The 72,089-nt window shown below is 42.3% G+C and overlaps 1 protein-coding gene across 1 annotated transcript; it reads left to right on the top strand.

The window, feature by feature from the left end:
- The first annotated feature begins 25,179 nt into the window (after nucleotides 1-25,179).
- LOC311226820 (cytosolic non-specific dipeptidase-like) lies at nucleotides 25,180-71,808 on the top strand. The gene is made up of 12 exons (XM_084312230.1): nucleotides 25,180-25,200; nucleotides 28,036-28,115; nucleotides 30,717-30,860; nucleotides 32,890-33,052; nucleotides 42,293-42,381; nucleotides 46,971-47,171; nucleotides 49,018-49,102; nucleotides 54,431-54,591; nucleotides 58,541-58,705; nucleotides 65,934-66,075; nucleotides 67,945-68,092; nucleotides 68,560-71,808. The coding sequence occupies exons 2-12, from the start codon at nucleotides 28,056-28,058 to the stop codon at nucleotides 68,624-68,626; spliced, it is 1,425 nt and encodes a 474-aa protein (XP_084168356.1). The 5' UTR covers nucleotides 25,180-25,200; nucleotides 28,036-28,055; the 3' UTR covers nucleotides 68,627-71,808.
- The last annotated feature ends 281 nt before the right edge of the window (nucleotides 71,809-72,089 follow it).

Raw genomic sequence — 72,089 nt, 5'->3', positions numbered from 1 at the left:
ATGGCATAGGGACATACAGGTATTTAGTACTGATACATTTGTGACATAAACGGTATAAATATACAGTACTGTTGCCCATAGACCCTGACTATATGATGGGGAGGGGACTGTACATTAGGAGGGGGTGGGGGGGGTTTGGACATTTACGGTGGCCAGTTTCGAATTGCAGCCTCCCGTAGTTGCTCTTTAAGAGCGGTTTTGAATGTGGGTAGGGATTCACAATCCTTTACAGCTTTGGTTAGGGCGTTCCACATTGATGTGGCATAATTGCGAAACGTGCTTAGTCCCTTGTTTGAGCCGAATCTGGGTTTAACATGATTTGTTGAGCTTCCTCTGGTGTCGTATAGTGTATCTTGTAGACCAGGCCCGTTGCTGTACTCTGTCGTCTACTCTAAGCCATCCTAGGTTGTCAAAGTGGGCAGGGGTGAGGTGGGTTCTAGGGGTCTTAATCATTTGGTTTCAACATTCAGAACGGCTTGATGTTTTTCCTCAGATTTATTTCATGTGCTCTACGGAGCTGTGTTTGGCGCATGAAAAGACCTGTGAGACACCACGCTGCTTTAATGGAAGGTGAGTATTTTGTTGCAGCCCGTTCTCCAGTGTCCATTGTCACAGATGTGTCTAACCCAGTTTCTCTTTCCTTCCAGATGAGAAGGGGCCATGTCGACTATGATTGCCTGTTGCAGAAATGCAGTTTGATATTAAAGTTTTAATTTGAATTTGACTTCATCTTGGTCTTTTTGTAATGGAATCTTTGCGTGTGTAAAGGAGGTGGGACATGCATTTTAAATATGCAGTACAAGAACATGCGTTAAACGACTCATGTGACACCCCAGGTCTACTGATTAAGCACTAGTACAGTAGGGGGCAGTATTTAAGCATTACATCACGCGCAGGAGTGGTTTGTGAACAATAAACCATGCCTAGGGGTGGTCGTTAGACCCCCCTAGGCATGGTTTATTGTTCACAAATCACGACTGCAAGTGGTGTAATGCTTTTATACAACTGCCACATTCATCCAACCTTATTGCTATACAATAAATGCACATTAATCGAAGATTTATTGAGAACCATCCGCCAGAAAAAGTAGTTCCCACAACTACAAAAAAGACAAGTTGCCTCCATGTGGAAGTGCATCCAACTAACACATCCAACTGTGTTATTTTCAAACTAACGCATCCAACTGCCTTCAACTAAGACATCCAACCAACTAACACATCCAACTTTTCTTTAGTTTTTAATTATGAAGTTATTGGAATGATTGATTGAAAATTGTATTACCAGATGCAGAATGGGTACAATACAGTACGGCTCAATACACACAATTGTTAAGGGGATGCAGACCTACTTTTAATAGAACTTCATTCTTAGATGCTTCTATAGAAAGTAGGTAAAACAAATTAAAAAGTTCTTCGCCCTATTTTTTTTTTTTAGCCTAAACTTAACCAGTTGTAAACCAGGCGTACAGTAATAACATTAGCATCAATCAATTCAATAGACCATGCTCACTTAAAACGGTGCTGCTTCTCTCTCAGTCTGACTCCCCCGCTGTTGCAGACAGGAGTGTTTGTGGGTACGCCAGCGTCTGACAGTGAGAGTGAACGCTGCACAGTGGGAAGGAAGTAGAAATTTAAAATAAAATTGCAAATAATCAATCGATCAATCCGCGATTTTTCTTTTGTTCTAAAATGACTCATGACTCATCAATTACATCATCCAACATTGTTTAAAGGACTAAGACATTCGCCTTGACAGAATCGCTTTATATTTAGTCGTTATGATGCTATCAACATATCAAATGTTAAAGATTATTGTCCGCCATCTTGTTTTCTCCCGGAGTGAGCCGGCGGAGTGATTCGGTTGTGGGCGGGTCCTGGGCTCAGGACCGTGGATTGTTCCCAATAAATACGTGTAAATGGACTGTTTCAGCCAATCAGAATCGAGAAATTTGCATGCCGTTGTATAAATGCATGTTATTGGCTTGCAAAACAGAACAAACTCAAGATGTCTTGTATAATTGAGATTGGTCAACTGTGAAATCAAATGGGGACTTGTTTGTTGCCACACAGGGTTGTGACATTTGATGTGCCACTTTTCAACACATTAATGTAGCCTACACCACTATCAACCTTAGCACAATCACAACTATAATCTTTACTTGGATAATAAGGCTTTTCTACAACAGTCTCTTGGATGGGATGTTATATATGACATGTATTGGAAATGGGCCTAGTTGTGCAATTTTAATTGAGCAGATATCCCAATTGTGTACATTTGTAACAATATACCACTGGGACAGTTATGTTTAGAAAATGCTAAAATACTTGCTCCCCAAGATGTGAGAACAGAACTATATAACTCAGCTTGAGATGCTATGAGTTATAACATCAGTCCTCAAAGTATTCGGCCTCTACAGTCTTAACTATGAATTAACACTTAACTTGGCATCTTTAATAAAATCTTTAAGATTCCAGTTATGGTTTGTCTGGGGTGCTCGATAAATAAACATTTGGAGGTACTGGGACTGCAGGATGCTGTCACATTAGGTTAACCCGTTCACTACCACGGTTAACAGTCTGTAGTGAAAGGGTTACTTGAGGATATATACTGCTAGGACTAAGTGTCAAAGCCAAAACTGGTTTTCATTTAGAAAACTAGCAACTGAAAACATTAAGGTCTGCTGTAGAATATGTAGTTCTCAGACCAGTGAAATACATAGTGTTCAGTCTGACAGGACAGCTGGTGCGGGATCAGGATGTCCTGTTGAAGGAATACACTCCCTCCTTACTCTGTACTGGTAATTATGCAACCATTCAATACCTGCAATATAGATTAACCAAGAGCCAAGATCCAAAACAATCGTGGGCAATTTCTAGTTTTTTATTTTACTTGCTACACATCTCTAGTTCAGTTTGACATGATAACATTGCAGACTAGCAGCTTAGTGATGGTTATCATGCATTTGAATATTTTGACCCATATCGTGGAAACCCAGTAACTGTGTTTAGTACTATGGGGCTGCCTAAATCAAATATATTCAAGATTTTGAAGCAATTTTAACAAAACAATATATTTAGATCCTATGTCACAAAGAATGTGAAATGCACTAGTACAGTATTTCAAGGTCGGTATGTTTCAGTCGGGTCTGCTTCTGTGATGTCAAGTTCATCTTCTTGGGGTTGACACATGTTTGCAACTTGCACAGGTTGGTACATTTCAAGCTGTTGCTTCCGGGAGCTTGCAATCTGACTGCAGTTGCAGGACAGCATCCATTCCAGAGTGAGCTGACCATTTCTGGACCAGCCATGTTCAACTGGGCTTGCTGGAGACTACTGTTTCAGTATATCTTTTATTAAACTGAGGTTACAGCACTGCGCATGTCCACACATCACATCCGGTCAAGCACCACTAGGTGTCGGGGCGGAGCTTCCTACAGGCGATATAGGCGGTTGCCTAGGGCGCCACCCAGAGGGGGGCACTAAAATAAAAAAAATAAAGATTTTAATTAAAAAATAATTAAAATTTGCTCGGCGCAGTTTTGGCGCCCCCCTCTATCTGCAACCATTATTTTTACATAAAATAAATTCTAACATGGGAAAATTAGCCAAAAATCTAAAGCGGTCGGTCGGTCAGCTTTAGGTGTTCACAGTCAGAACATGCTAGAGCGCTGTGCATTGATGGGTATCGGTCAAGTGTTTATAGAATTGAGCGTTGAGGAAAGAGAGACTAACGTTAGAGAACTATGAAGAGGCAAAAGCCATCCAGTATAAAAAGAGAAGAAAAGAAGAAGATGAGAAACGTGCCAAGGTGAAAGGTATGCAGTTTTGTACAACTTCCAAGACCTGCCACACCAAGAGCTGATGAAGCAAGCAGAGGCACTTGTACACACCTTAAACCATGGAGGGCAATACGATTTGGATGGGAAGGAGCTGGCTCAGGAGTTGGAAAATTTGATGTGATTGATGACTTTGCAGCGAGGAAGGCTAGAAGGATTGCACTGTAAATGGAAACCAGTAGGAGCTACATGCTAACCTTGAAGTGTGATGATAGGGAGTGGAATGTAAATAGTTCTTTAGACAAAGTGAATTTGTAATTTCTATTTATTTGTTTGTTTATTTAGCATATTATATTTTGATTATATATGTGTAACATATTTTACAATACATAATTTTCTTTTAAAGCAAATTTGCATGTTATTTTATTGTTTGTTATTGTTATTATTATTATTGATTGTTAGCTAAGTTGTTTGTTTTAATTCTTTAGTGTGCACTTTACATTTCTTCTTAACACAATGGCGCCCAAGCACGGAGATCTCCGTGTTTCGATTCCACCTGTTGTGGACAGAAGCACGGATATATCCGTGGCAAGTTGTTATTGCTTTTATTCCATTTTAATAACCTATTCAAGGTCGCCGAGCGGCACTGCAGATTTACCCTACTCGTTGAATTCGCCAACATGCAATACCGGCCAGATCCTCTTAGGGGCGCTATCGCGATAATAGAGTATTCCCTGTGGCAGAAGTTGTCTTTCTTTTTTTGGATCTCTAATGTAGTTTTCTACTCATCTGAAGCGATAGCTATTGTCTGTTGCACGGGATATGTTTTGAATTGCGGATTTCACTATGCAATAAGGGGATTTATCATCAGCCAATGGACATATCGATCTACCAGATGGCGATCGATAACGGGGAAATGCTCGGGGGATCCAACCGGCTCATGGTAAGATCTTTTTCACGTAAATTACAGCCCGATCGGGCATTGTTTTGATAGCCATCCAGGCGATCGGCCTATGTGGCTAGTTAGACGAACACGGTTATTGGTAATCAATAATAATAAACAACGTCCCCTGCCCCCCCCCCCCCCCCTTTCATGCATACATGCTTTGGGATCGTGCCGATCATATGCAGTTTGAGTTATTTCTGTAGCATCTGTAAAACGGAAATGCCATTGGATATCCAGGGGTGTAAAGTACTTGAGTAATTGTACTTCGTTACAATACTTAAGTACTGTTTTGGGGGATTTGTACTTTACTCGAGTATTATTAGGTTTGTATACTTTGTACTTTTACTCCATTACATTTCAGAGAAAAAAAAACATACTTTTTACTCCTTACATTTAAAATGCAGACCTACAAAGTACAAATCTCACAGGTCCAGCTATTTTAATTAGTATATTTATATTGTTTATCTGGCCAAACTAACGTTAACGTTATTAATCCTGCGACAGCAGGTAAACAGCCAATCAAATCCCCATCAATGGAAAATGAACCCGCCCATACCCATGCTGATTGGTCCTTGTGCAAGATTAGAAAGCGGGGATCTTTGATTAAACACCTGCTATCAGAAGAATAGACAGTCATATCCGCATTATGCTGTGGTTAATATTGTGATCTGTCTTTAATATTGTGATATTATTCAGGGTACTCCAGTAGTCTGTCTTTAATATTGTGATATTATTCAGGGTACTCCAGTATTCTGTCTTTAATATTGTGATATTATTCAGGGTACTCCAGTATTCTGCCTTTAATATTGTGATATTATTCAGGGTACTCCAGTATTCTGTCTTTAATATTGTGATATTATTCAGGATACACCATTCTGGTTTTAATATTGTGATATTATTCATGCTGTGGTGTGAATGCCGTCCATGTTAGTTTACCTTCAATGGAGAAGTGCATTAAATAATTTTAATGCAAAAAAAGTGTCCTCTGTTCTTTCATTTCAGCATTGTCTATCGCAGAACACATTCCATTGTGGGCAGAGTGTATGCTTGGTTTCATTCCAGCCTTGCCTAAACATCAGCTGATGATTTCACTAATTGGCTCACCTCTTCAACCAACTCACCTGGTGCAATGTGTAGTTAAAATGAAAACTTGGCCCACAATGGAATGAGTTTGAGACCCCTGGTCTAACCCTTTAAAAAAAAATTACTTTTACTTTTTAGTACTTGAGTACATTTAAAAGTAGGACTTTTTGACTTTTACTCAAGTGTGTTTTTAGCCAGATACTTTGACTTTTACTTGAGTCAGATTTTGAGACAGTACCCATACTTTCACTTAAGTATAATTTCTGGGTACTTTTTACACCCATGGATATAACGTTAGCAGCTATTAGCCCTATATCTAGCCTTCCAGAAAATATACTAGTTCCAAATCCCGTATAACGCTTATATTCACGGCGCTATAAAATGAGAACCTATTGATGATTTTTTTTTCTTTAAGCCATTTTGAAGGGATTGTTTATGGACTCAATTGACAATGAGAATGGACAGATAGCAATACTATAAAGTATAGATTTAGCTGTACAAACAGCCCCACGTTTGTTTACATTGCCCGGTCCTCTTGACATTAATTAGACTCATCCCAATCAATCAATCAATCAATCAATCAAATTTATTTATAAAGCACATTTCACATGACGCGTGTCAACCAAAGTGCTGTACAGAGGGTAAATACATAAATACATAAGATACATATAGACAACAATCACACTCCGTTTTATGGGAGGGCACACAGGCAAACACATAGAAAAACAATGGCCCCGAATGTGTTAATTTTCTTTGAAAGCAAATTTGCACATTCTTTTATTGTTTGTTAAAGTTATTATTATTATTATTATTATTATTATTATTATTATTATTATTATTATTATTATTATTATTATTATTATTATTATTATTATTATTATTATTATTATTATTGTGTGTTAGCTAAGTTGTTTATTTGTTTTAATTGTTTTAATTCTTTAGTGTGCACTTTACATTTATTCTTAGCTCTTGTTATTGCTTGTAAAAAATAAAGGTGCAGTACTTTACTGTATAACTGTTAACCCTTTCACTGCCACACGACGGAGGGTTAACCCTTTACTATCACACAACCGACGGTCGTGAAAGGGTTAACCTTATGTGTATTGTCGCAGTGCAAAGGGTTAACCGGTTGGTAGCGCGGCGTTGTTTTGATTTGGGGGGGGGGGGGGGGGGGCAGTGGTGAACCTCGCTTAGGGCGCCAAAAGTGCTAGGTCCGCCCCTGTGTCCCTCTAACACAGGCTATAAACATATGCCTGTAACATCTCCTTTCCTTTAGCTGTTTGCAAATAATGATATGCTTGCATCTTGTTTATCAATCACAACTTCAAATTACATTCTAACATAACATTGCCTAACTGTTTTCTTTTTTTCTCTCTTTTTTTCTCTCTTTTTTTTTTCAAAGTCCAGTCATCATAATAACATTACAACAAATGACATTCTAACATAACATTGTCCAACTTTTCTCTTAATTTTTTATTTTTTTTTACAAGTCCAGTCGTTGTGGTGGCCGTGACAGGCGGCCACTCCGTGAGTAGACACCATGGCCTGCCGTGTCAGTACCCCCTGTCGTCACGCCCGTCACCGGTGTCCTCGGTGCATGTGGCGTGCAGGGATGTTCCTCGCCGCCTACCTCCCCTTGACTTGGGACAATCTGCGTCCCGGCAGAGGCCGTCACTCCAATGACCTGAGCTTGGTCAGGACTGCTTCGCTCCGGCCGTAGTATGTCCGACTGTTGTGCTTGGGCTGAGCGCTCCGCAACACGCAGATCCACTCGGTTGCGTCTGTAGTGTGTGCCGTCCACATCCACCACAAACGAGCGAGGAGCAACCCTCTGGAGGCATTGGCCCAGGCGCCACCTCCCTGTGCGATCACCGGGCAGAGGCCTCATCCTTATGTGATCTCCAACATTAAGCTCTGGAAGGTCCCTGGCAGCCGTGTCATAGAATGATTTTGTGATTCGCCTTTTCCACCGCAACTTCTCTGCTACTCCGTCCACCACCCGTGGTAGAAGCAGGCTGTCTGTGACCGGCAGTGAAGTCTTGAGCCTGCGTGCCATTAAGCGCTGGGCCGGGCTGCTGTCCATCTCCTCGGTGGGTGTGTTACGCCAGTGAAGGGTGCCATCCAATTTTGCCCGCTTACAGAGTGATTTGACAATCTTAATGGCCGACTCCGCCTTGCCGTTGGATTGAGGATGTCGGGGTGAAGACGTGACATGGGAAAAACCCCAGCTCGCTGCAAACCTCCTGAACCGCTCGCACGCAAACTGTGGGCCATTATCTGAGATCACCCTGTCTGGCTGTCCATAACGTGCAAACTGAGCTTTGCATCGTGTGATGAGTGTGTCAGCAGACAGATCCGGCAGATGATCGATTTCCCAGAAGTCTGAGTATTGATCTACAATGGTAAGATAGTCCTTGCCCGCATATGAGAAAATGTCCATGCTTACTGCTTGCCACGGGCGTGCTGGTATGTCATGCGACATCATAGATTTTTTCTGCTGGACCCGTGCATACTCGTTGCATGTGGAGCAGTTTGCCACAAAGTCCTTTATTTCCGCTCTCATGTTTGGCCAGAAAAGGGTATCCCTGGCCCACCTGTAACATGCCTCCCCACCAATGTGGCTAGTGTGTATGCGTTTGAGCAGTTCAGACCGCATGGCTTTTGGTATAATGACACACTGTCCCCTGTATAACACCCCATCTTGAACACTCAGCTCGTCTCTGAAGGGCCAGTATTCCCGCACTGCCAGCGGGGTGTCCTCTTTAAAGTCTGGCCAGCCACTGAGAATCACAGACGCCAGCTCCTGGAGCACATTATCTGTCTCTGTGTGCTGCACAATCTGGCCAAATCTAAAAGCCGTAACATTCAGGTGCTGCGCCTGGTCCAGTTGTGAATACTCTGCCTGGGTGCTGTCCACAGCGCACACAGCATGCTGCACGTACGTATGTCAGACCCATGGCACGGCAGGGTGGCCCTGCTCAGGGTGTCGCTGACATACATCTCGGGCCAGGCTTGTAGACCACATCAAGATTATAGTTCTGCAGCTGCAGCAACATACCCTGGAGCCGTTTCGGTGCACTCAGGAGGGGCTTCTTGAATATTGTGATCAGTGGCTTATGGTCAGTCTCTGCGGTGATAGTGTTCCTGCCATATAGGTACTGGTGGAATCTCTGGCAGGCGAAGACTATGCGCAGACACACTTTCTCGATCTGAGCGTAGTTTTGCTCTGTCTGCGTCAGTGCCCTCGAGGCGAAAGGCACGGGCTGTCCCCCTTGCAACAAACAGCCCCCCAGCCCAGTCATGCTGGTGTCGCTCTGGATCGTAACAGGCTTTGTGATGTCGTAATATTTGAGTACAGGTGTGCTGGTGACCATTCACTTCACTTCACGCACCGCATCTTCGTGTTTGGGCATCCAATGCCACATGACGTCTTTATCCAGGAGCCTGCGGAGCGGCTCACAGACCTCAAAGAGTTTTGGCAGAAACCTTGCTAGATACGTCACAAATCCAATAAAGTGCTGCACCGCTTTCACGTCTGTGGGTGTCGGCATTTCCAGCACGGCACGTGTTTTCTCTGGGTCAATTTTCAGTCCCTCCGCAGACAGTATGTGGCCGTGGAAGTGTACGGCCTTGAGTTTGAATTGCAGCTTGTGCTCACTCAGCCTGAGTCCCACTGCTCTGCATCGTTCCATGAGAGCACTCAAGTTTTTGTCGTGGTCCAGTTCGGCTGCGGCATCCGTATCGCCACATCCGACCACCAGGATGTCATCAGCGATCGGTTCGATACCGGCCAAGCCCGTTAGCAGCTCATGTTGTTTGCGCTGATAAATCTCAGGCGCAACAGAGACTCCGAAAGGGAGCTTGAGCCATCTTATCCGACCCCACGGCGTCCAAAAGGTCGTCAGACGGCTGCTCTCGTCGTCAAGCTTGCACTGTAAAAAGGCATCGCGAGCATCCACCAGTGTGAAAAGGCGGGCCTTAGGCAACTTGTACAACACATCTTCCAGTGTAGGCATATGGTAGTGAGACCTCCGCAGCGCTTGGTTGAGAGGCTTCGGGTCGATACAAATCCTTATTTTATCTGGCTTTCCATGGTGTGGGCTCAGTCACGGGCGTAATGTTGCCGACCCTGACATGTCTGTCAAGTTCCTCCTTGACTCTCGCCTTCAGAGCCACTGGGACATTCCTTGGTGCGCACTGCACCGGCACCACCTCAGGATCCAGCTCAAAATGTATCTCTCCCGGGACCGACTCGATTCGGTCATTAAAAACGTCATGATACTCTCTCAGCAGCTGAACATTTGTGAGGGGCATAGGTCAAGTCAAGTCAAGAGTTGTATTTGTCACGGCATACAAGTATACAATGAAATGCGGGTGGTCTTGCCCGCAACGATGTGCAATACAGTAGTACAACATATAATGGAATCCAATAAACAATAAACAACATTGTGCAATAAACAGGTAACATAGTGGGACATCACGGTATTTGTACATAGTTATTTACAGAGCATGAAGGACATGCTAGGTCCCTTGGTAGTGACTTGTAGGTGGACTTATATCAACTTTATTAAGTTCATCCGGAACCGTGAAGCTCACGAGGCCCAGATGTTCGCACGTGCTCCCCCCGAGAAGAGGCTTCTGCTCTGCTTTTCTCCCCGGATGACACATTCAGTGTGAAATTTTCCCAATGATGGCATGATTTCCCCAGAGTATAGTTTCAACCTGGCCGTGCTCTGGTGTAGCGCCGCTCTGGGTGACAGCTTCTCTTTAATCCTGCGGCCCATGACATTGCAGGTAGAGCCTGTGTCCAGCTGGCACTGCTGCCTTTTCTTATTTAGGCCTAGATTCACAAACCACTTGCGCCCCTGCTGGGCCTTTGCAGTATTTACACATTCAGTGACTTGAAACAGTCTATCATCTGTATCTGAGTCTTCCCCCTTCTCGTCATCATCTTCAAGCACATTTATCTTTTTTACTCTGTCAGACCTGCTACCAGCCTGGCATACCTTGGCAAAGTGATTTGCTATGCCACATATCCGGCAGGTTTTACTATAGGCTGGGCACTGCTCTCTGCCCCGTTTGTGGCTCCCCCCACAATATTTACAGCTCCACTGGGGCTCCCTCTCCGCTGGTGCCGCCCTCCTTTGAAGGCATTCACACTGGTCTGTCTGCGCTGGCGGGGCCATCACCCTCATATGTCTCTCGGTCAGTTCAGCGAGCCGACAGATTTCAGTCGCAGCTAGTAACGTTAACTCACGTTCCTGCAGTAAGCGCCTCCTGGTGCCTTCATTTGCGACACCCAACACAAGCCTGTCCCGAATCAGCTCGTCCTTCAGTGCCCGGTATTCACATGCCGACGCTCTCTCCTTCAGCCTCGTCAGGAAACAGTCTATTGGCTCGTCAGTCTCCTGTTTGCAACATCCAAACATGTATCTTTCATAGATCACATTCTTCGCCGGCTTGAAATGATCCCTCAATGCGTGCAAAATATTAGCTGGTCCTTACGTTGATCATCCGTCAACGCGAGGCTGTGTGTATAAACATGACGGCACTCACTCCCCATTAGCCGTCTCAGCGTGGCTGCTTGGACTGGCTTCGGTTTTTCATTCAGACCGGTAGCTAGCAAAAAATCATCAAACACTGCACTGAAAACATCCCAGTTCTTCGCCAAATCCCCAGACATGCGCATGCCCTCGGGTGCTGGGATGCTGTTGCGCGCCATGGCGTGGGTTTATTTCTTATACGTTTATTTATATGTTTATTCCTTTCGGAGCTACCACTTCTGACACCATGTTTCAGTATATCTTTTATTAAACTGAGGTTACAGCACTGCGCATGTCCACACATCACATCCGGTCAAGCACCACTAGGTGTCCCTCTAACACAGGCTATAAACATATGCCTGTAACAACTACCTCTCCAGATGCCAGCCTGGTAGTTAGCATGCATAAAGAGGCAGTCCTCGCATAGTGGTAGCTGGCTAGATTCAAGCTCTGCATGCCATGCCCAGAAACGCTGGTAGCGGGCTCTGTTGATGTCCTCTGTTCTTGTAGGTGCTGAGTACAGTTTGAATGTGAATGCTTGCAGCCTCTTGAACAGGTCAGTGGATAATTCCCAAGAACGTCCCAGCTCTGATTTTGTGATAAGGCTCCAAGCTTCCCATGGCCTGCAAAGGCACTCAAAGTATCACATCTGGTGTATGCATGCATGCCAACCAGAGCATTACAGACAGTCTCCCAGCCCCTGGTGTAGCTTGGTAATATCAAGATACCTAACCCGGTTCTTTGTTCCACATTTCTGGAATAAGGGACGAGATATCGGCAGCTAATACAACAGCACTGTAGCCTTCCTCTGCAGCATAGTGTGGTATAATATGTCCTCATGTAAATATACTCCCCTCCCCTGTGTCCCCCTTACCTGTGCCCCCCCCCTCTCTGTGGAATAAGACATTCCCCTCCCCTTTCTCCCCAAACCTGTACCCCCCCCCCCCCATCTGACCTATCAAATGGGACCACCCCCCCCCCCCCCCCCCTGTTACCTATATAGATCTCCTCCCGAGATCTATCCAGGTCTTCTCACCTGGGTCATTTCAGCTGATCACCTGGGGGAAGCCCTCAGCCATTCTCTCTATGTAATCTATCTGTTTGGTTAATAAACCTTGTTATTATCCAAACCTCAGTTGACTGAGAACATTCTTCATCAGGATATCCACAAATATCCCACAATTGGCGTCTACGAACTTGTGACGGACCTTCTTGCGTCCTACCGGCGTGCTGTATTGTTTCAGCTATACAGAGAAAAGTGAGTATAATAGATGGTCGACCAAAAATGTATGGCAAGGAATTAAAACCTTCCCGCTTTTCTCTGTGCCAGGTGAACATTACAGAATGTTGTCAAATATTGAGATCATGGCTGAGTAAGAATAATGTGCATTAATATATCTGATCTGTATTGAGAATCGTTACCAGGGCGCGCGTGCACCTGGGTCCTTATCAGGCGGTTCTGAGAGGATGGGTTATATGTGCTATTCCCAAAAGTTTAGGCACAAAGGTTGAAGTGCTATTCCAGGTCGAGTCGGAGCCGACCAAAAGCTAAGGCACACAGTAAAGGTTGTTGGATTGCTAACCCAAGTCTAGCTGATGCAGACTAAAATATAGGCAACAAGGCAAGAAACGTGGGCTTATTAGATGTGATATCCTTGAAAACGCTACTCTGTTAAAAACTTTCTGTGATTCCTTTGCAAAGAGGCGGGAAGTTAGGACCGAGAAGCTGATGGAATCATAATTAGAAATTACCAGAGTAGCGTCATAATATTCATTGTTTCAACCTCAAACTAAGCCCACAATCTCTTCCATTCCTGAAAACGATGTATTTGGATTAAATTAACCAATTGATCATACAGATAGCGGGAAGATGATCACGCGATGTCCTAGTAGTACATGATTACGCGATGTCCCGGGAGTACGTGAATGTACATTAAACGGGACATCAGTCGCGGAAAGTACATTAAACAGGACATTAGTCGCGAGTTGAAGAGACCGAGAGTATGATTAAACGGTATATTCACATCTAATATATCGCTGGTAAATTTCGAAGTCAGGTTCGGTCGTTATGACTTTAATAACGATGTATAGGTATATCAAGGGATAAATGCCTTGTCGCAGCAGATGGCTGGTCGACTAAACGAACAGCGATCCAATACAGTCAGATATACACACACGTTAACTTATATGTATTATTGTTGTTTTGTCTGTTTAAAGTCTCGTTTGTATGCGCACAATATGCCGACTGATATCGCGCCGAGCATTGAGAGACTAGTACCGTTATACAGAGAATAACATTGAGATGCAACTCACGGGACAAACTAGGATAGTAATTTCCGGAATCAACAAAACCGGCCCACGGGAACGACCATTTGGGGAAGTATAGTTTTATCGTTTCAGTTTGTTTACGTTTCACATATGCACAGGCGCGTTCATTCGGTAACAAAACGCTGGGTTAAGGTAAATTCCAGGCTATTGAGAGCTCGCGGAACTAATATAAGGATTGCAAAGCGTTATTTCCGAGGCGAATGGGAACGCACGAACGTCGCTTGGAGCGATGACGTCACGCTATGCGCGCCGTGGAGTTATGATTTTATATGAAACTATCCATAAGCGAACGTAAAGTTTAATGTGCCCAATGCCAAGGGTGCGTGAAATCCACGTGTAGTATATGTTTTATTTGTATATGTATGTGCGCGCTGCTATTGGAAAATGTTGAGTTGCGGTGGCGAGATGCAGAAGAGTGTTTCCAGGGTTGCATTATCCCAGACCACCGGAGAAACGAACCGATCATTGCATTGACGACACGTAACGTGCTACAGCCTCAGGAACCACTATTCGATTAAAGATACACATGGGCACAAAAGGGGGTAAGTTAATAGGGTTATTCAATAACTGAACTGAACTGTGAGGATCCAACGTCAACACAACAGCTTTCCCCGGTGAGTATGAAAATCATAAATATAGATGCTTTGATTGATTGATTGAAAACTTTATTAACAGATTGCAGAATGGGTACAATACAGTACAGCTCAATACACACAATTGTTAAGGGGATGCAGACCAGAGAAAGACTTTTGTCTTGTTTACATCAGGGTCCCCCATTTTCAATTCATCAGGACATATATGACATACATGACATACAGATAGTCAGTACTGCTACATCTATACATTTATGACATACCAGATTTGCAAATTCAGTACTGTTTGTGATACAAAAGGAGTCAAGAAAAGAGAGTATATACATTTGACGTAGAAACTTACATACACAACTATCATCTCAGTTACAGTAAATTACAACTATCTCAGATCACTTGAGTGTTTATGTTGCTTTAATCTACACATTATAAGTCACATAAAGCTAATTACAATGTCTGTTTCAGAATTGAAATACATCTGTGGGCATACCGGTCATACTGACCAATACGGGGAGCTAAACAAACACTTCCGGTTTCCAGTATATGGCAGTACAGGAATTGTAGTCCACATAAACAGCGTTAGATTAGACTTTATAAGCTTTTAATGTTGAAAACTTGGGCACAAACAACATAGATTATGTTTAAAAGTAAGATGTTTAGGTTATATTCACTTGAGTTAATGTGTTTATCTAAAGAACCAATGAAAGATAACTAGCCCTTTCCATTGTAAGACATTTTTAAACATGATTCAAAATGTGTGGTTCCACATTCATATGATGCTTGTGTACATATGCGATATGATTGATAAATGATAACACTATCATTACATCCTAGGATGGGATGGATGAGAACTAGCTGATGTTTTGTTAAGCTCACAGACAATCAACAAAGAACCCACTCAAATGGTCTTAGGAGTGGAAAATTAACATGTATTTTTATTTTCAGTCAGGCTCTGAGGCGAGATGCAGAGACCTACACCCAAAATTGTATCACAAAAGACTAAAACTCCAACAATTTGCATGTCAACCGAAGATGGTGTGGAGCTGAGAGACAATCGATTGACCATTTAAAACAAATCTGCATCCAAACACCCACATGTAAATTGTGTTTACAAGAAGCAAACAGACAATCAAGAGACAGAAAGGGACTGAGTTAATCTACATTTGAACACAAAGCAGTTTGGAGCTAAAGGGAAATCAATTGTGAGACGATAGCAGACACTATTCAGGATGGGTACTTAAAAAAACAAAGGGCAGGAGCAGACAAAGCTACAGCATGCACTCTGACCACACCTAGAGACTCAACTTAGTATAGTATAAACACAGGTGATGATGTTGCAGTCATGAAAATCTACCTAATTCCCATACTAACAATAACTAACCAGTCGTTTTCATCATCTCTTTTCAAGAGGCACACGAATTAGAGATGAATTCTGAATAAAACCAGACAAAGTAGAAGTGCCCGAGATGAAAGATTAATGATGAAAACAACTTTACTTACAATCTCCTCCTTCTATTCTCTGTTTATAACCAATAACATGCATGACTATTCCTTAGACTATTCTTTTAACAACTAATACATTTCCATGACTGCAAAATATCAACCACCAAAATTGAAACACAATTATCTAAATGTACAAGGTATACACGTACATTGATCATTTAGCTGACACTTTTATCCAAAAGCGACTCACAGGTTCTGTATGACAGGACATCAAAAAGGGCACAACTCTATCAGCTGAGTAACAATGTTCATCAAAGTGTTGAGTGCTACAGTGTAGGTTAGTTTATTAGGACAAATGCATGACAGTAAGGTTAGCTAGGGTTAGAATTATTTGTATCAGTTGAAAGCAGGATAATCATTTACACAATGATTATCAAAATGCACAAGGTATATTAGAGGTAATTAAATTAATACTACTTAAGAGTAGACGAGAAAATGAATGATTGTTTTTCATGCAAAATTAACTGGCTGCCTAGATTTTATGTTTTTCCCCCATGCTAAATTATGATGAGCACACTAGAGGTGTGAGGAAAGCCAGAGAAGTCGTGACGAGGTAAGTATCCTGAGGTACACCCATCGCACGCATCCTGAGGTAAGATCAACTTCAATTTGACATCACAGATTATAAAGATAAAGAGACATTTTCTGATTCCATGCAAAGATCGGATCCAAACGATATCAAATGCATGATGGTATTACACAATGAATTGAATTAACCCTAAATGATTTTCCTCTTTAGCAGAAAGGCGTTGAATCATTTATGTGAGGAGGTTTTCTAAGGCAGTTTTTTATCATCCTCAGATCATAAATTGGTGAGAGGACAGGACGAGTGAGACGACGCATGACCTGAACCACGAACGACGGCGCGACCAGGCAAGGAGGAACACAACCGACGACAGCAACCGTGGGAGAGCCGCCATCCAACCCAGCCCACAGACGTCCCCAAGAAAGTGGAGCAGGGGACCACGAAGGAGACTGACCAAGGAGACACTGACAAAGAGGAGATCAACCTTTGGCGGCCTCCACCCCGGCACTGCAGACCACGGCAGACCAAACCCATCACCTGCAGATGGGAACCAAAGCCCCGACCATCAAGATGGATTCCGATGATAAGCTTCTCATCTGGTGAGAGAGAGCGTCCTACTGACTAGCCACTACACCGGCGGGCCCTCGCCCTCCATCAAGTGGTACCGCAATGACGAGGAGAGGACAGCGAAACCAGCACAACACATTCAAAAACGCCCTGACCACCATGTCTCTGGGCCTGATAAAGGTCAAGCGTGAGCACAGTGGCAGACATGTGATGGTGGTGGAGAACAACATAGGCTCCAGGAAAAGAGTCTGCAAGGCCACTATAGTTGACTGCTACCGGTGACCCTTGACAAGGTACACAGGGAGTGGACGGCGACCTCCTGTAAGCCCCCTCTGAATGATGGAGGAGTGAATGTTCCTGACTGCACCGTCAAGAAGAGAGACATCATCATCAGAGACCTGTGGACCAAGAGGCATCTGAACGCCACATTGTCCACATTATTATGTATTTATTTAAATTTTACTGTGTTACTGTATTACATCACATTTGAATTACTTAAATTGTATTGTCAGACAAGAAAGAATCAGTTGTGTAACTGAGGGGTACAATTCCCTGACTGTATTAATCAAGTACTGATGTCATTAAATCACTACCGTCTATGTACTCCTGGCCAATACTGTACATAAGTATTTTAGATTAGAACACTCCCACAATAACACGGTTTTCCACACAAAATACTTGGTTAGAATATTTATTACATCAAAGGGAATATTGTTACATAATATACTTTGCTTAGATTGCGCTTATAAGGCAAATAGAATGGGCAGGCAAATCAAATGGTGAATATTAAGGATTATCTAGGGATATTCTGGGAAAGGGTGTACTACCGGTTGTAAGCCAGCAGAGGGGGGCAATGCTCTAGGAATATCAATGGTCCACGGAGCTGTAGCAATGCACCTGGAGACGGTGTATTTACTCCCTGCGTCAGCGGAGAAAGCCGCCTGGTAATCCCAGGGTGCGCTCCGCGCAGATGAAGGTGGAAGCCGTGGGGTCTCCGGTACGACGGAGACGGGCTTGAGTGATGTTCCCACGGGCACGTGGGTCCCACAGCAGTGGGTGTAGACGGTTCTCTGCTTCCAGCAGTTTGGTGAAGAATGAAGAATAATAATCCTTGCCGGAGAAGTGGCACTGCGGGCGGGGTGTAAATTCCCCGTGGTGCTGCTGCTCCGGTGTAGATGTCCTCCGGTGCGGTAGTGCACGGTTGACCTTGACGTTACTATACTATTAGCACGGGCAATAAGTGCTCTATGTCGACGCACAATTACTCACTCCACGTGGTCTTTGACTCGTAATGAAGGTTTACTAATAAACAGCGAACGATACGACAAACAGACGTATTAGGATAACACGAGACTATCTGGGGGCGATGCGAGCCCTGCTCTGCCCACGTTGCGTAGTGGGTGAGACGTTGCTTGGATAACTGAACCAGACTGAACTGAAGGCGAACTGAAAGGGAACTGCAAGGGGGGTTCTGTATTCGCCGCGCTATATTTATATGTGCGGGGGGTAAACGATGGTGCCAGCCTGCTCACTGTCTCGTAGTCTTGGGCGAAAGCGGGCATGTTTGGGCAAGTCCTGGTGGTAGCTTTCAAGTCAGCTCGAGGGGGGTATGGCGCTGGCGCCTAGGGGTCGCTTCCAATAGGAGAACGAATATTATGGTCTGTCCTGCTACCAGGTAAAGGGATATTCCGTATATATTGTACAAGGAATATACAGGGGATATCAAATGATATGCAGATATTATACATGGGATCTCAGGCAATAAATATATATATTCGGTTTAATCTGACCCTTTGTAACAAGTTGGTTTATTCTCTCATAGAAGAGGACATGTAACGTTGTTGTTTTGCACCTGTATGGTGAACCATTGATAGTATATGCACTAGAATTACATACAGAAGCGATGCATAAGACGTTTTATCTCCTCATTTATAGAGAAGAAATGGAGAAAATTGCCTGATTCTAAGTAAAGACCAACAAAACTGAGGCAATCACAGATGAAAGTGACACTCAAACTCAGGTTAAATACAACTGAATCCTAAGTAATTTCATCAAGAATCATTACAAAATGTGCATATATATATTTTTGAACAGTTTCCCATAATCAATCATGTTAGTTTTATTAACCACCAGGTTAACGGTTGTTAAAAAAAAACTGTAGTTTTTTGTACACATTAGCCTTATGTGTAAATCCTATTCCTAATAATTATGCACACAATTTTGTTTTTCACCCTGTGCACTCTGACCACACAGAGACAGTGCTCACATGTATGTAATAGTTTTATTACTATGCCTGTATGCACAACCATCACATTAGCTCCCCTGAGTCACGACATGAACGACTGAAGGTATGCCAAGATAATTGATGTTAATTGTTGTTTGATATCAGAGTTGAGGACCACTCAATGATATAGGTATTTTGAGCGATTAATAAAAGAAAAGGGTGATATCTATTCCCACATCTCTGATATCAAAATAACACAAACCGCAGTCCAGTCGATCATGTCATGAATCATGTATATAAATAATACTATTTTAAACTATTAGGCCAACCAACAGATCACATTGGCCAACATTTTCATTATTTTAATTATTTTCTATTTTATTCATTATCTGATAACCGATGGATTACATCGGTCCCCACTTTTACCTGTTCCAAACAATCCTGGTATATTATACATTAATCTCACCACATTATAAGAAAGAAAAGTGATTATTGTGGTATAATATGTCCTCATGTAAATATACTCCCCTCCCCTGTGTCCCCCTTACCTGTGCCCCCCCCCTCTCTGTGGAATAAGACATTCCCCTCCCCTTTCTCCCCAAACCTGTACCCCCCCCCCCCCCCCCATTTGACCTATCAAATGGGACCACACACCCCCCCTTGTTGAACTATAATAGGGCTCCTCCCGACCACAATTGAGTCTTCTTACCTGGGTCATTTCAGCTGATCACCTGGGGGAAGCCCTCAGCCATTCTCTCTATGTACTTACTATCTGTTTGGTTAATAAACCTTTGTTATTATCCAAACCTCGGTTGACTGAGAACATTCTTCATCAGGATATCCACAAATATCCCACAATAGGCTGCATGCAAAATTATTCTTGTCAGCCTCTTCTTGGTTCAACTGCAGGCCTGCAACCTCTGTCCACTGATCCTTGGTGATGTGCAAGCAGCTTTCCTCACTAGCGATGACAAGCTTCTTGTAATTCACTCTGCACCCCCGATTCTCTCTCTCTGTGTTTTTGATTGAGTCCTCTCGATAATATATACATTGAAGACCACATCAATCCTCTGCCTTCTGGCTCCTCTGTGTTGGATTTGAGTCGGGAGTCAGGAGGACTAAGTGCGGGTTGAGAGAAGCTCTGCTCATTGCCCTTCATCTTCTGAACCATGCTCATGATATGACCAGTTTCTTCTTTGTCATCCTGTCATGGAACTGGGTCTTTTGGTCTTCAAGCCGATCCTGCTTGAAGGTCTTGTATGCTTCTGTGCCAATTTTGTGGGCATCAAGAAGGTCCCTTGCTACATCTGGAGGGGGAAGGGTACCTTGAAATGCTGACAAACTCACTTTCGCTTGGGTCAAAAGGGTTCGTCCAGTCATCTTCAACAAGCTTCACAACGGACTGTACATCTGCTTCATCTCTGGTGATTCTGGGCATCTGCAGGTCTGGGTTGCTGTGGTGGGACTGTCCACGTGCCACCATTGCTCTGAGCTGCTTGAGGAACATGCTGCAGGACTCAGAAGTCAGGTAGTTACCTCCGCACAGCAGCCCATTTCAGGCTGAAGCCCTTTGTGCCTCCTGCTGTCTGGGTATCTCCATTGACTGTTTCCTCAATGGTTTGATCCACAGAGGTCCCGCCAAAAGGATTCTGGCTACCAAGCTGGACACTGAAGCCACCCTGCATGAACTGCTGGTGCACCTCTGGATGATCAATGGGCATACGTGTCATTGTGGCATAGTAGTATGGTAGGAAACATGCATAATTCAGCTTGTCATAAGCAAAGCACCATGGGATCATAGCACGGCGTGATGCTAGGTGCAGCATCCAATCCCCCTATCTTGCTGCACGAAGGAAACCTAGCATGATCTCAGCCACATCGAGGTAAGACATCCATAAAGCTGCCAATGGGTGGCCATTCCTGAGGGAGCCGAGGTCTTCTTGGAACAGCCTGAGGATACGAGTGCAAGATGCATCATACATGAGCGCTTTGAAGGAGGCCTGGGACACTTTGTTGTGGAAAGTGGAGATCCTCTCAAGGGCTTCTTCCAGATGCTGAATCTCTATTCTGTGGTTGACTTTGATCCAAGGGAGAAACCCCTTCCAGGCTACCCTCATGATCTCCTCATACATGGCCGTGTGAAGCCTGACAGCACGGTTGTACTTGCGACCTTCCATCACAGCAGTGATGCTTCTGCAATCACTCCGGACTCCACACGCAAGTCACACAGGCCGGCATCCTGAAACCTCTTTCCCATGATTGATAAGAGGTTGCAGATGGTATGGAATGCTCCCATTATCAGTATGTTCTGGAACTTCATTTCCTTCCAAGTGGTTTCTGCTGCCATGGCGTAGAGTGCTTGATCAAAGACACAAACTATCTCCTCCAGTCCCAGGGTCTCCATGATGTTCATAGTTTCTTTTGGGTCAGGATTTCATCGACTGTGTCCTGCACCACATGCATGTCATTGTGGATGAGGATGTTGAGTCCAGTCCAACTGCTAATGGTTTTGTGTTGAATCCAGTCCAACTGCTGATGGTTTGGTGTTGAATCCAGTCCAACTGCTAATGGTTTTGTGTTGAATCCAGTCCAACTGCTGATGGTTTGGTGTTGAATCCAGTCCAACTGCTGATGGTTTGCTGTTGAATCCAGTCCAACTGCTAATGGTTTGGTGTTGAATCCAGTCCAACTGCTGATGGTTTGCTGTTGAATCCAGTCCAACTGCTAATGGTTTGGTGTTGAATCCAGTCCGACTGCTGATGGTTTGGTGTTGAATCCAGTCCAACTGCTAATGGTTTGGTCGTCTGATGACCTCCAAGTGGGCAGCCAGATCAAGGACCTTTCTGCAACTGCAAAGGTAATCTAAAGGTCATCGGTAGGCCTACTGGCACAAATATGCAGCACCATAAATGGTAAATGGCTGCTTTTTTATATAGCGCTTTTATCCAAAGCGCTTTACAATTTGTTACTCACATTTGACACATTCACTCACACACCGACGGCGGAGGCAACCAAAGGTGCCAATCTGCTCATCGGGAGCAATTAGGGGTTAAGTGTCTTGCTCAAGGACACATCGACACGCTGCCCGGGAGGAGCGGGAATCGAATCGGGAACCTCCGGATTGCCAGACGACTGCTCTACCTCCTGAGCCACTGTCGCCCCCCGTAGAATGCCCATTATTACAACAGGAATCTAGATACAAATTAACCTTCTAAGATCTGATGGAAATCCTGCCCAAACCAACATACACATATTAAAATGAGAATATCTCCAAAACGATAAGGGCTACAGGTAAACATATGGAACCTGGTGAAAGGTAAAACTTGTGAGATTACAAATGTGTCTAGAATAATGTAAATATGACCTAATTACTCTGCTGTGCATAGATACACAACAGAAAAAAATATGTTTGATTCCCGCCTATGCAGAATAAAAAAAAATAAAGTTTTAACAGCCTCATATTCATAAACAATAATACCATTGTTTCAGTTCATCAATATCTTAAGAACATATTGCATTGATTTAGGCAGCCTGAGTAGTCAACAAACCCCATAGTACCAAAAACAGGCACCATGCACAGTTCTCACATTTCCACTATAAGGGTCCAAATAGCCAATGCATGATTACCATATGCTGCCAGTCTACAATGGTCGTGCCAATAAATAATGTTTACTTATATGGGAAGAAAATATTAACACGAATTTGCCCACCTTTTTGATTGTGATCAGTGATCTGGCTCATGGACTAATACAGACGGACGCATGTTCTACGGGGGAAATTCAACCATTTACACAACTTTCTGCTCAGTTCTGTGTCTGCTGTTATCAAGTAGTAGGCTATGCTTAATTTCTTTGCTCTATTTTTAGCTAGGGGTCCAAAATTCGGAATATACTTTTTAATATCAAATACAACTTAACTTTTTTATTCTTAATTGTCACAACATTAAAAAAAAAAGTTTTACAATGAATGAGTTCCTTCCCTGCAAGTGTCCCATGATTCGTTGCGCGGGTTCCTTCAAGGCTACTACGACTATGCGTGCACCTCATGGTACCAAAGCACCTCAAAGGCGCTTAAAACAAAATTACAAACATCACAAAACAAACTGGTCAGACTACTACTTGACCTGAACCCCAGAACCCACCTCACCCCTGCCCACTTTGACAACCTAGGATGGCTTAGAGTAGACGACAGAGTACAGCAACTTGCAATGGGCCTGGTCTACAAGATACACTATACGACTAAGGTACCCATGTACATGTCAAAATACTTCCCAAAGGTCAGTGAATACCACAACCACTACACCAGAGGAAGCTCAACAAATCATGTTAAACCAAGATTCGACTCAAACAAGGGACTAAACACGTTTCGCAATTATGCCACATCAATGTGGAACGCCCTACCCAAAGCTGTAAAGGAATGTGAATCCCTACCCACATTCAAAACCGCTCTTAAAGAGCACCTACGGGAGGCTGCAATTCGAAACTGGCCACCGTAAACGCCCAAAACCCCCACCACCTCCTAATAGACAGTCTCCTCCCCACCGCATGTATATATTCCCTCCCCGCCGTATGTATATTTCACTCCCACCCACCCACCCCCTCCTAATGTACAGTCCCCTCCCCATCATATGTATAAATGTGGTAAATATTGAGTTGAATTTCATAAATAATAGGTGTGAATAATTAGGAAACCATAACATTATGCCTTGTATACTGTTTAAGCAGAAGTGGTTGCAGGGCTAAAGGAGGAATGAGACGCAGGGACAGTTGGATAGACAAAGGTCACACCTAATGTGACCAGATTAGTACTGTATGGTAATGGCCCAAAAGGTCAAAGAGTATTCACACCCCCCCCCCACCAGAGGACATCATGCCAGCCCCCACTCGTGAGACAAGACCCAACACAGCGACCACACGGACGGGGGCCACCGGCGGAACCCCTCTGTGCTCAGCGGGGGACCACACCGACGGGGGCCACCGACGGGCCCCCTCTGTCTCTGTCCCATCGCGTCGCCACGGCCCGGAGGTGGGGGCTGCCAGCCCCCACAGGAGATCGCCCACAGGAGACGCATGATTGGATCAACTGTGTTGGTGAACTGTATTCTATTATTGGCTAGAAATTATAGTATATAGGAGGAGACAAATTGGTAATTCGAGAGCCCCAGACCAGACCGACCCCAGGGGTCTGTGGGCTCCACCGCTCCTTCCACCAGAGAGACTGACTGATGCATTTTATGTGAGTAAATACATGGGAAAACACCATTTGTTGTTTAAAGTTTAGTGTAAATCCTTAATGTCTGAAACCAGATTTACTCATGTATAATGTGTGCAGCATGGTCAATGTATGTTCAAATTATGTTACCAAGTGACTGTTTATGTACATTATTGAGGTTTGAGAATGCAAACCTGATTGTAATTTCTGTACACAGATAGCCCTGTTAATGTTTTCTGATAATCTTTTGTCCTATTCACCTTGGTCTCCTGGCTCTGATCAAATAAATGTTGAATTGGACTATAGTTCATGGTTTGTCTGGCCTACACGTTTATTCCTCATCTGCTTAATTCAGATGAGGAGATCAACAATTCTATCACGTATGATCCCTTTCTCCTCCTTCCAGATAATCAATCTCATTTGTACTGTACTACAATAACCTCAAATTATTGTAGAGTTCTGTGGGAATTTACCACATATACTCTGTCAGGATCTAGGGGTAACAGTACTGTATATTTGAATACCGTTTATGTCACAAATGTATCAGTACTAAATACCTATATGTCCCTAAGTCCCTATGCCATAAATATCATGTATGTTGTGTATGTCATAAATGTCTATATGAATTGAAAATGGGGGACCCTGATGGAAACAAGACAAACGTCTTTCTCAGGTCTGCATCCCCTTAACAATTGTGTGTATTGAGCCGTACTGTATTGTACCCATTCTGCAATCTGTTAAATAAAGTTTTCATTCATTCAATCGGCGCTTCTCCGGCACTGCAGATATACCCTATTACCTTCTCCGGCACTGCAGCGATCCAGTGGCGCTACGGCGAGCCGTGCGGGTCATCTCATTTGTAGTTCTTGACTTCAGAGCAGCAGGGTTATCAACACAGCACGACGTGAGTTTGCTGGGCTTAACATGCAAAGTTACTTCTCCGTCAATAATGAGCTAGCTAAGTACTTACAGTAGTTTAGTACGGGAGCTGTACGAAGCTTTAATAACCACATTATCATGTAAAGTTATATTATGGTAGCCAGCTGTCTGACTAGCTAGTTGTTGGTGTTTCGCTTGTAACTTGTGTTCTGTCACCGCTTTGATGAGGAGAGAGAGAGCGGAGTCAGAAAGCTTAGCTAGCTCGCTACCAATACACTTTACAGTTGGATGCAAACAGACAGACCATGCTTTATGTTAAATGTCGCTGTGCTCTTTTTCAGGGTTAGCTAACTAAACTCTGACTACTAACGTTAGATAGATAGACTGAGGGTATTCTATTAGCTAGCTAACGTTAGTTGGCTACAGTCAGTGTGCAGCGTTGCTGCTTGGCTCTCATTGATTGATTGATTGATTGATTGAAAAGTTTATTAACAGATTGCAGAATGGGTACAGTACAGTACAGCTCAATACATACAATTGTTAAGAGGATGCAGACCTGAGAAAGACTTTCGTCTTGTTTCCATCAGGGTCCCCCATTTTCAATTCATCATATGACACACATGACATACAGATAGACAGTACTGCTACATCTATACATTTATGACATACCAGATTTTCAAATACAGTACTGTTTGTGATACTAAAAAAATCCAGAAGAAGAGTATATACATTTGACATAGAAACTGTGCATTGGGGGAGGTTGGGTAGGTGGGGTGGGGCTGTACATTGGAGGTGGGGGGGGGGGGGGGGGGTGGGGTTGGGTGGGGCTGTACATTGGAATAGCCATGCTTGGTCTTTATTGTACAACTGGGTTAGGACATTTGTAGGGGCCAGTTTTGAATTGCAGTCTCCCGTAGGTGTTCTTTGAGAGTGTTTTTGAAGGTGGGTAGTGATTTACATTCCTTTACAGCTTTGGGTAGGGCGTTCCACATTGTTGTGGCATAATTGCGAAACGTGTTTAGTCCCTTGTTTGAGCCGAATCTGGGTTTTACATGATTTGTGGAGCTCCCTCTGGTGTTGTGATCGTGGTATTCACTGACCTTTGGGAAGTATTTTGACATGTACATGGGTACCTTGGTCGTGTAGTGTATCTTGTAGACCAGGCCTATTGCAAGTTGCTGTACTCTGTCGTCTACTCTAAGCCATCCTAGGTTGGCAAAGTGTGCAGGGGTGAGGTGGGTTCTAGGAGTCAGGTCAAGCAGTAGTCTGACTAGTTTGTTTTGAGATGTTTGTAATTTGGTTTTTAGTGCCTTTGAGGTGCTTTGGTACCATGAGGTGCAAGCATAGTCATAGTACCCTTGAATGAGTGCTCCTGCCAGAGTCTTCAGGGTATTCTTGTTTACCAGGGAGGAGATCCGGTACAAGAATCGAGTTCGTTGATTGACTTTTTTTATTACATTGGATGCCATTTTGTCACAGGAAAGATTAGCCTCTAGGATGGAACCCAGGTAGGTAATTTCATCTTTCCTTGTGACAATATTGTCACCCACTGTAACTGAGAAGCCGTCTGTTTTGCTGAGTTTGTTATTTGAACCGAAGAGAATGGACTCTGTTTTGCCCATGTGTAATGATAGTTTGTTGTCGGCGAGCCATATGCAGATTTTGCCTAGTTCCGAGCTGAGGGTTTTTTCAACCTGTAACTTGTTCTTGTCAGAGACCAGCAGGGCTGAGTCGTCCGCAAACAGGAACAAGTTGCAGTCACAAGCTGACGACATGTCATTTGCATAAATTAGGAACAGTAGTGGTCCTAGTATGCTTCCTTGTGGATGCCCTGTCTGTCATCATGACAGACAGGGCACCAACACCATGACAGGACCAACCCATCTGGGTTCGGTGGTTCTCAACGAGGGGTCTTTGAGGAAGTTTGAGGATTACCCCAGAAAAATTTGGAATAGTTTAATTTCACTATTTAATTCAGTAGAAGATAGAGTCCAATAAGATAATGTATAACAGTGACTACTTTAACCACAGGTGTCACATGTGTTATCTGACCTACACCTACAGTATAGACTGTATAGTATTCAGGAATAAATAAATACATCCCAAAATACTACTAGCCTAAACATTTAATTTGGCTATAAAGCCCAGCCCTAGTACTAGCCTTATAGCCATATATATAATTTAGATATAAAGCCCAGCCCTAGTACTAGCCTATAGATTTTATTTGGCTATAAAGCCCAGCCCTAGTACTAGCCTATAGATTTAATTTGGCTATAAAGCCCAGCCCTAGTACTAGCCTATAGATTTTATTTGGCTATAAAGCCCAGCCCTAGTACTAGCCTATAGATTTAATTTAGATATAAAGCCCAGCCCTAGTAGTACTAGCCTATAGATTTAATTTGGCTATAAAGCCCAGCCCTAGTACTAGCCTTATAGCCATATATATAATTTAGATATAAAGCCCAGCCCTAGTACTAGCCTATAGATTTAATTTGGCTATGAAGCCCAGCCCTAGTACTAGCCTATAGATTTAATTTGGCTATAAAGCCCAGCCCTAGTACTAGCCTATAGATTTAATTTGGCTATACAGCCCAGCCCTAGTACTAGCCTATAGATTTAATTTGGCTATAAAGCCCAGCCCTAGACACTAGCCTATAGATTTAGTCCCCATCAATGTCTGATATGAAATAGCTTTCTCAAGCGTTCTCTCAGCTTTGGGTTTTATGATAAAGGAACACAAGACAGTGTAGTCAGCAGATTTGTAGTAGGAGGGCGTGGCGTTTGTCTTTTCATAAAAGCACTGGAGCTGTTGGCCAGTTCCTCTTGTCTGTTCTCACAGCACGTTGCCTGCTTCCCACAGACTCCGTTTTCCGGTCAAAGATGGCTCACCTTCCAGCCCTTTTCAAATATGTGGATGAACACCAGGATGTCTACGTCGAGGTGAGATCACTCTCCGTTTTCGATCACTCTCCGTTTTCGATCTCCTTATTTATTGTTGACTTGTGTGGTATTAAGGGTCAGGAAGGATACTGTCGACGTCACAGATTACCACGACAGTGGCTCAGGAGGTAGAGCAGTCGTCTGGCAATCCGGAGGTTCCGGGTTAGATTCCCGCTCCTCCCGGGCAGCGTGTCGATGTGTCCTTGAGCAAGACACTTAACCCCTAATTGCTCCCGATGAGCAGGTTGGCACCTTGCATGGTTGCCTCCACCGTCGGTGTGTGAATGTGTGAGTGAATGGGTAAAATGTGAGTAACAAATTGTAAAGCGCTTTGGATAAAAGCACTATATAAAAAAGCAGCCATTACTTGAAAAAGTATTTCCTAAGAAAGTATCATGGTATTTCTGATGATCCGTTGATGGTAGTGACCAAAACAAAAAGATGGAAATACCATGACATTACCGTGGGGGTTATTTAAGCACTTAAAGGTGGTTACCATGCCATGATGCATAACTTGGTAGTAAAATGGTCAATTATTTATGCAATGGCTGGTACCATGGTAAAACTGAAATTACTGTCATACTACCATGATACTTTTTCATAAGGCATGTTGTGATCATCACGCATAAGTATTAGCCTATTTCAATGTGTGTGAAATGTTTGTATCTATAATATTAGTGTCAATATGCCTTTTGATAGTAAGATTATAGATTAGATTTTATTCAAATGTATTGTACTAATCGTACAGCAGTATAAGGTTCAGAGTGCATACCTTATCTCCCCAACCCTGATGGTGTTTGGATGTTTGCTGGTCCCTGCTGTAGCTTAGGCCTACATCATGTTACGGTCAGGGACCACCAGTTTTGCTATGTCACCATAGGCCAATGTAGAGCCAGCATCTTACAAATTCTAGTCATACATAGACATGATAAAAAGCCCCCTGACTTGATTATGAAATGTATTGACACACACACACACACACACACACACACACACACACTTACTCTCTGACCACACTGCACTTTGAGATGTGTTGACGAGACAAGTTTTGAGTTTCACTTCGAATGGAACTTCATCTCAAGTGAGAGCATTGAAGTCCCAAGACTCAGTCCAGTTGTAAAACGGGACGTTCCTGGCTTTCATTTTATTAAAGCTGACAATACAGAATGTATTTGACCATCTCAAACTTCTTCTTCTTCTTCTTCTTCTTCTTCTTCTTCTTCTTCTTCTTCTTCTTCTTCTTCTTCTTCTTCTTCTTCTTCTTCTTCTTCTTCTTCTTCTTCTTCTTCTTCTTCTTCTTCTTCTTCTTCTTCTTCTTCTTCTTCTTCTTCTTCTTCTTCTTCTTCTTCTTCTTCTTCTTCTTCTTCTTCTTCTTCTTCTTCTTCTTCTTCTTCTTCTTCTTCTTCTTCTTCTTCTTCTTCTTCTTCTTCTTCTTCTTCTTCTTCTTCTTCTTCTTCTTCTTCTTCTTCTTCTTCTTCTTCTTCTTCTTCTTCTTCTTCTTCTTATTATTATTATCTCAAACTTGTAAACGTGTAGTGCTGGGTGGTATAACCAAATATCAAGGTGCACCGTCATGGATCCTTAAAATATATATATTTTTTTATTATACCATCATCCACAATACACACATTATGTATATTTTTAAGTTCATAAAAAAAAATTCCTTGCTGTAGTATTTTAATAAGTAAAATAAAATAGACAATTTTTTATTAAATAGCACCATGACGATTATTACAACATAGTGACATAAAAATGTCTGTCACATGTGGTCAGAAACACATACAACTAGAAAGTTGCGCTCAGTAGAGTGTAAATCTCCACCAGGTAGCACGCCGGGGACACAGACAGGCAAAATCACTGACTGTTCTGCTTATAGTTATTAGCATTCGCAAAAACACTGACCGACAGAGACACTTAGCACTCTCCGAGATTAGCTCTGGATAGACACACACATACATACATACATACATACATACATACATACATACATACATACATACATACATACATACATACATACATACATACATACATGCATGCATACATACATACATACATACATACATACATACATACATACATACATACATACATACATACATACATACATACATACATACATACATACATACGCATTCCAAACTGGATACAATGTTGAATCCTTGGGACAAAGAACCATATAGGCCTAGACTAAGTCTGTTTTTGAAGTTTTTATACAAACAATATTTTCAAACTGTATCTAAAGATGGCAAGTTAGAGTGTTGTGTTCATTCATAGTTAAAGACAGTTGAGGTTGTAGGTTGAGTACTTTATTATCTAAAGATGGTAAATTAGTGTTGTGTTCATTCATAGTTAAAGACAGTTGAGGTTGTAGGTTGAGTACTGTATTATCTAAATATGGTAAGTTAGAGTGTTGTGTTAAATACTCAGAAATACATTGGCTGTCCAAACAACATAAAAAGGGACTTCTCAAGGGTTCAATGACAGGGTTGTCTGTGTTTAAACCCAAATGACAGTGTTTCACAGATAAACTTGTCTTAAAATTGGCTGGAGTATCCATTTTTTTAAATGAAAAATGCTCCTGCTTTGTCTGCTCCGCAGCGCTTGGCCCAGTGGGTTGCGGTACAGAGTGTGTCCGCCTGGCCCGAGAAGCGTGGGGAGATCAAGAAGATGATGGAGCTGGCCGCCAAAGACATCGAGAGGCTGGGGGGCACAGTGGAGATGGTGGACATCGGCAAACAGATGGTGGGATTATAGTTATTTGTTATAATAATGATAATAATGATCAACTTTATTTGTATAGCACCTTTCATACAAGAATTACAGCCCAAAGTGCTTTACAGCAGTAAAATAGACATATAATGAACATAAAATAGACAGACTAAAAGCAATGCAGATAATAATAATACAAATATTGATTGTTAAGAACCAAACTGACAATTGCGTTGAAACAAATATAACAAATATAACCTACACAGAGTCTTTCTTCCTGTTTGATACCCACACAGTTTAAAATATGACAATCTTTCTTCCTTTGTACTAGATTTTGTAGCCTGTGTTTGGTTTCTCTTAGTAGTTATTATATCGTTAGTAGTTAGTTATTATATCTCTGAACGACAGATTCATCCTGACTGCTGCAGTGGTGGCAGATCCTAGGTGTGATAACTCCAATAGCTTTCATTCAAATTCTTTCTAATTTGCGGTGCACGTTCATGACCCATAGAGGAAGAACTCTGCAAGACCTCCTTCTCAGGAACATCTCATCTCGGGAACATCTCATATCAGTAACATTGCCAAACTCCGTCCCACACTCACTCTGGCAGATGTGGAAAAGCTTGTCCACGCCTATTGCAATGCACTCCTCTCGCCTATTGCAAAGATTCCTAGCAAGAACATCCAGAAGCTTCCAAAACTGCACTGCTAGGATCCTGATGAGGTTGCGTAAATACGACCACATCACCTACATCCTTAAATCACTCCATAGTTTGAGAACCGCTGATTTAGATGGTAGGACAGGAAGCAGTCATGAAATTGTTGAAATAAATGTTCTTTTCTGATATTTCTGATGACTGGAATATCGTATTTATATCACATGGGTCGAACAAAACTCAACGTTATTGCCATACAATACAACATATACCTTTCTGTGAACGTCTAGGAAAAAAACGCTTCTCAATCCCGTGATTTTTGACACAGCTATCACCATTATACAAAAGTAACTGTACTGGTGGTACTAAATCTGCCATTGGAAAGAGGAAATCTGTGCCGATCCATAGACGTATCACTTGGCCATAATAAGGTAATTTATAGGCCTGATATTCTATATTCATATTTAATATAGCATGTGTCCAGATGGCAAAATTCAGTACTATATCTACAAAAAACCCTGTAAATGATCTGCCCTTTGTTCATTTACTTAGCTTTTTAGTACACTTGATCTCAAGAAGGTGCCGAATGAGCTCCGTGCCATCTTTTTGCTTTTGGTCAATGTTAGCATGGTGTTATTCACTGTCAAAGATGGAAGAAATAACTAATAATAATAATTTATATTCTCCTTTTTAGTTCATTACAATCTACAATCTTAGGAACATGCACAATATTTCTGACACTGGGAATAGATTCACTGAGGTCCATAGATGTCCCTATATACCAAGAACATGCAAATGGTCCTTGTAGAAGTCGAGCAATCTTCCATTTACTTGGGTATGTACTTTTAGGCAAATTGGCTAGGGCTTAACAGGTTAACTACAAATATAAATGTCTGCCAAGCTTGTTCTTCAATTTAGATGGCAGTATTCTATTTCACTATATACTGTAGATTACCGTTGGTCCTCTTATCCGTTAATACTTGCTCAACCGAGAGTAGGTGAGTGGTATTTAGTTTCCTGGCTTTTGCAATAATTCCACCATCAGCCAATGAAATGATTGTTGTTCATCATGGTTTCATCTACCTACACATGTTCCCTTTGTGCCAAGATGGGAGCACACGGTTACCCTGGATGATTAAATCCAGTCTTAATCCTGCGCCTCAATCCTGCACCTGCATTCCAGAGTTAACTAGATGCAAATTAGCAAGATAATCCTGATACTGCAGATGTCATATTTGCCAGGACTAGTTAAACTTCAATAGAACAGGCCCATGACTAGTTAAACTTTAATATAACATGCCCATGGCTAGTTAAACTTCAATAGAGCAGGCCCAGGACTAGTTAAACTTCAACAGAACAGGCCTCTTCTCTGTCCATTCATTATGTCATTGTCCTCCTCCTATTAGCTTCCCTCTGGAGAGGAGATCCCCCTGCCCCCCATCGTCCTGGGTTGCTTGGGCTCCGACCCGGGAAAGAAGACGGTGTGTATCTACGGTCACCTCGACGTCCAGCCGGCCACTATCGATGATGGCTGGGACACGGAGCCTTTCACTTTGGTGGAGAAAGATGGTGAGAGATCCCTTCTATCCTATTCTATTCTATTCAATCAAAGTAAAGGTAAATGGTACAGTTATGAATTAGGGCCGGATAAAATATTCAACATCGAATAATTTAATTTGAATTGAATCAAATTGATTGATCTTTTAATCTATGACTTTTCAGTGGATGTGTGAAGATCTTCATTGAATGTTATTTCCAGTGTTTGTTTTGCGCAGTTTCTGCTGAAGTATCATCATTATCATCATCATCATCATCATCATCATCATCATTATCATCAAACCTTTATTAGAGCTTGTAGAACATTGAGGTTGTCCTCATTTACAATGATAATGAGAAAACGGAAAGCTAAAATAATTGAGACTAATACAATTAAAAGTAGTAACGCAACAAGATAAAAACAAAGAACCAGCTAAATCAGTTAGAGACTGATACACGGTGGTTAGTCATCATGGTTTTGAACAGTGCATAGGTTGGGAGAGTATTGATCTTTAACCCTTTAATCGCCAAGGACGACTTTAGACGTCATTGCTCGCCATGCTTAATCTGCCAATGACGTCGTACAGCGTCTTTGAGATCAATATTTCAAAAATCTGTCATGGCAATCATATTTCACCCACGGAGACTTGAGACTTGCTGTTGATCTCCTCTCAACTCTCCAACGGTTCAAGACCACCATCTGGTGGCCGATCTGCGAATCGCCAAAACCGGAAGTGAGCGGCCGGAAGTGGTGCTCACCCATATTTCGTCCGGCCACTCGCTATCGCTCGCGGGACTCCAGCTTGATACACTGGATCAGGGTTTCCGTTAGAATTATTTTTTTGCAGGTCCGAGTGTCCGGTAGATTTCAATCTACCGGACAAATGGGATAAATTCCGGTCAGAGTTTATATTGAGCTTAAAAACAATTGATAGGCCTATATAAAGAATGACATCATCAAGGCATTTATAATATTTTAACTTAAAACTATGCTACTTTTGCGTATATACAGTCATTAATATATTCCAAATAAAATAAGTCCCTCGAGACTGCGTGCTGCTGCCGACTTGAGGTGTCGGTGGGCAGTCTGCCCGACCTTAATAAACAGCAGTCTGTTATAATCACATTTTTATGAGCTAACGAATTCCGTTATATTGGACATTTGTATTAATTATATCAAGCGAAGAACTGAGAAATTTGGCAGAGAGACGGCAACATTATTGTGGGTTTGCGTGATGTATATCTCCAATTCTCCACCTCCCAACGACTTGGTGCTGGTCATAATGTCCGGTGAAAACAACTCCCTCCAAGCACAACTTGACCACCCGAACCGTACCAAAACAGGCCAAAATTAAATAGCCCATGCGACGAACGATTCATTACATTCGTTTCATCGTTGCTCCACCAAGCAGCCGGTCCAACAATATCAGCGCGAGCCGGCCAGCCGCCTGCAGTTAGTTTGCAAGAAGCATCCAGCTGCAGACCCGCAGAGCAGCTTTCCAGGTCTGGGGACCGCACTGTGCCAGCAAAGCTGGTGGGTTCTGTGGGTCTGCAGCTGCATGCCTTCCGCAAATCCAGCAGCAAGCTCTCACTGACACAGCGTCGTCATTACCACCGTGATCATTATATGATTTTCTGTACCCGCAAAAAGCTAAAACAGAAGGCCGGCTGTCACAAAACAGTCACATCTAGAGACCTCAAAACTTACTCTAGAGAGGCCTTTAACCTAGAACTGGGGAGCTTGGACTGGTCAGATGAGCTCAGTGGTACACAGGTTGAAGAAGCATGGCTTGGATTCAAAACCAAATTCACAGCAATACTCAACAACATGGCACCGATAAGAACCACCAGGGTTAAAAATCGCGCTGAGGCATGGATGCACACTGAAATACTGGCCGCTATGAAAACCAGAGACAAAAAATGCTCTGAACTTCATAAAAGTCAGACAAAGCTTTCCAAAAGCTCAAACAGTGAACTCCAAGCCCACGTGGTTGAACTAAAAATCCAAAGAAACAGACTAAGAAATGACGTAAACACCATGATCAGAACCGCAAAAAAAAATTTCATCAACGACAAAACTGAGGAAAACAAAAACAAACCCTGCGAACTTTGGAAATTACTCAATAATCAACTAGGCTGCAGTAAAAAACTTAAAACCAGATTCTCAAACATAAACATAAAGACGGACAACACGCTCATCACAGACAAGCTGGATGTAGCCAATTACTTAAACATCTTCTTCACAAACATAGCCACAACACTGGTAAACAAACTACCCTCCCACTCAGGGCATTATGGGGTAGAACACATAGTAGCATACTACAAAAACCTAGGGGTCCACAAAGACGACTTCAAACTTGAAATGGTAACAACCGATGAGGTACTCAAAAAATTGAGCGCCCTCCAACCTAACAAGGCCACTGGCCATGACAACATCCCCTCCAAATTCCTCAGAGACGCAGCAGCCGCCATCACCCCAGTCATCACACACATAATAAACCTCTCTATAAGACAGGGGCACGTCCCCAAGGACTTCAAAATTGCGAGAGTGACCCCTCTACACAAAAAGGGCAGCAAATTAGACCCAGGCAACTACCGCCCTGTTTCTATTATTACCTCCATCTCGAAAGTCATGGAGAAAATAGTCTACGAACAGGTCGAAAAGTACCTGGCGGAAAAAAACCTAATCTACGAATTCCAATCTGGCTTCAGAACGTCCCACTCCACTGACACATGCCTCCTCTATTTGAACGACCACATCAAACAAGAGGTGGACGCTGGCAAATACTGCGGCATGGTCATGCTGGACCTACAAAAGGCCTTCGACACTGTCAATCACTCCATTCTAATGGACAAGCTAAAAGCAATTGGTTTTGATAGCCTATCAGTGAGCTGGATGCAATCCTACCTGGAGGGGAGAGAACAGATGGTAGAGGTAAACGGTACTCTATCCCCCCCCCCTCACAGTGAGCTGTGGTGTTCCACAAGGAAGCATACTAGGACCGCTACTCTTCCTAATTTATGCAAATGACATGTCGTCAGCCTGTGACTGCAACTTGTTCCTGTTTGCGGACGACTCAGCCCTGCTGGTCTCTGACAAGAACAAATTGCAGGTTGAAAAAACCCTCAGCACGGAACTAGGCAAAATCTGCATATGGCTCGCTGATAACAAACTATCATTACACATGGGCAAAACAGAGTCCATTCTCTTCGGTTCAAATAACAAACTCAGCAAGACCGACGGATTCTCAGTTACAGTGGGTGACAATATTGTCACAAGGAAAGACGAAATTACCTACCTGGGTTCCATCCTAGAGGCAAATCTTTCCTGTGACAAAATGGCATCCAATGTAATAAAAAAAGTCAACCAACGAACTAGATTCTTGTACCGGATCTCCTCTCTGGTAAACAAGAATACCCTGAAGACTCTGGCAGGAGCACTCATTCAAGGGTACTATGACTATGCGTGCACCTCATGGTACCAAAGCACCTCAAAGGCGCTTAAAACAAAATTACAAACATCACAAAACAAACTGGTCAGACTACTACTTGACCTGAACCCCAGAACCCACCTCACCCCTGCCCACTTTGCCAACCTAGGATGGCTTAGAGTAGACGACAGAGTACAGCAACTTGCAATGGGCCTGGTCTACAAGATACACTATACGACCGGGGTGCCCATGTACATGTCAAAATACTTCCCAAAGGTCAGTGAATACCACAACCACTACACCAGAGGAAGCTCAACAAATCATGTTAAACCCAGATTCGGCTCAAACAAGGGACTAAACACGTTTCGCAATTATGCCACAACAATGTGGAACGCCCTACCCAAAGCTGTAAAGGAATGTGAATCCCTGCCCACATTCAAAACCGCCCTTAAAGAGCACCTACGGGAGGCTGCAATTCGAAACTGGCCACCGTAAATGCCCAAAACCCCCACCACCTCCTAATAGACAGTCTCCTCCCCACCGCATGTATATATTCCCTCCCCGCCGTATGTATATTTCCCTCCCACCCACCCACCCCCTCCTAATGTACAGTCCCCTCCCCATCATATGTATATACTCTGTCAGGATCTAGGGGTAACAGTACTGTATATTTGAATACCGCCTATGTCACAAATGTATCAGTACTAAATACCTATATGTCCCTATGCCATAAATGTCATGTATGTTGTGTATGTCATAAATGTCTATATGAATTGAAAATGGGGGACCCTGATGGAAACAAGACAAACGTCTTTCTCAGGTCTGCATCCCCTTAACAATTGTATGTATTGAGCCGTACTGTATTGTACCCATTCTGCAATCTGTTAAATAAAGTTTTCATTCATTCATTCATACCAGACCGGCTGCTTGGCGAAGCAACGACAACAAACGCAATGATTGTTTCGTTCATCGCATAGGCCACCCAACTTCAGCCCATCCAAATACAATTCAAATAATCAAACTGTGCCCAGAGGGAACTATTTTCACCGGACACTATGACCGGAGAGATTAAATTTGTCGGACTTCAACAGATTTTGCCGGCCAAATACCGGTAATTACCGGCTAACGGAAACGCTGCACTGGATAGCGATCCGTTGCCAATAACTCGATAAACAACATGATTTGGACGTATAATTATAGTATTATACAACCTGGAAATGGATCGCATATATCAACATCCCATAATAGCGATCTTTCTGCTCCACGCTGATCACCCAACGGTCAGAGGAAGCTGCGGTGAGTTTCAGCGTGTTTGATTATTATTTTCGATACAAACTGCTCTGATCAATATATGACCCATACTACATAAATGATTTAACGTGGGCCACGGACTTATAAACCCCCCCCCCGGTCACCAGCAGATGATGAGGCATGACGTTTAGGACCTTGTACAATTGAAATTTTTTATCTGCCGTCAATCGGTATCAAACTACATTTGATGATCTAATATATGTATTTTTGGCTATAACTCACGTTCTGCAGAATGCTGCAGAAAACGATAAAAACATATTTATACTTTAGACCGTATTTTAGTATGAATATGTGAATGAAAAAGTAGAACGTTGCTACATCCTAAACGATAGATACTTGACTTGAATGGGCCATAGTAATGTCAATTTAGCAATACAATTTAAAAAGTTATAGCCCTGCAAAGAAGGGGAACATCTCCAAATAGAGCTGGCAGAGGATGGTATAAGGATGGATATAAGCGTGGCAGAGAAAGGGTTAAAGTGTGTTGAAGGATGAAGTGTTGAAGTGTTTTGAGTCAGGAGCATCAGCAGAAAAGGCAGACCTTCCAAGTTCAGAACACGCTTGAGGATCCTTAACCTTTTCACTGCCACACTACAGAAGGTTAACCCTTTACTATCACACTACCCTGGAGTTAGACAAGAAGATACATACCCTTTTTCTTCTCTGTACGTGCAGTAAGAGTAGGAAGTTGTGCACCGTTAGCCTAGCTTAGCGTCAGTCACTGGAAGTAGGTTCCTCCGTTAGCCTAGTTCCCAACGTCTTCCTACTCCTACTGCATGCACACAGAGAAGAAAAAGGTATGTATCTTCTTGTCTAACTCCAGGGTAGATGGCAAATAAGCTAATTTCCCAAAATGTTGGAGTTTTCCTTTAAGCACAAGCCAGTCATTTGAGTGAGTCAGATGGGGTCCAAAGTTCCAATCCAGCAACATTGTGATGTAAGGTGGTAGCTGCCAACAGAGCTTTGTATATAAACAAATAGCAATGATTATTGCGCCTCTCTACAAGACGAGACAATGGTGAGTGTCATACCTGTCACCAGTAATGAATCTGGAGACTGAGTCAAGTGGTTTAAGAGTGGAAGCAGCAGCATGTCTATAAATGACATCATCATAAACTGCTTCAACATTCCTTTTCCTACTAATCAAAGCGAAGATAATTCTGTTTCTATTGCAAGAAGCCCATTTTCTGTCACAGCGTGTTTGCAAGGTTGTCCCTCTTGACCCCTAATGACAAATGAGACACAAAATTGCTAAACTTAAGGTCACTAATGTTAGCTATATTAGCTAGCTAGCCTAGCTTGTTGATGACGGCTAGGTTTGCACTAGCTATCATTAGCCTAAATATACATGGAGTTAGCAAAAATGTTGCCTGACAAAACATTTTGGATATAAGTATTGCATTATTTCTTCCCTTCAAAATACCAAAAAGAACAATTGTGAAAAGGAAGACAGTCACAATGACCAGGTACCAAAGTAGCCACTTATACTGGATGATGTCCTTGGAATCAGGGCCGCGGAAAGTCAGTCAGAGTTGGGGGTGCGGAGATAAGTGATATAATAACGTCATAGGCGGCGGGAGGCAATGACCGCGCAGCACGCAAATTCTTTCCTTTTTTGTCAATATACACATGTCACCCACTAGGCTATGCGAGGCGAGACCCACTCTTTTAATATATAGTGCAAATTAAGTGTTCAAATGAAGGCATCCAATAATAGATTAACCATTGTCTTACCTTAATGCAGCAAAATGCAACGTTTCATCTTGGCATCAAATGATCTTTTCTGCCCGGTGCAGCCCGGTACGCGTGTACGCGGAACTGAAAGTGGGTTGGTAAAAATCTACACGCACGCGTCTATTCGAAAGGCAACCGGTTCATGCTTCCGCGTTCGCGTTTTGCGCTCTGATTGGCCACTGCTGTTTCTGGTCGCACCAATCGTGTGACGGCAAGTTCTTTCGCCGGTTAAGCTTAGGCACTCTTTCGAAGTTGGTTAAGGTTAGAGTTTGTCTTAGAGCATGGCGATAGAACGCCAGCCTTGATTCCAAACTCTAACCTTAACCAACTTCGAAAGAGTCGCCTAAGCTTAACCAGTGATAAACTAGGCGTTAGGTAGTTTGCTGCTGGTCGAGGCGGAAATGGACGCGTCACGCGATTGGGCGCACATGTCACATGACCAGAAACGTCAGTGGCCAATCAGATTAGCAAAACGCATGAACCGGTTGCCTTTCGAATAGACGCGCCCGGTACAGCTTCTAAATTACTTTGTTTATATGCCGAAAACACCGGTCTGTATAACAGGGAAGCGTCTATACTTTCCACAAGCAAGTTGTCCTTCCGCGTTGCTTTGATTGGCCACTGACCTACGCTAGTTTTTTGCCCCCACGCCGGTATGAGCGTAGAAATAATAATAATAATAATGAGCAGCGTAGAAATAATAATAATGCGAGAGCGAGCCTCGTAGAAATAATAGGTTTTTGCCCCCACGCCGGTATGAGCGTAGAAATAATAATAATGAGCAGCGTAGAAATAATAATAATGCGAGAGCGAGCCTCGTAGAAATAATAATAATGCGAGAGCAAGCCTCGCACACACGCACGCTGAAATGGGTATCGTAGAACCCAATACCCAATACTAAAGATTAGGGACAAACGCACGCAATTGGCACAAGTGTAAATCATGGATTAGTCACTCAGTTTTAACATCGGCCCGCGTAGCTCAACTCGTTCGTCAGCTGGCTGTGGAGCCTATGGTCACAAGTTCAAATCACTCTTAGTTCAATTTTTAGGTAGGTAATATGCTCTTTTTAGATCACAGGCTGGTCATGCATAATCTCGCCCACCAGACTCTTCTACCGAATTGACTAGGTCGCGCAAGTCAATCAATAGATTACACTTTCTGTAGGCCTAACACTCACCTACTCATTCTGTTGTGACACAACATGACATGTTAGGGTTGTCACCTTCCGTGATCATGTTTGAACCAATGTGTAAAAAATGTGAACCAAAAGAAACGTAAGAAAGGTATTCTTCCCAGTACATGTGCATAAATGTCCCTTCGTCCCCATTTGTACATAAGGAGCATTTGGAGTCTTGTTTAAGACCCATTTTGTTCAGTCTTATAGGAGTTAAGTATGTCCTGTGAATATAGTTAAGATTGATTTGTTGATGGTCCGGGTTCCTTGATGCAAGTCGTACATTTGCCCAGGCTTCTTGCCAGTCAAAGTCTATCTCCAGGTCTGGTATATCCCTCCTCCAGACTGAGTCTAGATGGAGGGTTTCATACGAGGCCGTTAGTAATTGATGATAAAAATCTGAAACAAAACCTCTCGATGTCGCTCTTTCATAGAAGAATTTGTGGTATCTGTGGTGTACAATTGGTATCCTTAATGGAACACCGTGAACCACCAGTTAAGATATTTTGGAAAGAAGTGACCCAGCAATTATCAAATCTCTTAACTCTGGATATACCTGTACACCCCTCTGTATTACTGCTGAATGATGTCTTTGAGTATGCAGTACCTCCACAGCTAAAGAGATTGGTTTTATCCGGTATCACAGTGGCTAAAAAGCTGATAGCATCACGATGGTTTCAACCGGAAAAAATGTGCCGGAAGGTCTGGATTCTTACATATCTCGATGTGATTTATCAAGAAATATCTACAGCAAGAATTTTGGGTCTCAATGAATCCAAAATGGCAATGTGGTTAGAAGTGGTGGAGAGAATAAAAGCTAGCATATAATGGTTGGTTTATCCAATGTCTGGTTCGGAACAAGTTATAATGGTTGGATTATCCAATGGGGGGTCCGGGAGGGGGGGGGTACGAGCTGGAGCATATGTGTGTTTGTATATCCTATTGTGTGTTGTCATGTTTGTTTATGTGTTTGTTTAAAAAATAATACAAAAATAAAATACAAAAAAAAGAAAGGTATTCTTTGGATTATATAACAAACAAGTTACACCCATTTAGAACGTATGCCTCACAGTCACCCATTCACTCACACATTTACACACCGATGGCAGAGGCAACCATGCGAGGTGCCAACCTGCTCACCCCTGGTTAGGGGTTAAGTATATTCACACTTCAAAGCGCTGCCGGGAGGAGCCGGAATCTAACCAGGAACCTTCCGATTACCAGATGAGCGGTCTTACCTCCTCTCCTGTCCAGATATATGACAGCTTTTAGTTTCCTCTCGTTTCTCCTCTTCAGCAGAAAATGGTCACATGTCTTGTCTGGTGACATGCAGCCGGCTGTCAGACGGATAACATTCATCTCTGTTGAGCTCACTTCCTGCCTGTGGCATAATGGACGGGGAAGTTGGAAGAATCGAGCACTAAGCGTTTTAAGATGAGCAGAGGTGCACAAAAATCACAGATCCTCCTGCGTTGTGCCAGGCTTGTTGGATCGCATGGTTATTCCAAATGTATTATGGTTGGAATGTATTCCAATTGTCCTCATTCCATAATTTTTTTTTGAATGTGCTTTTAAAAAATGTTTAAAGATCAAAGGTTGATTCCTCCCGTTTGTTTACAGGAAAGCTCTATGGACGGGGCTCCACAGATGACAAGGGACCAGTGCTGGCCTGGTTTAACTGTATTGAAGCCTATCAGAAGATCCAGCAGGTAAAGTTACCAGCAGCTACTATGGGATCTGTCTATTTTTAGTTATGATCAGCTACTATGGGATCTGTCTATTTTTAGTTATGATCAGCTACTATGGGATCTGTCTATTTTTAGTTATGATCAGCTACTATGGGACCTGTCTATTTTTAGTTATGATCAGCTACTATGGGATCTGTCTATTTTTAGTTATGATCAGCTACTATGGGATCTGTCAATTTCTTTGTTATACGATCAGCTACTATGGGATCTGTAATTTCTTTTTTACTTTCAGGATAATTATGGACATTATAGATTTAGTAACAGTGTGGGAATCTGCGCAATATCTTATTGTGGTTATTTTCAATCTAGGCCCTTTAGGTATTTTTTTTTATGTGAAGCACCTCATAGACGGGGATTAACACCATCTCTTCATTCATTCATTAATTACTAGGAGAAGTCATGGAATAAAAATATTGTGTTTTCCAGGGTGGGGAAAGTATTTAGAAGTAGACCTATTGAAATGGTTGTGTAAACGTCATGGAAATCTGTTCATAATCTTCTTTTCAAAACCTTAAAGTCGAGCTTGACTGATGCGAGATCTTGTTACCTTTTTGAAGGACTAATAATCCAAACAACCGATTCCCACAAGTCCCACGTATTAGTTATGGCTATCTATCCAAGACAAGACCTGAGGTATTCAGAGAACATTTAATGTTGGTGAAATGGTAACAAATACTGACAAATTCTGATCATGGAAATTGTGCTAGCCTGTATGTAATGGAATATTCTTGGGGGGGGGTCATGGAATTTAATAAACAAAAGAAACCTGTTATCCTTCAAGATTTGTTCTGGATCTCACGTCCATGAACAATTTACTGGAGCCAAACCACACCGTTGCTTTTTGATACCCTCCTAATAGTAGTTCAACCATTTGTCATGGTCAGATAGGCATTCTGTGTGAAGATGGAAATGATGTAGCAAATGCCTATCTGGGTGTTAGAGTACGGTAGTGATTTGGTAATTGTTTTATGGTCATATCGGTGTTGTCAGCAGCTAATGTGGCCAAAGGTCTCTGGGTAGAATGTGTTCCTTTGGCACTGCTTATCAATGTATAGCATCCAACATGTAATGATTGAACCAGCTGGACTTGGCTGCTCCTAGGACACATGACTCCTTGTCCTCTTTTTCACAAAGACAAAAGGAAGCTTTGGTTTGAAGGGGTGGTAGCTTGGTGGTTGAAGCCTAACTTGGTTTGAAGGGGTGATCGCTTGGGCCCAGGAGTTCAAAACATTGAATCCCTATTGATTGATTGATTGATTGATTGATTGAACATTTTAATTAACAGATTGCAGAATGGGTACAGTACAGTACAGCTCAATACACACAATTGTTTTTTTTTGATCCACTTTTTCTCCCATTTTCTATATATTTTTTTTCTCCCATCCCAATTTCGTATCATCCAATTCAACCCTCCCCTGTCACGAACGCTGTTTCTTGCCTCCCACAAGCCGGCTGCAGTGAGGACTAAGTCATACATAGCACAAGTCCCCTCCGGTACTTGAGGTAACAGCAGTCGCATCTTTTCACCTGCGCAGCTCGATCTCTTAGTGTCGAGGAGTAACGCGTGGGAGGCTCACGCTGCCCCCGACACTTCCTGATTCTACTGCGCAGGCGCACCAACCGACTTGTAGGAGTCGCTTGTTCACAACGTTCGATCCCCACCCTTCAGTTTTTCCCTCCCCGTAATACGGCCAATGTGTATTACTGCGGACGACCAGCCAAACTGAAAAACAATGTGGAGAGCTGGATTCGAACACGCGAATCCTAGCGTCTCCACACTGGTGGCGAGTGCCTTAGACCACTACACCACCTAGCCGCCCTGATACACACAATTGTTAAGGGGATGCAGACCAGAGAAAGACTTTCGTCTTGTTTACATCAGGGTCCCCCATTTTCAATTCATAATGAGTTGAAATGAATGAATACAAATGTGATCCAATCAGATAGGGATTACAAGTTTTGAACTCCTGGGCCTTGGTGATTGAAGCCTAACCTGGGTAATTGACTGGTGGAAATTCACTGGGTGATGTACTAGTAGTAGTAGTTTAGTAGATAGAGAACACAGCACCAGCTAGGAGAGAGAGCTCCGTCTCACATCCTGAAATAACTCCTTTTATAACTGGAACCATTTACTGACCTCCACGACCAAATTGGTTTTGAAAAAAAATACTGCAGTAACTTGAACTTGCATGTATAATGACTGGATTATGACAGATATACAAACCTCATCTGCACCTTTGTGTATACTGTTTACTTTTATTCATATTTTATATTAAGATTAAATTTTATTGCCTATATTTATGTCTTCTATTACCCTGCCCATACCTGTACCTGTTCTCCCCCCTCCCCCATATTGCTAATATGGCGCCTGAACTTTCCCAAGGGGATCAATAAAGGAATATCTTATCTTAAATAGTATCTCACAGATAGCCAATGTTACGCATCAGAAATGTAAACCGACTATATTTTCTGCAGAAGGGAACTATGGGTGGACTAGGGTTGCAAAGGGTTGAAAACGTTCTGGGAAATGTCCATGATAAGTTCATTTAAATTGAACTCATAACAGTGAACTTATTTTTTGGGGAAATGCACACAATAAGACAACACTAGATCTTGTGGCATGTTTTGGTTAAAATGTCTTAAAGGTCCCCTATTTTTCACTATTTGGGCAATTTTACACAATTCTGTGGAACACATCTGTAAGGTGTTTTTCAATCAAATTCATCGTTTTGTTTTTTTAATCAAGTACTTTGGTGCACCAGTTTCTCCCCTTACAAAATCCAAGCTGTGGGCGGTCAGGTGGCATAGCGGAGATTGCGTTCGTCACCAACACCGGAGACGCTGGATTCACCTGTTCGAATCCAGCTCACAGCTCCGGCGTTGTCACCAGCTTGGCTGGCCGTTCACACTAATACAATTGGCAGTATTAGAGGGTGGGAAAGCTGGCGGGGTGGGTCCGGGTCGTTGTAAACAGCGACTCCTACAGTTCGGTCGGGGCGCCTGCTCAGCGCGGATAGGATCTAAGGGGGGTAGTGTGATCCTTCCACATGTTACACCCTCTCAGTGAGAGTCCGCGCTGCCAGGTGAAAAGAAGCGGTTGATTGGCTAGACGTGTGTCGGAGGAAGCACGTGATAGCCTCCACTCTCCCAGAGCGACTGTGGGGGGTAAGTGCGCAGCGACCAGGAAGGGGATTGGGAATTGGCATAACGACTAACATTGGGATGGGAGAAAATCGGAGGAAAAAGGAGGGGGAAAAAGATTAAAAAAAAAAAAATCCAAGCTGTTTTAGGCTGGGCTCCGCCCATACTCGCAATGCGCTTTGAGTGACAGTCACCCACCTGCACTGGCAGTTGTGCAATAGTCAATTTTGGTGAGTTGTTGTTTCTATACAATTCACTTATGACATTTAGGTAACAATGAACAAAGGAGACAAATACAGTATAAGTAGTAAACTTATTTTTTCTTATTCCAGTCGATCATAATTCATGATCATACTACGGAGCGCTCACTGCGTTCGAGAGAGGGAGAGACAGACAGACAGACAGATAGAGAGAGAGGCTCATACACGCGCGGCTTGAGTCTCCGAGTGCACTGCATTCTGAGAGGGAGAGAGAGAGAGGCAGAGACAGAGAGAGAGGCAGAGACAGAGAGAGAGAGAGGCTCATACAGTCCAAAAACTGCCACTGCCCTGGTTCATTGCTTGTGGAGCATGATATCATTAGGAAACGATTAGGAACACTGTCGAACACTTTGGAGGAAGTGCTGACAGGGAAACCGCTTCCGCATTATTTCCACTCGCTTGGTTTTGCTCATACCTTCAACGTTACGCTAACTCCTCCAATCAGTTAATAATAATAATAATGGATTGGATTTATATAGCGCTCTTCATGACACCCCAGTGACCCCAGAGCGCTTAATTATTCGTTCATACACAGTCATACCGGTGGTGGTAAGCTACAATTGCAGCCAGAGCTGCCCTGAGGCAGACTGACGGAAGCGTGGCGAATAATCATCGCCTACGGCCCCTCCGACCACCACCAACATTCATTCACATGCATACACATTCATACGAGGCAAGTAGGTTAAGTGTCTAGTGTCTAGTTAAGTTAAGTTGATTGTGGGCGGGCGGTGGCAGATCAGAATTCTTACGTCACAGATCCACATAAATTCAGAATGGCTTGGTTTAGTGGGGGAGGTTCTTGTCTCGGCTGAACTGGAGAAATGGGACTGGGTAGAGATTTCACATCTAGTCAGTGTTGGTACAACCCCACATTGCTAGAAAACAATGCAAACCACTGGAAAAGGCCATTTATAAGATAGGGTACCTTTTTAAAGGAAGTTAAGGAACACAGCAACATTATGGGAAATGAGCTCTCACTCACTCACTCACTCACTCACTCACTCACTCACTCACTCACTCACTCACTCACTCACTCACTCACTCACTCACTCACTCACTCACTCACTCACTCACACTCTCTCTCTCTCTCTCTCTCTCTCTCTCTCTCTCTCTCTCTCTCTCTCTCTCTCTCTCTCTCTCACGGAGCAGGAACTTCCCATCAACATCAAATTCTGCTTCGAAGGCATGGAGGAGTCCGGATCCGAGGGCCTGGATGACCTGATCTTCTCTCGTAAAGACACCTTCTTAAAAGACGTGGACTACGTCTGCATCTCCGACAACTACTGGCTGGGAAAGACCAAGCCCTGCATCACCTATGGCCTCAGGGGAATATGCTACTTCTTCGTTGAGGTGGGAGTCCTGCTTGTAACTCTTCTCACGAGTGTGTTTACATGTACATTAACCCTTTCACTACCACACTACAGAAGGTTAACCTTTCACTACGGTAGTGAATGGGTTAACTTTCTGTAATGTGGTTGTGAAATGGTTAACCCTTTGTCGTGTGGCAGTGAAAGGGTTAACCTTCTGTGTTGTCGCAGTGAAAGGGTTAACACTTTGGTAGTGTGGTAGTGAAAGGGTTAAAGAGGAAACGCCACCAACATGAAGAATTCTAATATGTTATTTCACTGGCCCAACTCTTGTGATGTCATCAGGTATTAAGTCTGGAGCCACTCCATTGCCAATGAATGAGACTGATTTTGTGGATCCACAGAACGATTGTTTGAGTTTTTATACCCAAATGAGCTTTGTTCTACAGTAGTGTTCTCAGTTCTGAAACAGAAAATGTACCCATGTCTCCTATACTATCATCTATATTCTATATCATCTTCCCCGATTCATTGTCTATGGAGCAGCTTCAGACTTTATACTTGATGGCGTCACAAGTTTGAGTTTTAGCACTCTAGTTTTGGGATTTGGAGAGAGAATTGTTCATGTTCACTAATATTTTTGGACCATAGATATAACATGTTATGGAATCGTAATACGTGGTTCTCTTTTACATATTCCCATAGAATCCTTTAAAACATCGCACTCTCAAACAAAACTTAAAAACAATTCCAGTTTGTGGTGACCTGCTTGGTCACCAGTGCTCTAAATCCACTCATAGACACTAGTGCACCTCATTTCAATGTACCCTGCGTTCCATCATTCAGGAGCACAGAAGCCAAAAGAAGATTAGATTAGATTCAAATGTATTGTCATCGTACAGCACAAGTACAGTACAACAAAAATAAGTTGCAGTGCAAATGTTACAGTAAAGTGCATTAAACAATATACAATGTACAAGTGATTCAACTGGAGTACTTATGAGTAATAAATGTAGTATGTACCGTGTTATAGTATTGTGTACAGTGATACAGGTATCAAAACACTGGTAGTAAGTCATACTGGTTAGCGATATAACTAGTAAGAGTAGGTATGGGATATATACAGATATAGATATTGTGTATATACAGGTATGTAAAAAGGATTATATGCAGGTGTATTCAGACAGTTATCAGATTACACATCAGATTAGCATGTTTACTCAGTAGTTAGTTTCCTTATATATATTTAATTTAATCATCACTTGTTACACTGTATATTGTTATCCACTTTACTGTCACTGCACTCTGGTTAGATGCCAACTGTACTGTACTTGTGCTGCCTAATGACAATAAATGTGAATCTAATCTATTATGCTGGATTTGAACTTTCACCACACGTCACGCCATACTGTGTATGAACATGCACATATTTTGACATAAATATTGAAATTGGGTGGATTGGGTTTATTTCTTTATACGTTTGCTGCACAATATTATGTCTGATGTTCCACTTAATCCCTTTTTAAATTTGTAATAAATACAAGACACTGTCGCCGTCGACTAAAGACGCACTTCTTCAACCATTATCTGAAAAAAGTATATATATATACCTAACCCTAACTAACCTTACTGTCATGCACTTGTCCTAATATACTAACTTACAATGTAGCACTCAACACTTTGATGAACATTGTTACTCAGCTGATAGATTTGTGCCCTTCCTGATGACTTGTTGTACAGAACTTGTAAGTCGCTTTTGGATAAAATGCAAAATTACTAAATGTAAATGTACTATTTCTTATTTATAAATATTTTTTTATTTTGTATTTTTTTCTAAATTGTGATTAGAGATAATAATATGCTCAAATTACTTCTTTTCTACATCTCAGATTGCGTGCTGTGATAAGGATCTCCATTCTGGGGTGTTTGGCGGCTCTGTTCACGAAGCCATGACCGACCTCATTGATCTCATGGGTAAGTTATTAAGAAGTGACATTAAGGAGTTTCCTAAGAAATTAAAAAAAACTAACTTTTCTGTGGCTGTCTTTATTGGAAGCTTAGTGTTAACCAAAAGTATCGTTGAATGCCTCGATGGTCCGTGTTGTGAAGGATCAGATTAAACCGAATATGTATATTTATTTATATATATATATTTAATTGTATTTGTATATCGTTTGATATCCCCTGTATATTCCTTGTACAATATGCATTGAATATCCCCGTTTCTACTAAACAGCCCATAATAGTTTCATTCTACCATTGGACTAGAACCTGGCGCCAGGTTGCCATACCCCTAGGTTCAAGTTCAATCGTGCCGCCTAACATGTCGAGGCAGCCCCCGGTTCCGCGCAGTAATATGCCGGGCGAAATACGTGTGGTACTATTTGTTCATAGCGCATATATATATGACGCTCGTAAAGTAGAACTTTCCTTTTAGTCCAGTTCTTTACCCTCCAACAGAGTGACAGACGCAAAAGCCTCCCCACGAAGCACGTGCGGTGTAGTAGGGCCTACTTGGCCCAGAATAGGCATTGAGATATCGTGTAGATTAATAGTTGAATGGTCATAGTTTGGCACCATACCGTCGAGTTGGACGTATTCTATTAAGCTAATAATAGTCTATTTATGTATGGTGCATCGTTCGGTTCGAGTTCTACAGTTATCAGTACCCCCATCGTTCCTGACGTTATCTGGACGCTTATCCAGGCTGGTCAGACCCCTAGTGGTGATTGCATCCGAGGAGCTCCGGGTCAAGAGCGACTGGACCTGTATATTGGATTACTCTACCCGACGACGGCGAGCCTTCCACGGCTCTTGGATTATGCTTTATGTGCTTTGATTATTCCATGGATAAAGGCCAACACTGTCGAGTGTTGGAATTACCCCCCGGAGAGGACTACAGGTGAGGCGGCGCTCTACACGTGAGGTCGCACCACGTCTCTCCGTTGTGGACCGGCAGATACCGTTCCACAGAGGGTCCAGCTGTGTTCGTCTACGGCCCGAGGTTCTGTGGGCACTGGGTCTAAGACTTTGGATTCTCCCAAGACACCGTCGGCCAGATGGGATACCGCCAGCGACTTCTCTAACCCCCCCCTCCTACTGTCTTACAACCAGCGGGACCCCCCCCCCCCCTTAGTGTATCCAGCTATAATTATTTAAGTACTATCGCTATCGTTTCCTAAATATTCCAGGTTGTATACTTACTCCCTGCGCAACCAGAGATTGGACATTCAATGTTGATTTACCTACGAATACTCATTTGCCATAAAAGTGCATACTTAACATTTCAAATCATAAATGTAATTAAGTGAATATTGTGTACACCCTTTGCTGTATTAAATATTCGATTTGGTCCATTTGTGTTGGTTCGTTTCATCAGGTGGGAAAGTGTTCATCATACTTATATCTTGTACTGGGTGGCCAGAAGTTAAAGTACATGAGGTAGTGGTATTAAATATCATATCTAACAATACAGTCAGGGAATTGTACCCCTCAGCTACAGTCCGTGTAGTGAAGGTCCAACTCTATCACGTTATCCAAATGAAGATGTAAGAAATATCAGTTTTGATCATTTCAAGTTTGCTTTTATTTGTCACGTATAAAGTACTATACTGTACTATTACAGTGAAATGCTTGCTTAATACAGTAAAAAAAAGTAAGTAAAGAGGAATAAAGTCCCAACACTATACAAATATACAATATACAAATTAAAGTACAACCTAAGTACAATGAAGTAAAAATGCAGACAATGAGGTACAAAATACTAAAATGAGGTATGGATATAGTGCAAATCTCTTTAAAGGTCCCATGTCTTATAAATGGCCTTTTCCAGTGTTTAGCATTGTTTCCTAGCAATGGGGGATTATATCAATGGGGTCTGTTTCTCTAATTCTCATTTTGACTCATCAATCTAGTCTCGAGTTCACGAGATCCTCCCTCACTCAACTAAGCCATTCTGATTTCTGAGCTATCTCTCTCTCTGTCTGCCAGTCGCAGACTGTGGGTAACTGTCACTCAAAGCGAGTATGGGCGGAGCCAGGCCAAAACAGCTTGAAATCTTGAAGTGGAAAAATGCTGCTTTTGAGTACTCTATTAGAAATATAAAACAATTAATATTTTTGAGAAAAACCTTACAGATGTGTTCCATAGACGCACAGGAATTGTGTAAAACTGTCCAAATAGTGAAAGAAACAGTAAGACAGTTCCCCTTTAATAAATAGATGAAATATGGTGTAGTTTTAAAGTGTCTCTAAAGTGAGTGTGTGCATGTGGATGTGTGTGCAATGAGTGTAGATGGATGGGTTGGTGTTACATGGAGTCCTGATGGCCTGGGGTTGAAGCTCCTTCTGAGTCTCTCTGTACTGGCCATGAGACTCCGGTAGCGCTTGCATGACCGCAGCAGTGCAAAGAGGCAGTTGTTTCGCGTTTCTCTCTGACTTGGACGTTAGTCCAAGGGACCCTGGCTAGTACACTACAGCCAGGGATGAGCAAAGTCGGTAGGCTTGAAACAAAAACAAGAGTTGTTCAAACTCATTAAAATGATGCACAGAACTATACAAATGGATCCACCAAGTCCGAGTCCTGGACTGATTTTCAGGACTCGTGACTTGACTTGGACTTGAGCACTGATGACTCAGACTTGGACTTGAGCACTGATGACTCAGACTTGGACTTGGTCTCGAGCATTGACTGCATTCGGACTCGGAAGGTGCAGACGAGGACTCAGACTTCTTAATATTGATAAGAAAAAAAGAAAAAAATTGGTAATAGCTAATAGGCTCTAATAATTTCAAGATTAGAGCTCTTTGATTGCCAGAGTGGAGAGGACTCAACCTTGATGACTTGGACTCGGACTCTGACTAGGGTAATGGGGACTCGATTCTGGCTCTTTGGTGACTCGGACTTGGACTCGGACTCTGACTAGGGTAATGGGGACTTGACTCTGGCTCTTTGGTGACTCTGACTTGGACTCGGACTCTGACTAGGGTAATGGGGACTCGACTCTGGCTCTTTGGTGACTTGGACTCGGACTCTGACTAGGGTAATGGGGACTCAACTTTGGCTCTTTGGTGACTCGGACTCGAACACTGGGGACTCGAGACTCGACTCGGACACTAGATTTGGTGACTCTACTACAACACTGGAACCCCACGTGTGCTGGACACAGTATTTGAGTTACTGTGCTTCTTTGTTAATAAGCAGCAGAATAGGTGGCGAACGCAAGAGGGGCAGGGTCTTTCTGGGCATTGTGGCATATTGTGATGACAAGCCTTGGGCCATGTAAACGTGCTTCAGCTCTGTATACTCTGTGCTACAGGTTTCTCCCCATGTTTTATTTTTTCTTTCCTATTGCTAGGTTTTAGGGAGGCGTTTGTTGCCGTATTGTGGATTTCATGGTGGTTTTTGTTGTGGATCTATTGTGATGTTTCGTCTCGATCTGTGAAGCAATGTGTACATTTGATTTGATTTTTCAAGAGAGGCAGCAGCAGGAACAAGGCTTAAACACTACAGTCTGTTGCACCAGCTGTGTGTGAGTTCAAACTTAGTTAGTTATAATGTCAACTATGTTGTGATTCACGCATTACTAAAATAACAGCATTTTATCAAAAGCGCTTTACAATTTGTTCCTCACATTTTACCCATTCACTCACACATTCACACATCGACGGCAGAGGAAACCGTGCACTTTATTAAACACAACACAAACAGAAGGTATTTACAAAATGCTGAACTAAAATGTTCTTGTTGTTACTATATATACCGGTATATATATATATATATATTTTTTAACTCATCTTTTTATATCGTTTCTCTCAACTCTCTTTATGTAAAGTGTCCTTGAGTCAGAGAAAGGTGCTTCTCTCTTTAAATCAAATGTATTATTATTATGTAACTGCAGCAGTGACTCTAAAATCCTTCCAAACGGCATATTTCACCCTGGCAACCCTATAATACTATAATAATGTTGATCAATGTTGATGAGTCCTTTCTCAGCACAATCCATGCTGTTCCTCATACTAGTGTCACGACCTGGCTCAAAGTCATGACAAAAAGGGAGACACACACTGGTTCAATGGAATGACGAAGCACATTTAAATCAATAATCTTCAAATAATATAAGTTGGATGTGTAAAGTCAGTGGTGTAGGTGTGTAGTGTAGTGAATATGGTGTAGGGGTGTTGTAAGGTGCAAACAAAAAGACAAACAAATATAATAGAAGTACTTTATTAATCCAGCGGGAAATTCTGCACCACAGATAGCTCACAATGAACATTTAGTTGGTCAAAGGTTTTAAAAAAATACGAATTCGAATACAATAAAAATTCAAATTCAAAGATATACATTCTAAATGTATATACATTCTAAAATTCTGAAATATACATCCGACAATATACAGTAAATATACAGTAAAATGTACAGTACAATGTAAAATTATGATGTAAATGTCCAGGAAGGTATACCTATAGTAAAATGTAAATGTACAGGAAGACATACATGGATTTACCCTGTGCACAGTGAGGCGTTGTACAGTCTGATGGCTGTTGGTATGAAGAAAAGTAATGTGCCCAGAGTGAGAGTCAGGAAGAGTCCGAGGCCTTAACATCACTGCAGGCCTATATCCTGAGGAGCCACCATGAGCTCATAGGAAGCAACGATGCTCCTCCCCAGGCAGGGCACCAGCAGAGTAGGCAGGGCACCAGCAGAGCAGGCAGAGCGGCAGCAGAGCAGGCAGGGCACCAGCAGAGCAGGCAGGGCACCAGCAGAGCAGGCAGGGCACCAGCAGAGCAGGCAGGGCACCAGCAGAGCAGGCAGGGCACCAGCAGAGCAGGCAGAGCGGCAGCAGAGCAGGCAGGGCACCAGCAGAGCAGGCAGAGCGGCAGCAGAGCAGGCAGGGCACCAGCAGAGCAGGCAGGGCACCAGCAGAGCAGGCAGGGCACCAGCAGAGCAGGCAGAGCGGCAGCAGAGCAGGCAGGGCACCAGCAGAGCAGGCAGGGCACCAGCAGAGCAGGCAGGGCACCAGCAGAGCAGGCAGGGCACCAGCAGGGCAGGCAGGGCACCAGCAGAGCAGGCAGGGCACCAGCAGAGCAGGCAGGGCACCAGCAGAGCAGGCAGGGCACCAGCAGGGCAGGCAGGGCACCAGCAGAGCAGGCAGGGCACCAGCAGAGCAGGCAGTGGTTAACTATCCGGAGCTAGTATGAGGAACAGTATTGGGTTGTGGTGGACTCGCCCCTTTAACCACATAATCTAAATCTCAGTTTGATAAGCGGCTAAACGCCTGGTGTTGTGGTGTTTCCCTACCAGGCTCATTGGTGGACAAGAAGGGGAAGATCTTGGTGCCAGGGATGTACGGCGACGTGGCACCGCTCACCGAGGAGGAGACCCGGCTGTACCAGAAGATTGAGTTTGACCCGGTGGAGTACTGCAAGGACGTCGGTGCTGAGAAACTGCTGCACGAGACCAAGGCAAGGAGTCTTTATCACGTCACCAATTTCTAATAGGGCCACGGTTCCAAAAATCAAAACTATCCCCTTTAAGTTCTTCTGTTACAGGTACGACTACACATGTTGATGTCGTTGTATCCTAATGTCCCACTTTCGTTTGACATATTGTGATATTTGTTCTTGTTGACGTTAAGAATAATCTTCAGCTGTAGTGTGTAGTGGTCAAGTTAACCACCATTGGGGCCACTGGCAGCATCCACCATGTTGGACACTAGCCTTGTGAATCCGGACCGTATACTGTGCTACAGGGACTATACTGTGTGCTACAGGGACTATACTGTGTGCTACAGGAACTATACTGTGTGCTACAGGAACTATACTGTGTGCTACAGGAACTATACTGTGTGCTACAGGAACTATACCATAATGTGTGCTACAGGAACTATACTGTGTGCTACAGGAACTATACTGTGTGCTACAGGGACTTTATACTGTGTGCTACAGGAACTGTACTGTATGCTACAGGAACTATACTGTGTGCTACATGAACTGTACTGTATGCTACAGGAACTTTACTGTGTGCTACAGGAACTATACTGTGTGCTACAGTGTGCTACAGGAACTATACTGTGTGCTACAGGGAGTGTATAATGTGTGCTACAGGAACTATACTGTGTGCTACAGGAACTGTACTGTATGCTACAGGAACTATACTGTGTGCTACAGGAACTGTACTGTATGCTACAGGAACTATACTGTGTGCTACAGGAACTATACTGTGTGCTACAGGGACTATACTGTGTGCTACAGGGACTATACTGTGTGCTACAGGAACTATACTGTGTGCTACAGGAACTGTACTGTATGCTACAGGAACTATAATGTGTGCTACAGGGACTTTATACTGTGTGCTACAGGAACTATACTGTGTGCTACAGGAACTGTACTGTATGCTACAGGAACTACTGTGTGCTACAGGAACTATACTGTGTGATACAGGAACTATACTGTGTGCTACAGGAACTATACTGTGTGCTACAGGGAGTGTATAATGTGTGCTACAGGAACTATAATGTGTGCTACAGGAACTATAATGTGTGCTACAGGAACTATACTGTGTGCTACAGGGACTATACTGTGTGTTACAGTAACTATACTGTGTGCTACATGAACTGTACTGTATGCTACAGGAACTATACTGTGTGCTACAGGAACTATACTGTGTGCTACAGGGACTATACTGTGTGCTACAGGAACTATACTGTGTGTTACAGTAACTATACTGTGCTACAGGAACTATACTGTGTGTTACAGTAACTATACTGTGTGTTACAGTAACTATACTGTGTGCTACAGGAACTATACTGTGTGTTACAGTAACTATACTGTGTGCTACATGAACTATACTGTGTGTTACAGTAACTATACTGTGTGCTACAGGAACTATACTGTGTGCTACAGGGAGTGTATACTGTGTGCTACAGGAACTATACTGTGTGTTACAGTAACTATACTGTGTGTTACAGTAACTATACTGTGTGCTACAGGAACTGTACTGTGTGCTACAGGGACTATAATGTGTGCTACAGGAACTATACTGTGTGTTACAGTAACTATACTGTGTGTTACAGTAACTATACTGTGTGCTACAGGAACTGTACTGTGTGCTACAGGGACTATAATGTGTGCTACAGGAACTATACTGTGTGTTACAGTAACTATACTGTGTGCTACAGGAACTATACTGTGTGCTACAGGGAGTGTATACTGTGTGCTACAGGAACTATACTGTGTGCTACAGGGAGTGTATACTGTGTGCTACAGGAACTATACTGTGTGCTACAGGAACTGTACTGTGTGCTACAGGAACTATACTGTATGCTACAGGAACTATACTGTGTGCTACAGGAACTATACTGTGTGCTACAGGAACTGTACTGTGTGCTACAGGGACTATAATGTGCTACAGGAACTATACTGTGTGTTACAGTAACTATACTGTGTGCTACAGGAACTATACTGTGCTACAGGAACTGTACTGTGTGCTACAGGGACTATAATGTGTGCTACAGGAACTATACTGTGTGTTACAGTAACTATACTGTGTGCTACAGGAACTATACTGTGTGCTACAGGGAGTGTATACTGTGTGCTACAGGAACTATACTGTGTGCTACAGGAACTGTACTGTGTGCTACAGGGACTATAATGTGTGTTACAGTAACTATACTGTGTGCTACAGGAACTATACTGTGTGCTACAGGAACTGTACTGTGTGCTACAGGGACTATACTGTGTGTTACAGTAACTATACTGTGTGCTACAGGAACTATACTGTGTGTTACAGTAACTATACTGTGTGCTACAGGAACTATAATGTGTGCTACAGGGAGTGTATACTGTGTGCTACAGGAACTGTACTGTGTGCTACAGGGACTATAATGTGTGCTACAGGAACTATAATGTGTGCTACAGGAACTATACTGTGTGCTACAGGAACTGTACTGTGTGCTACAGGAACTGTACTGTGTGCTACAGGAACTATTGTGCTACAGGAACTATACTGTGTGCTACAGGAACTATACTGTGTTACAGTAACTATACTGTGTGCTACAGGAACTATACTGTGTGCTACAGGAACTATACTGTGTGCTACAGGGACTATACTGTGTGCTACAGGAACTATACTGTGTTACAGTAACTATACTGTGTGCTACAGGGACTATAATGTGTGCTACAGGAACTATACTGTGTTACAGTAACTATACTGTGTGCTACAGGAACTATACTGTGTGCTACAGGAACTGTACTGTGTGCTACAGGAACTGTACTGTGTGCTACAGGAACTATACTGTGATACAGGAACTATACTGTGTGCTACAGGAACTATACTGTGTGCTACAGGAACTATACTGTGTGCTACAGGAACTATAATGTGTGCTACAGGAACTATACTGTATGCTACAGGAACTATACTGTGTGCTACAGGGACTATACTGTGTGCTACAGGAACTGTACTGTATGCTACAGGAACTATAATGTGTGCTACAGGAACTATACTGTGTGTTACAGTAACTATACTGTGTGTTACAGTAACTATACTGTGTGCTACAGGAACTATACTGTGTGTTACAGTAACTATACTGTGTGCTACATGAACTATACTGTGTGTTACAGTAACTATACTGTGTGTTACAGGAACTATACTGTGTGCTACAGGAACTATACTGTGTGTTACAGTAACTATACTGTGTGCTACAGGGACTATAATGTGTGCTACAGGAACTATACTGTGTGCTACAGGAACTATACTGTGTGCTACAAGAACTGTAATGTGTGCTACAGGAACTATACTGTGTGTTACAGTAACTATACTGTGTGCTACAGGAACTATACTGTGTGCTACAGGGAGTGTATACTGTATGCTACAGGAACTATACTGTGTGCTACAGGAACTATACTGTGTGCTACAGGAACTATACTGTGTGCTACATGGAGTGTATACTGTGTGCTACAGGAACTATACTGTGTGCTACAGGAACTATACTGTGTGCTACAGGAACTATATACTGTGTGCTACAGGAACTATACTGTGTGCTACAGGAACTATACTGAGTGCTACAGGGAGTGTGTACTGTGTGCTACAGGAACTATACTGTGTGCTACAGGAACTATACTGTGTGCTACAGGAACTATACTGTGTGCTACAGGAACTGTACTGTGTGCTACAGGAACTATACTGTGTGCTACAGGAACTATACTGTATGCTACAGGAACTATACTGTGTGCTACAGGAACTATACTGTGTGCTACAGGAACTATACTGTGTGCTACAGGGACTGTATACAGCCAGGAAGCGGTTAACTCAAAACATGAAGACAGAAAGAAATGTGTAGAACCTGTTTCTTTCCCTGTGGTATTGTAAGGAGTATTAGCAGCAGTGAAGTGAATATTATTCTTCCGTCTGTAGGAGCAGATCCTGATGCACCGCTGGAGGTACCCCTCCCTCTCTCTCCACGGTATCGAAGGGGCATTCTCTGATGGAGGGGCCAAGACCGTCATCCCCCGAAAGGTCACCGGGAAGTTTTCCATCCGCCTCGTGCCCGACATGGACCCCAAAGTGGTGGAGAAGCAGGTAGACGTCCATAAACCCATAAATAACGTCCAAACCTCTCTTTTCCTTCATTTGGATTCTCCTCACATTCTGCCCTGATGGCGAGGCTGTGTGCATAGTAGAGGTGTAACATCTGATAGTAGAGGTGTAACATCTGATAGTAGAAGTGTAACATCTGATAGTAGAAGTGTAACATCTGATAGTAGAAGTGTAACATCTGATAGTAGAGGTGTAACATCTGATAGTAGAGGTGTAACATCTGATAGTAGAGGTGTAACATCTGATAGTAGAGGTGTAACATCTGATAGTAGAAGTGTAACATCTGATGGTAGAGGTGTAACATCTGATAGGTGTAACATCTGATAGTAGAAGTGTAACATCTGATAGTAGAAGTGTAACATCTGATAGTAGAAGTGTAACATCTGATAGTAGAAGTGTAACATCTGATAGTAGGTGTAACATCTGATAGTAGAAGTGTAACATCTGATAGTAGAAGTGTAACATCTGATAGTAGAAGTGTAACATCTGATAGTAGAGGTGTAACATCTGATAGTAGAGGTGTAACATCTGATAGTAGAGGTGTAACATCTGATAGTAGAAGTGTAACATCTGATAGTAGAGGTGTAACATCTGATAGTATATGTGTAACATCTGATAGTAGAGGTGTAACATCTGATAGTAGAGGTGTAACATCTGATAGTAGAGGTGTAACATCTGATAGTAGAAGTGTAACATCTGATAGTAGGTGTAACATCTGATAGTAGATGTGTAACATCTGATAGTAGAGGTGTAACATCTGATAGTAGAGGTGTAACATCTGATAGTAGGTGTAACATCTGATAGTAGAAGTGTAACATCTGATAGTAGAAGTGTAACATCTGATAGTAGGTGTAACATCTGATAGTAGAAGTGTAACATCTGATAGTAGAAGTGTAACATCTGATAATAGGTGTAACATCTGATAGTAGAGGTGTAACATCTGATAGTAGAGGTGTAACATCTGATAGTAGAAGTGTAACATCTGATAGTAGGTGTAACATCTGATAGTAGAAGTGTAACATCTGATAGTAGAAGTGTAACATCTGATAGTAGAGGTGTAACATCTGATAGTAGAGGTGTAACATCTGATAGTAGAGGTGTAACATCTGATAGTAGAGGTGTAACATCTGATAGTAGAATTGTAACATCTGATAGTAGATGTAACATCTGATAGTAGAGGTGTAACATCTGATAGTAGATGTGTAACATCTGATAGTAGAGGTGTAACATCTAGAGGTGTAACATCTGATAGTAGAGGTGTAACATCTGATAGTAGAGGTGTAACATCTGATAGTAGAGGTGTAACATCTGATAGTAGGTGTAACATCTGATAGTAGATGTGTAACATCTGATAGTAGATGTGTAACATCTGATAGTAGAGGTGTAACATCTGATAGTAGGTGTAACATCTGATAGTAGAAGTGTAACATCTGATAGTAGAAGTGTAACATCTGATAGTAGGTGTAACATCTGATAGTAGAAGTGTAACATCTGATAGTAGAAGTGTAACATCTGATAGTAGAAGTGTAACATCTGATAGTAGGTGTAACATCTGATAGTAGAGGTGTAACATCTGATAGTAGAGGTGTAACATCTGATAGTAGAAGTGTAACATCTGATAGTAGGTGTAACATCTGATAGTAGAAGTGTAACATCTGATAGTAGAAGTGTAACATCTGATAGTAGAGGTGTAACATCTGATAGTATAGGTGTAACATCTGATAGTAGGTGTAACATCTGATAGTAGAGGTGTAACATCTGATAGTAGAAGTGTAACATCTGATAGTAGATGTAACATCTGATAGTAGAGGTGTAACATCCGATAGTAGATGTGTAACATCTGATAGTAGAGGTGTAACATCTAGAGGTGTAACATCTGATAGTAGAGGTGTAACATCTGATAGTAGAGGTGTAACATCTGATAGTAGAGGTGTAACATCTGATAGTAGAGGTGTAACATCTGATAGTAGAGGTGTAACATCTGATAGTAGATGTGTAACATCTGATAGTAGAGGTGTAACATCTGATAGTAGAAGTGTAACATCTGATAGTAGAGGTGTAACATCTAGAGGTGTAACATCTGATAGTAGATGTGTAACATCTGATAGTAGAGGTGTAACATCTGATAGTAGAAGTGTAACATCTGATAGTAGATGTAACATCTGATAGTAGAGGTGTAACATCTGATAGTAGAGGTGTAACATCTGATAGTAGAGGTGTAACATCTGATAGTAGATGTGTAACATCTGATAGTAGAGGTGTAACATCTGATAGTAGGTGTAACATCTGATAGTAGAAGTGTAACATCTGATAGTAGAAGTGTAACATCTGATAGTAGAAGTGTAACATCTGATAGTATAGGTGTAACATCTGATAGTAGAGGTGTAACATCTGATAGTAGAGGTGTAACATCTGATAGTAGATGTAACATCTGATAGTAGAGGTGTAACATCTGATAGTAGAGGTGTAACATGTGATAGTAGATGTAACATCTGATAGTAGAGGTGTAACATCTGATAGTAGATGTAACATCTGATAGTAGATGTGTAACATCTGATAGTAGAAGTGTAACATCTGATAGTAGAGGTGTAACATCTGATAGTAGAGGTGTAACATCTGATAGTAGAGGTGTAACATCTGATAGTAGAAGTGTAACATCTGATAGTAGAAGTGTAACATCTGATAGTAGGTGTAACATCTGATAGTAGGTGTAACATCTGATAGTAGAAGTGTAACATCTGATAGTAGGTGTAACATCTGATAGTAGAGGTGTAACATCTGATAGTAGAGGTGTAACATCTAGAGGTGTAACATCTGATAGAAGTGTAACATCTGATAGTAGAAGTGTAACATCTGATAGTAGAAGTGTAACATCTGATAGTAGAGGTGTAACATCTGATAGTATAGGTGTAACATCTGATAGTAGAGGTGTAACATCTGATAGTAGAGGTGTAACATCTGATAGTAGAAGTGTAACATCTGATAGTAGATGTAACATCTGATAGTAGAGGTGTAACATCTGATAGTAGAAGTGTAACATCTGATAGTAGAGGTGTAACATCTGATAGTAGAGGTGTAACATCTGATAGTAGAGGTGTAACATCTGATAGTAGAGGTGTAACATCTGATAGTAGAAGTGTAACATCTGATAGTAGAAGTGTAACATCTGATGGTAGAGGTGTAACATCTGATAGTAGAGGTGTAACATCTGATAGTAGAGGTGTAACATCTGATAGTAGAGGTGTAACATCTGATAGTAGAAGTGTAACATCTGATAGTAGAGGTGTAACATCTGATAGTAGAGGTGTAACATCTGATAGTAGAGGTAACATCTGATAGTAGAGGTGTAACATCTGATAGTAGAGGTGTACCATCTGATAGTAGAGGTGTAACATCTGATAGTAGAAGTGTAACATCTGATAGTAGAGGTGTAACATCTGATAGTAGAGGTGACATCTGATAGTAGAGGTGTAACATCTGATAGTAGAGGTGTAACATCTGATAGTAGGATGTGTAACATCTGATAGTAGAGGTGTAACATCTGATAGTAGGAGGTGTAACATCTGATAGTAGAGGTGTAACATCTGATGGTAGAGGTGTAACATCTGATGGTAGAGGTGTAACATCTGATAGTAGAAGTGTAACATCTGATAGTAGAAGTGTAACATCTGATAGTAGAGGTGACATCTGATAGTAGAAGTGTTACATCTGATAGTAGAGGTGTAACATCTGATAGTAGAGGTGTAACATCTGATAGTAGAGGTGTAACATCTAGAGGTGTAACATCTGATAGTAGAGGTGTAACATCTGATGGTAGATGTGTAACATCTGATAGTAGAGGTGTAACATCTGATAGTAGAGGTGACATCTGATAGTAGAGGTGTAACATCTGATAGTAGAGGTGTAACATCTGATCTAACATACAATGGGAAGGTATGGCTTCCTGGTTGAGAGCTCCTAACGGTAGGAGAGAGTACTAAGTATATTGAAGAGTAGATTAAATGCATTGTAGGTATTGGTCTTTTATTGACAATAATACAAATAAATATTCTGGCCTTATCCTTTAACTCTTTGAGCGCCACGCCCTTTTCCCATCTTTACTCAATGGCGCCAGCGTTATTGACCATTTTAGCGATGTTTTGCGGACCCATCGTGTGTTCTGTATTATAGCTATGGAGACAATAGTATGGCTAATTTGACAGGCATTGTTCATAGTACAACACTGTCTAACCAGTTAATTTCTACATACTGTAGTTTGTGCGCTATTACACGCTAAACATCACCCCTTTTCAAAATAAACCAGTATTTCTTCATAGATCGCGAGATATGGCGTGTTATATGCAATATGCCCAAATCGTTCTGGTTGATCGCCTGAAACCCCAAATACTTCCAAATCAAAGGTATATACCATATGTGTCTTCACAAAATCACATATGGTAGTCTTACTCTGAAAATGCGATCTTTACAAAAAGCACGGTTTAGGTCCTGTAAAATACGACACTGTGATCGGTACAGAAACATGTATCAGGTTCGGTAAAATAGACATAGAATGTACCTTACCTTAGCCAGAAGGTACTCCAGAAAGAATAATCCCAGTGATCCCATCGGCGATCGCGATTACTCGTTTATATGTGTATACGGTAAACTATAGGTTTTGAGGCGAGAAGATCTCAGAGCGATTGCTCTGCAAGAACTCCTCCCCCTCAGAGCGAGTCAGGACAGAGAGGGATAAGGACAGACACTGTCGAAACTAAAATCGGTGTTCAAAAGGTAGGCGATACTGCCACCTGGTGAGATTCGATCGTCATTGCAATTCCAACGTAGGCAGATATGCCAGGGAGACCTAGGGAGCTCCGGCTGAGTGTATAGAACGGGGATCAAAACCCGAGTATTCTCTGGTATGGCGCTCAATGCATGGCAGCGAAACTCGACTTTTCTCGGGTACATTTACATTTAGTCATTTAGCTGACGCTTTTATCCAAAGCGACTTACAAGTTCTGTACGACAAGTCATCAGGAAGGGTACAGCTCTATCAGCTGAGTAACAATGTTCATAAAAGTGTTGAGTGCTACAGTGTAGGTTAGTTTATTAGTGCATGACGGTAAGGTTAGTTAGGGTTAGATTATTATTATTATTTAAAAAAAAATTGGGGTATGGTGCAGAAAGAGTTAATGAACCACAAATGAATGTAATACTTGTATTCTTATCTACTATTATTTGTACAATAACACAATAACTGCATGAGTAACAGTGTCATGCCTTGCTTTTCTCATCTGCGGAAAATCAAATCATTTGAATTTTAAATGATTCAACATTAGGCAGATGAAGCCTCTGCCGATATTGGTTTCCCCTTTATCTCCCTGACAAACATTTTAACATTTGTATACATTTTTATATCCAAGGTGAAAAAATACTCTATGCACACCATTGATTGTTTGTCTGCGTGTGGGATAGCATTAGGCCTACTGTTGCCTCCTAGCAATGATAGTGGCTCAGGAGGTAGCGCGGTCATCTGGTAATCAGAAGGCAGTGTTGTAGTCGAGTCATTAAATCTCGAGTCCGAGTCACCAAAGAAGACCTCGAGTCCGAGTCGAGTCCCCATTACCCTAGTCCGAGTCCAAGTCATCAAGGTTGAGTCCACTCCACTCTGGCAGTCAAAGAGCTGACATCCAAATAAAAAAAGTTCTGCATTAACACTTTCAGCGCCAGCCATTTTATCCATCCTTGTAGTCAATGGGCCACGCTTTAAAAGATAGGGATTTTCACTGTGCGTCACGATGTTTGCAGAGCTATATCTATATTATAGCTATGGAGAAAATACTATGGCTCATTTGACATCACTATCTCTCGTCCAACATGTAAAAAAGAGTTAATGTTCGCTTGCGTGTTATCCCGTGGTGAATATTGTATAGTTTCAGAGTGATCCTGGAAGCTGCGTTATGGAGCGCTATGTGAACTTTGCTAAAAGCGCTCGTGTTGCTCGCCTGGACACATTACTATTTCCAAATCAAATGTATATAATAGTAATAGTAATAATAATGTTTCATCATGAAAGCATCAAAGGGGGGGGGGCAGTTTTTTGATGCTCTGATTTTCAGCAACGGCATACGTTTTGGAGTATGTGACATAGGGCTGGGCGATAAAACGATAACGATAACTATCGCGATAAATTATTTCCTCGAAATAAACATGAAACGTGGTCGCAAAGTTTCGATATATCGATTTTCCAAGCTTGGCTCCGTTCAGCCTCGGCTCAACACACTCACTAACAACAACCAGCGTTACGTGATGACGTGCTTACGCACAACAGCTAACAACCAATCAGTGAAGGAGATGGCCGAGACCCGGAAGGAGGTAGGACTCACTCAACAACAAGGCTTGCTAGGCTAATTAGCTTGCACGACGGCGTTTTATATATTTACGTGCCGAGTATGTGTGTTTTGAATTCTGAGGCCACGTGTATGGTAGTGTGGGATATACAGTGGACGCCGTTTCAATATATTGTGGCGGAAGAGAGTATTTTAGTGTCATATTTAGCACATTGTCATGGAATACATCGCTTAGAACCAACAGGCTGGCTAGGATAACTAGCTTGCACGGCACTGTTTTATATATTTACGTGCCGAGTATGTGTGTGTTTTGAATTCTGAGGCCACGTTTATGGTAGTGTGGGATATACAGTGGACGTGGTTTCAATATATTGTGGCGGAAGAGAGTATTTTAGTGTCATATTTATTGTCATGAGATACTCCGCTTGTCGGCTAACGTGCGCAGACTGATGACGACATCAACTCGACTTGAGACATTCGCAGCAGCATAAGAAGTTAATTAAACTTGACGGACATTATATCGACGATAATTATCGATATCGAATTATATGAAAATAATTTTATAATTTTATCGCGATAACGTTTTTGGTCATATCGCCCAGCCCTAATGTGACATATGATTGTTGCGATCGATGTGAAATCATTGTTGGATCAAAGTAGGATTGATGTCATATAGTCCTTACTTTTACTAGGAGGTATCCCAAAAAGAATATTCCAATTGTCTGATTGCGATTTCCAGTATTGCTGTCCATCGGGTCCCTGACATGAACTGGCACAAAATATGCATGAAGTGTGCAGTCCATTTACCATCCATCCAGGAAGTCTCATTAACGTTGTTAAAGTGTTGTTCTCACTTGTTTTTTTCTCTCATCATTATCAAGGTCATCGACCATCTGCAGAAGAGGTTTGCTGAACGAGAAAGCCCCAACAAACTGAAGGTGTACATGGGCCACGGAGCCAAGGCCTGGGTCTCTGACTTCAACCACCCTCACTACATGGCCGGCCGCAAGGCCATGAAGACAGGTACAGAAAGTCCTCACAGTACAGGGTATCTGCAGGGTATTAAAAAGTATTAAATTGATCATTCTCAATGTAAGGCCTTAAAATGTATTAAAAATACTTACATTTAATTTAATTTGATTTCATTTTTGCACCGGTATTACATCTTTTTGGGGGGTAATTTTAGATGTATGAAATGCTTTTGTATTTGTCATTGTTTTTTGCAGGGCTAATGGGAGCTTGGTGCGTCTGGCGAGAACTTTTATGGAATGCTCAAGAATTTTATTGATTTTAAGTGCAGTTGCCAGTTCAGTGTCGCTATGTGTTTTTTTGCTAGTATGGTTGTGAAATTGGTATTAAATGTAGCTCCTAATGGTCTTAAAAAGGTCTTGAAAAAACTTAAATGTACCTTGTTGAAACCTGCAGAAACACTGGATTAAGATAACATGTATTATGTATTCTCTACATGTACCAATTTTACTGGGATACTGTGTATCTGTGTACTAAACCTATGATATGAGACATATTTCTCCTTGATCGCTAAAATGTATCATGAAATGTAAATAATGTAAAGCTATCTATTTACTAATGTAAAGATAATTAGTGGAATGCACCTGATTGGATAAATTACACGCTGGTGCTCTAGTGTGACATCTAGTGGCTGAATGTTATCTATAATTATATAGCACTTTTTTTTTTTTTTTTATTTTTAAATCTTTTTCCCCCTCCTTTTTCCTCCGATTTTCTCCCATCCCAATGTTAGTCGTTATGCCAATTCCCAATCCCCTTCCTGGTCGCTGCACACTTACCCCCCACAGTCGGTCTGGGAGAGTGGAGGCTATCACATGCTTCCTCCGACACACGTCCAGCCAATCAACCGCTTATTTTTTTTTTTTTTTAAACTTACATTTTTATTTAACACTTATGGACATACAACATAACATTTATATTGACATCCATAACTTAACGACATACATATATGGGTACTTTCATGAAATTAAAATTAAACATATCATAAAACAACACTGTTCAACAGACCTAAATAATACAGTACAAAAATCATAAAATAATTGTCATACCCAACATAAATAATAATAGAAAAAACTAACTAAAGCAAAGGTGTGTGACACGGGTTCAGAGACCCCCCTTGAGCTTCTTTCCTCCTTTATCCTTCGCCCTCTTGTGTTGTATTTGGTTCCTCCTCTGTGATGTCGTTTTCGTTCCCCTTGTAATCCTCCCACTTTCCCCATCTTTCTCCAAATTTCTCTTCCTGTAACCTCAGCATGTGTGTTATCCTCTCCATATCCTGTATCTCCTCTACTATTCCTACCCATTGTGCTATTGTCGGTGGGTCTTCTTTGTACCACAGTCTTGTTATTGCTTTTCTGGCCGCTATCAACATTATCTTTATTAAATATTTGTCCCCCCCTTGTATTCCCTCGTGTGTCAGGTCCCCTAAGTAAAGCTCCAGTCCCGTTTGTTCAACCGCTTCTTTTCACCTGGCAGCGCGGATTCTCACTGAGAGGGCGTAGCGTGTGGAAGGATCACACTATCCCACTTAGATCCTATCCGCGCTTAGCAGGCGCCCCGACCGAACTGTAGGAGTCGCTGGCGGACCCACCCCGCCAGCTTCTCTCACCCTCTAATACTGCCAATTGTATTAGTGTGAACGGCCAGCCAAGCTGGTGACAACCCCGGAGCTGTGAGCTGGATTCGAACAGGCGAATCCTAGCGTCTCCGGGGTTGGTGACGAACGCAATCTCCGCTACGCCACCTGACCGCCTCATATAGCACCTTTTTAATGACAAAGTGGTCTGCTGAATAAGACCCTGACGGCAGAACTGGTGGAGTAATTGTTATTGATGTGGAGTATTGTTATTAATTTCTCACTAGTGTTCGGCGTGGAGCCTGACCTCACGCGTGAGGGCGGCAGCATCCCGGTCACCCTGACCTTCCAGGAGGCCACCGGACGCAACGTCATGCTGCTGCCCCTGGGCTCCTCTGACGACGGGGCGCACTCCCAGAACGAGAAGCTCAACAGGTACAGCTGCAGCGCACACAGTGTGACAGACAGACACAGTGTGACAGACAGACAGTGTGACAGACAGACACAGTGTGACAGACAGACAGTGTGACAGACAGACACAGTGTGACAGACAGACAGTGTGACAGACAGACACAGTGTGACAGACAGACAGTGTGACAGACAGACACAGTGTGACAGACAGTGTGACAGACAGACACAGTGTGACAGACAGACACACAGTGTGACAGACAGACACACAGTATGACAGACAGACACACAGTATGACAGACACACACAGTATGACACCCTTGACAGACATACCTGCCAGTATTGACTTCTGAAAAAAGGAGTGACATTTTCTACACACACACACACGCACGCACGCACGCATTCACCCCCCGACACCCTGACCCATCCTTGTATTATAATCACCTTGGTGATGACCAGTTAACAAGCCCTGTGTTTGTCCCTTTTATTTTCAGATCCAACTACATTCAGGGGACCAAAATGCTGGGTGCTTACTTCCACGAGGTGGCCCAGCTGGACTAAGTGCTCAGTACAGAGTCTACCTCCTTCTACCTTCAGAGCTATACGCCTGACTTTTCTATGGACTGTTGCCTAATGATGAAGCACAGTATTTTCCTTTTTAGTTTATATGGAATTTATTTTCTATAGAAGTGTTGTGAATGATTGCAAAAAGTCATACTGGTGATATTGCTTATAACCTTTCCTCATAAATATAATTTAAAGGGGAACACCACCTAAATTAATTTCAATGTGTTATTTTCATGGTCTAGGAAAGTCCAGTCAATCGTTGTGAACATGAGCTACTCTCTCCCAACGCCAGAAACCAGAGAATTCTGATTCCAACTTCTGATGTCATTGGGTATCAAATCTGGACCTGCTCCATAGACAAAGAATGGGAGATGGAATTTGTGTACCCACAGAATGTTTGGTTTGGTTTTTATATCCAAATTATCTTTTTTTTAGTAATATCCTCAGCTCTGAAACAGAAAATGTACCCATATAAAACATTTGTGTCATCTTTAACATCTTTCTCATTCATTGGAGCAGCTTCAGACTTCATACCCGATGACATCAGAAATGTTTCAGGACTTTGTGGAATTGGGGAGAGACTTGCTTGTGTTCACTAATATGTTTGGATTGTCTTGGACTATAGGCATAACATGTATGGATCCTTAAATTGCCCATAGTTCCCCTTTTAAGGCGGTGGATTTACGAGTGTATTTCAGTTTTCCGGGCTTAAGAGTTACCCACAGCCTTCTCTATTAGGAGGACATACTGACCCAGAGCCCTGGAAAGTACAACATGTGGCTTTATCATTTTCAGTGACAATAATCAGTCGTCAGACAGATGTTAACATTTTCTACAGTGTTAAAAAGTGGTCATTCCCCTTTTTATTACACCTCTACGCCCAATATCAAGCCTGATATGTCCCTCCCATTTGAGTATTATTAATTGTCACTAAACCAGACTTTTGAGAAAGGTCTTTGAACCTTTTGAAGTTATTATACAGGTTTTTTATTACATTTTTTTTCAGAGGGACAGTGTTTTCATTTCAATTCATTACCTAAAGATGGTACCATAAGTTAAGAGTGTTGTGTTCATTCGTAATTAATGACGGTAGAGTTATTTCTGGTGATATATCACATTCACACTCCTGAGATTGAATTGGCTTAACGCTTACAAAATATTAAGGTCATATGTACTTATAAGGTTCTTCGTTTATATTTAGAATCGATCAATTCGACATACCGATTCTGAAAGCCAGGATCTATCAATAAAACATACAGATTTTGAAAGCCAAGATCTAGCAATAAAACAGATTATGAAAGCCAAGATCTATCAATAAAACGTACAGATTATGAGCCAAAAAATATATATATATTTTTTTGTATCCACTTTTTCTCCAATTTTTCAATTTTTCTCCCATCCCAATTTCGTATCATCCAATTCAACCCTCCCCTGTCTCGAACGCTGTTTCTTGCCTCCCACAAGCCGGCTGCAATGTGGACTAAGTCATACATAGCACAAGTCCCCTCCGGTACTTGAGGTAACAGCAGTCGCATCTTTTTCACCTGCGCGGCGCGATCTTTCAGCGTCAGGGGTCTGCGCTTTGGAGGGGCGCCGCCCCCATCGCTTCCTGATTCTACTGCGCAGGCGCACCAACCGACCTGTAGGAGTCGCTGTCCACAACGCCCGATCCCCACCCATCAGTTTCCCACCCCCTAATACTGCCAATGTGTATTAATACGGACGACCAGCTAAACTGAAAGCAATGTGGAGCGCTGGGCTCGAACAGGCGAACCCAACGTCTCCAGTATTCGTGGTGAGCGTCTTGCCCACTGCACCACGTAGCTGCCCATATTTTCTTCTTTTTTTTTAAGAAAAAAACCACAAATGCAAATGAGCTCATGACTATCTTTTTCATTGGTCAACACTGAAACTAAGAAAATACCATTAGCCTACAGTGAAGAGAGAAGCCTCAGCTGGTTAAGTGGTTCTTGTGCATCAGTGTGCCATGAAGTGACCTACAGTGCCTGTAAGATGTTGTTCAAGTGGAAAAACTACAATATTAAAGATGCAGGATGGAATATTTGTTAAAATGCTATCATGAATGGAGATGGATCAATAAATGAAACATCTCTGAGAAGGGTTATTGAAGAATGTTGATTGAATTGTATTGCCTGATGACACGTTCATCAAGACTGGTGTCCAGGTTGGTCTGCACTCTGCAGTTTGAGAAAACATGCCGTGGAACAGACATGTTGCTGAGGTGACCTGGAGAGATGTATCCTGCACCCTTTAGTCATATACATTTACATTTAGTCATTTAGCTGGCACTTTTATCCAAAGTGTTCTGTACAACAAGTCAGCAGGAAGGGTACAACTCTGGCAGCTAAGGGTAAGTGATATTGTTTGTCAAACAGTGGCGAACTTGAGTGCATAGTAGTATAGACACATTTAGTCAAGGGTGGAAAATTGGGCGGGTTTCGGCTGTTCTGACTGGTGTGAAGTTCATTCCACCATCGCCTGCTTTGTTCAATGACCCCCCAGGAGCTCGAACAGGAGTGGGTATCACTCGGGTGGTCAGAAGATGCAGAGAAAATACCCACAAAGAACGATGTCAAACTGCCAACCGAGAAAGACATTTGCTGGCTACCTCGAGAGAGAGAGAGACTATGCGGTGATGGAAGCTAATTTGAAGCTTTGTTTTTCCGCCACAGTTGACATCTGGACAGCCTACAACAAGCTAAACAGGTTGTGCATTAAAGGAGTTGGGGGGGTAAATAGAAACTAACAAGTGACGTTCTAATAATAATATATTCGATTTGTAGGGGCGCTTTATATTTGTGGAACAAATCTCAAAGCGCTACAGTGTAGAATAACAAAAACTAGCAAGAGAGTAAAACAACTAAATAAGAAGGGCTAAAGCTAGTAAAAGAAAATATGTGGAGCTAAAACTAGATACAAATCAAAAGTATTAAAAAGATGTGTACTAGTAACGTAACTAATTACTAAATATTGTATTTTGCACTAGAGACTAATATCACTGGACTCATCACTGGACTATCTTGTGTTTGTACTTTATTTTATATTATATTGTATTTGTATCTATACTTTAAGTGTACCTATAGTGTATAGGACTGAAGCTATGCATCCCCCACCCTGTATCCCCCCCCCCCCCCCCATGCTGCTTTGACACCCGAATTTCCCCAAGGGGATCAATAAAGGATCATCTTATCTTACTTTGATACAAAGTGATCAGTAAAGTAATTTTGATTGATAAAGGAGTAATAAGTAACTAATTACACTTACTGAATAACGTGCCCATCCCTGCCATTCACACCGAGGGAGGAGGCAACCATGCAAGGTGCCAATCAGCTCATTGGGAGTAGTTAGGGGTTAAGTGTCTTGCTCAAGGACACTTCGACGTGCTGGTGGGGAGGAGAGGGAACTGAACCGGGAACCGGGTTAAGTGTGTTGCTCA

The sequence above is a fragment of the Notolepis coatsorum genome (assembly GCF_963971535.1).
Source record: "Notolepis coatsorum genome assembly, chromosome: 4".
Classification (NCBI taxonomy): Eukaryota; Metazoa; Chordata; class Actinopteri; order Aulopiformes; family Paralepididae; genus Notolepis; species Notolepis coatsorum.
Note: the sequence above shows the minus strand (reverse complement) of the source record. Positions and strands in the feature narration are given on the sequence as shown.

Bases quoted from the DNA above. Each gene is read 5' to 3' on its own strand.
- LOC311226820 (XM_084312230.1), top strand. From the start codon at position 28,056: ATGGCTCACCTTCCAGCCCTTTTCAAATATGTGGATGAACACCAGGAT. The intron at 28,116-30,716 runs GTGAGATCACTC...TCTGCTCCGCAG, and splicing joins ACCAGGATGTCTACGTCGAG to CGCTTGGCCCAGTGGGTTGC. The intron at 49,103-54,430 runs GTAAGTTATTAA...TTTCCCTACCAG, and splicing joins CGACCTCATTGATCTCATGG to GCTCATTGGTGGACAAGAAG.